This window comes from Thamnophis sirtalis, unplaced genomic scaffold (assembly GCF_051295495.1).
Source record: "Thamnophis sirtalis isolate CommonGarterSnake01/CBP01778 unplaced genomic scaffold, rThaSir2_p1.2 scaffold_1, whole genome shotgun sequence".
NCBI classification, from domain to species: domain Eukaryota; kingdom Metazoa; phylum Chordata; class Lepidosauria; order Squamata; family Natricidae; genus Thamnophis; species Thamnophis sirtalis.
In genome coordinates, this window is record NW_028261381.1 from 178,724,598 (window position 1) to 178,796,686 (window position 72,089).

The window sequence follows — 72,089 nt, forward strand, 5'->3', positions numbered from 1 at the left end:
TTGACAGCTTTAAGACTTGTGGACTTCAACTCCCAGAATTCCTCCTCTCGCTCTTCATCTTGATGATGTGCGGATGGGCGGGGAGGGAGGGAGCTGGAACCGGTTCTAAACGGCATGGTAGATTTGTGGAACCTCTTCTATAAAAGAGGTTAGAACTGGCAGGAACCCACCCCTGCTACCTACCTACCTAACTACTCTCTCTCTCCCCCTACCTACCTACTGGATTCTCTCTCTTTCTCTCCCTCTCTATCCCTCTATCTATCTACCTACTTTTTTTAAAAAAATTGCCTCATCAAAACCTGGGTGCGTCTTATACTCTGAAAAATACGGTAAATGGTTGTCCACTAGGACTACAAGATCCCTCTCATAGTCCCACTATTGAGCAAGGCACCACATATACCTGTGCATTAAAGTCGTCTTTTCCTTCCTCTTTGTCCCTTGCAATCTCCCCCAATATATCTTATGTCCTATATTCAGGGTCCCCAACCTGTGGCCCTGTGGCCCACTACTGGGGCAGGCCATGGGCTATTTGCAACCGGCTCACTGTCACTTGCAGCCCCAGTCATGTGAGTAGCGGCCACCGGTGCTTACAACCCCACTTGTGCGAGTGGCAGGTGCTGGCGTGCACAGTTCACACAAGTATTTTTTTGTATTTGTATTTTGTTTATTATTTATAGGCCGCCCTTTTCCCTGAGGGGACTCAGGGCGGCTTACAATTTATGGGGAGGGGAATACAAGACAAGACATGAGACAGTACATAAGTAAAAATAGAACACAACATTCATTCATCATTCGGGTGGGGACGGATTAGAATCTTTATCCCCAGGCCTGACGGGATAGCCAGGTCTTGAGGGCTGTGCGGAAGGTCTGGACGGTGGTGAGGGTACGAATCTCCACGGGGAGATCGTTCCAAAGGGTCGGAGCTACTACTGAAAAGGCTCTCCTCCGCGTAGTTGCCAGTCGACACTGACTGGCGGATGGAACTCGGAGGAGGCCTAATCTGTGAAACTAAGCATGCACGTGTGCGTGTTGTGCCCTGTCCCTTGCACAAAATCATTCCGCCTCTTCCCACCGTCCCTGTCCCCCCCACACACTGGGCTGCCAACCCAGAAATGTTGGGGAATGCTGCCCTGTTTGATTGGGAAGTAGATAATTCCCCTTCTAACTAAGAAAAGGCTTTTGTAGGAGTTAGTGGGGGAGGGGGGAGGGGGGAGGGGAGGAAGGAGAAATTTAAAATTGCAGACAATTTAAACATGGAGGTGAACTGGGTTACTGCCTTTTACTTGCTAAACGGGTGAATGCAATTTTCTCTTTTTTTAAAAAAGATTTTATTGATTTTCTATTGTTTACATTTTGTTAGTGTTTAAAGACAGCATGTATTCTGGGTTATTTAATTTGCTTAACAGTACAGATGACGTTCTTAACCTCCACCTCTTTTTTCCAACCACTGGTGGAATAAAGTCCATGTTTGATAATGTTCGGTGTCTTCTTTCTGTTTAATCTTCAAACTAAATCCGTCCATTTCTGCACAATCTAATATCTTCCTAAGTATCTCTTTGTCTCCAGGTGTTTCTACATTTTCCAGTAATGTGAAAATATAATCCTCGTTGCTGTTAAGATGTGCAATATTACACCTATACTTTGCTTATGGGCTTTTTCTGATGTTATAGCTAATTAAAACAGTTCAGCCAGAAGCCTCCCCCCCCCCAGCCCCCTGCGATGATCGCACACTGGCTTCTGGATGCCAGCATTGGCAGCGAGCCGATTTGGGAGCCGCTAAGGGTCCCGGTCGGCCAAGGGTAAGGGCAGGAACCGAAAAATCATAGACCTTCTCTTTCCCGTTTCGCCCTCTGCACGCTCTCAGAGGCGGCGCTGTCTAAGCCCCGTTTACAGATTCCTTAAATTCCAATAGGCGCTCCTGCCCTTCGAGGCCCCTGGGCACTTTGCCTACGCTCAGAGTCTAGCTTGTCTGGGTGGTCTCGCCCCCGCTGAGCTTCCCCCGTCCGTTGTCTCCCATTCTCCTCCGCTCCGCAGGATCGGATGCGGCGGAAGAGCCGCTCCAGGAGCAGTGCGAAGGGTGGAGAAAGTCTGGCGTCGGGGACGGAGAAGGCAGGCGGGCGGGCTGGCTGCAGCTGGGGGAGGCCAGAGAGCATCGGTTCGGGCGCCGAATTCTGCTGCCCCCTTTTTCCTGTTGGGGAAGTTGGGGGGTTCCACTTGGGACAAGAGGTCAGCGGGGGTCAAGGGGGAGAGAAAGAGACAAAAGCCCCTGAGCGTTCTCGCTTCGGGGGTTAGATAGGAGACCTCCCCCCACCCCTCGCGTATCCTTAACTTGCTCGGGCGCAGAGGCGATGCCAACCGGGGAAATGAGATTAGGGGGCAGAGGTGGGTCTCCTCCTCCCGTCTCCAACTCCCATTGCCCCCTTTCTCAGAGAAACAGCTGGGAGTGATGGGGAAGGGGACTGGAGTTAGCCTCGGAGTTCTTCCTGGAGTGAAGGGGCATCAATGCTGTTTCTTATTGGAGGGAAGAGACTCCCCGTCCTGCCTTCGCCCAACCCACCCTTTTGTATCTTGGAGCGAAGGGAAGGACGCGACAAGAAAGTATGAGGAAGTGACTTTATTCAGCTCATAGTAAACTGCGATTCAACGTGGCGTGGTTCGCGCCAAACATTTATACCCCCGGGTTTGAACGAGGAGCCAATGGGGCGTCGAGTAGCTCGACCAATCAGGGTGAAGATTGAACCGGCTCCGCCCGGGAACCAATCAGGAAAGGAGTCCTTTATACACGCGTTCGTATTTCCCGCGCTAGTATTCAACACCCCTCCCCCCCCAGTCAAAGAGTTCCTTTAGGAAGGGCAAACATAGTCTTGTAGGTAGGCGGGACGGTGGCGTTCTCGTCCCGATCTTCGTGGCTCCCCGGCGGCCGTCGACGGGGGGGAAGCCGCCGGCGGAGGCGTGTCTGTGGTGGGGCGGTGAACCTGCGGTGCGGTCCCGTGAGAGAGCGCTGGCCCCGGGCCCCGTGCCCGAAGTCCATCTGTCCGGGGCGGTGTTTCCGTGGCGGCCGGAGTGTCCGGTAGCGGCTCCGTGCAGTCCGGTAGGGGTGTAGGTTCAGAGTCTCGATAAGGGGTTCGAGGAAGGGAATAGCCGGGTGAGGTGCGCCTGTTTGGAAAGTTCGCATCGGCTTGTCTCCCGTTCCCCGGTTGGAAACGGTCCGTAGGGAAAAGAGTCAACGAAGGTGGCTCCGGCTGAGAGCGGGTGTCTGAGGGACTTGGGCCGTCTGTTTCCGCGGGAAGACGACGCCTTAATTGGTCCACGTGGCGCCTCCATTGTATTCCGTCGGCCAGGCCGACCCTGAAGGAACAGGGGCCAGTCAGGGCTGTGATGGTTGCGGGAACCCACCGTGGATCCCCAGAAAAAGAGCGGGCCCATACAGGATCCCCTAACTTAAACGCGTGGGAAGGGAGGGCCCCCAGGTTGCTCGGCAGATCCCCTGCGTAAAGTGGATGGAGTCTGTCTAGGGGTGTTCGCAATCTCCTACCCATCAAGAGCTCCGCGGGACTTTTATTAGTCGTTGGGCAGGGTATGGAGTGCTGGCTCAAGAGGTAAGCCGCCACTCTTTCTTGCCAGTCGCCCTGGCCCATGCGGCCCAAGGCTTCTTTCGCTGAGCGAACTGCGCGCTCCGCCCGGCCATTACTAGCTGGGTGATAGGGGGCTGTGGCCGCGTGTCTGATTCCTTGCTCGGCCAGGAATTCTTGGAACGTGGTGGAGGTAAACTGGGGCCCGTTATCGGAAACTATCACATCCGGTAACCCATGGGTAGCGAACATCTTACGCAGGGCCCTCACTGTACTCTCCGCTGTGGTGGAGGTCATGATTACCAGCTCCACCCACTTAGAGTAAGCATCTACCACTATCATAAAGTTTCGGCCGTGAAAGGGACCGGCGAAATCAATATGTAAACGGGACCATGGGCCTCTAGGGATTTCCCACTCGCGAGGAGCGGCTGTGGGGGGATTCGGCCTAGAATTTTGGCATATTCTACATCGGCCTACATAATCTGCGATTTCGGAATCTAGCAAGGGCCACCACACATAGCTACGGGCTAACGCTTTCATTCGCGCTATGCCTGGGTGGTTTTTATGGAGTGCAGGCAGGATTCGTGCCCGCAGGGCTGTGGGGATCACTACCCTATCCCCCCAGACAAGACACCCCCCGTGAAGGGCGAGTTCGGCTTGTCGCACTTTAAATGGACGGAATTCTTCCGCTACCTTTTCCGTGGGCCACCCCCTCAAAACCCATGAAGCAACCTGAGATAGGACGGGGTCAGCCTTTGTGCAGGCTGCAACGTCCGCGGCCGAGACGGGGAGGTCGGATTCGGCGATGGACAGAACAGAGAGCGCGGGCACGTGGGCCGTGTCCGTCTCTGGCAGAGGGCAACGGCTTAGAGCGTCTGCGTGCCCTAGCTGTTTGCCCGGACGGTATAACAGCGTATATGAATACGCTGTTAGGAACTCCGTCCACCGAGTCATGCGGGGGGACAAAATGGGGGGAGTTGGCTTGTCGCCCGCCAGTAGCCCCAGGAGGGGCTTGTGATCCGTGACCAGGGTGAAATTCCTACCGTAGAGGTAGTCATGGAACCGCTTAATGCCGGAGACTGCAGCCAGGGCCTCTTTATCGATTTGGCTGTAGTTCCGCTCCGTGGAGGAGAGTGTCCGGGAATAGAAAGCTATGGGGGCTTCTGAGCCGTTCGGGAGGATGTGGCTCAGAACCGCCCCTACGCCATAGGGGGAGGCGTCGCAAGTCAGAATTAGAGGCATCCTATCGCTGTACTGGATTAGGACTGCCGATGAAGTTAAAATATCCTTTATAGCCGCGAACGCGTGTGCTTCACGGCTACCCCATTTCCAGGCCGCTGACCGGTCCAGTAGTCGGTGTAGCGGCTCAGCTAGTGACGCCTTGTGGGGGATAAAAGGGGCGTAGAAGTTTAAAAGCCCCAGGAAGGCCTGTAATTCCGCCCTAGAGGTGGGTGCGGGTGCGTTTTTGATGGCGGTGACTTTGGAAGGAGTGGGGTGGATGCCTTGTGCATCAATGAGGAACCCCAAGAATTCGACTTTAGGAACAGCAATTTCGCATTTGCTGCGCTTTAATTTCAGTCCTGCCTCCCTAAAACGTGTGAGGACCTCCCGCAGTGTTTTCAGGAGTTCCGAGTGACTGGGGGCTGCGACCAGGACGTCGTCGAAGTAGGGAACGACGCCTGGGAGCCCATGGAGCAGCCGCTCCATGAGGCTCTGGAAAATCCCAGGGGCGACCGAGACGCCGAATTGTAGGCGGCGGCAACGGAAGGCCCCGCGGTGGGTGACGATGGTCTGGGCTGTAGCCGCATCGTCGTCTACGGGAAGCTGCTGGTAGGCCTGTGCCATGTCTAGCTTGGCGAAAATGCGGCCCTGTCCTAAAGAGTGGAGTAGGTGCTGCACTACGGGAACCGGATACGGGTTTGCCTGCAGGGCCAAATTGATGGTCGACTTGTAGTCGGCACATATCCTCACCGATCCGTCGGGTTTGACCGGGAGGACTATGGGGGTTTCCCAACGGGCGTGATCTACGGGCTCGAGTACCCCCTGCTCGATAAGTTTATCCAGTTCAGCGTCTACCTTTGCTCTCAATGCGAAAGGGACCCTGCGTGCCTTCAGCCTAACGGGAGCGACCTGGGGATCAAGGCAGAGGGAAATGGGGGTGCCCTTGTAACAACCCAATCTCCCATCGAACACATCCGCGAACTCGTCTAGGACGCTATCTGCGGAGAGGGGAACTACCCTGTGCACCCCTTCTATGGTGAGGCCCAAGGCGGGAAACCATTCCAACCCCAGGAGAGCGGGCAGGTCGTTCCTGACGATTAGGACTGGGAGCTTCCCCTTAAAATTCCCGTATTCCACCCGGATGTGGAATATCCCAGCTGTGGGAATCCCATTTCCCTGGTAGCCTAGGAGGGAGACCCCGACGGGGCGCAATCTGCTCTGGGGAACCCCGGGACAAAGGCGGGAAAACAAAGCCCAAGATAGGAGAGAACGGGAAGACCCGGAGTCCACCTCCATTTGACAAAGCTGACCTTCGAGTCGGACGGCGGTGCTTATCTTGCGGCTACCAGCGGGAACGTGGGATGCCTGGTAGACCACGCAGTCGGCGCTGGAGGGCTGGTAGGTTGAATGGCAGTCCTCAGCTCGCCTCGCGGAACGTGGCTGTTGGCGGCGTTGCGGTTGCGATGCCTGGCGCTGGTCGCTGGGCTGCATGAACGATGGGGCTGGCAGGAGAGCCCGGCAGACCCTGGCGAGGTGCCCTTCTCCTCGGCAGCGGCGGCAGACGGCAGAACGGAACGGGCAGGCTGCGCGGCTGTGGCGGCCGCCGCATCCGCGGCAAGGTGCGTTTACGGCTGGCTGAGCGGGCGTCGGTGGTTGCTGGGGTGGCCTCCGCTTCGGCTGCGTCCTCATTTGTCCGACGATTTCTTCCTCCTCCTCCTCCTCGTCTTCGGCAGGGGAGAGGTCGTCGACGAGGTGCGTCTGGGTGGACGGCCCCGCGGCGGCTTGCGCGGGGGGGTTCAGCTGGAGGCGTTCCATGTCGGCCGTGGATTGTTCGGACAGTTCGGCTGCTCGTGCTGTCTCCACGGCTTGCAACAGGGTGATTTTGTGATTCCGGAGCATGCGGCTGCGCAATTGCACGTCGCGGACCCCGCACACAAACTGCTCCGCGAGGTTCTCCTCCAGGTCTGCAAAATCACACTGGGCGGCCACAGTGCGCAAGGCCTCCAGGAACTGGCTGATGGATTCATTGGGCTTTTGCACTCGGCGGCGGAAAGCGAAACGGCGTGCAAATAGAGAGGGTGAGGGAGCGTAGTGGTTCCTCAGCCTGGACATCAGCTCGTCCCACCCAAGTTTGTAGGCTGGCCTCGGGGCAGCCAGGGCTCTCGCAGAGGCGAACATGGAAGGCTCACAGCAGGACAGGAAGAAGCTGCATTTCTCCTCGTCGGTCTGAGCCTGGTTCTTCGAGGCGATCAGGTAACACTCGAACCGCTCCATGAACCCGTCCCATGATTCTCCGGTGGCTACGCCGAATGGCGCGAAAGGAGGAAGCGACGATGCCATCGTGGTGTGGAGGCGGAAAGAGAGAGAGGACAGGCGGAGAAAATTCCGCGTTCGCTGCCGGGGTTCTCAGTCTGAGATAGCGTTCGAGCTGGTTCAGACGCGGTGGCAGCTGGCTGTTCTTCTCCGTGGTCGCGGGAATCGGAATCCCATCCTCGTCGCCAGTTTTGTATCTTGGAGCGAAGGGAAGGACGCGACAAGAAAGTATGAGGAAGTGACTTTATTCAGCTCATAGTAAACTGCAATTCAACGTGGCGTGGTTCGCGCCAAACATTTATACCCCCGGGTTTGAACGAGGAGCCAATGGGGCGTCGAGTAGCTCGACCAATCAGGGTGAAGATTGAACCGGCTCCGCCCGGGAACCAATCAGGAAAGGAGTCCTTTATACACGCGTTCGTATTTCCCGCGCTAGTATTCAACACACCCGACTCTCACTCGGGCCAGAAACAGTCAAAAGGCAACCCGAGACAGCCACGGCAGCAAGGCGGGCGTCGGGACTGAGGAGGCGGGCGGGCTGTATTTGGGGACCCTAGAGAGCATCAGTCTGGGCGCCGGAAGGAGAGGTGGGAGTAAGCGCTCTGCGTCCTTCCTCAGAGGCATTGATGGGGGGGAGGGGAGATCCCTGCCCTGTGTTCGCCCAACCAGCCCGAGCAGAAGCGACCACAAGCTGGAGAGGGCTTCACTGTCCCTGGCTGAGCTTCCTTTCTCTTCCCGATTTGGGGTCTCTCTTCATCCACGCTGTTGTGGACTCAGCCTTCCATCCTTCCGAGCTGGGTAAAATGAGGACCCAGATTGTTGGGGCGACAGGCTGACGCTGTAAACCACTTAGAGAGGGCTGTAAAGCACTGTGAAGTGGTATATGTCTAAGTGCTATAGCTATTGAAGGGAGGGGAAGTCTCCGTTTCTCTCCTACAGGTGGTTAAGGCAGGGAGGACAAGGATGGGGATGAGTTGGGCCAGAAGTCAGAATAGAAGAATGGCACCATCAACGTCCGGCCCGACTGCCACTTATCCTGCGTCACTAAGAGAGGCCCCTGCAGACCAACAGCAGTAATTCACCACTTCAGCAAAAAAGCAGTGGCAGCTCATCCAATGCTACCATCTCAGAACTCAAGAGTGGAATCGGTTGCTAACAGGCAGGGAGTGTCGTGCTCCAGCATATAACTTTTTATATATACGGCCGTTCCCCTTCATGGATTACTGCCTTGTCATGGCAATGGGGCTTGTGTAGCTCAATGAAGCTACGAGCTGTGCCATGCTGGGCCACCCAAGACGGACAGGTCGTAGCAGAGAGCTCTGACAGGTTCCTTGCATGGAAGAAGAGAAAAGGATAACCATAGGTCGGCTTGACTGTTTTAGTGAGTCTTTCTGTCACATCTTTACCTTCACACCCAGGAGACAATAAACTTCTCTTAAGCAGCTGCCTGGTCTGCAAATTGTTGACTCTGGTCCTTTGAGTAGTGAGTCACCAACCACCAACACAGACCTTTGTTGTTGATTTTGAATGGCATCCAATTTTGGAATGCGCTGAGACAGGTAAGATCTCAGAAGACCTCATTTTGTGCATGCAAAAATCCTCTTTAACACATTGCGAAGTACACAATGTACAGAACAGGCTGGCCCCAGGGCTAGCAAAGGAAAACCACAAGGGTACATCTCCTCCCTGTATTTATTCAACTTCTATGCCGCGTATATCTTGAGGGAATTAATATATACTGTAAGAAGGTGAGCCTGGATTTAGGATCAAGCATCAACCACCTGTATTACGCTGATGTCATCATGCCCACAGCCGAATATGCACAGGATCTGCAGGCTGTAGTAAAACGAAAAGTCAAACCACGCAGAGAAAGACTGGGATTAAGAAATGAGGTGAGATCGAACTTACAGCCTAAACGTTGGAGATGTGGCTCTCTCGATGCTATATATTTTCATATATGGTGGACCTGCCAAAAGGTTAAGGCATTTTGGATAAAAATATGGTGGATTATGCAAAATATCTTTAAAAGAAGGATAAAGTTTACTCCTCAGCTATTTTTACTAGGTATATGTACTGACTTTACAGTGGTAGAGACTAACTTGATTCTGCATCTAATAACGGCAGCAAGACTGTTGGTGGCACAATACTGAAGAAGGAAGACTTGCCTACAACTCAAGAATGGACATTGAAAGTTACAAACTTAGCCGACATGGCTAAAATATCGGCATATCTTAAAGATCATTCAAATGAGAGATATAAACGAGACTGGGAAAAATGGATTGACTATATACAAAATAAATACAGGACCAAGAAATTCCAGTTAGCCTATGCTTAAGATCAGAAATGATTTAAATTGTTTAAAGTTGGTTCAGCAAGAAGAAGCTAAGGTCAATGTAAAATGTTATTAATTGTTTTTATTTTTTATTTTTCTCAACAAATTTTAGACTGTGTTTGTTAGAAATCCATACCGTGTACGGTTTTCTGGGAAGTCTGGGGGGGGGGGAAGGTGGAGGGGGGTTGGGGGAGAGGGCGGAGGGAGGGAGGGGTATATGTTAGGCTAGACAAGAATTTGGTGGTAAACTAGAATTATTTTGACATACAAAAAATTGTACTTCGATGTCTTACTGATTGAGAAATGATGAAATGTTTGCCTTAAAAGAAATAAAAACTTTAAATAGAAGAAATGAGGTGAGAAAAGTCGCAAAGCCTTTTAAGATCCACCATCAACACCCAAGGTCAGCCCAGCCTCAACTTGGGAGTATGATGGAGGCCTAGTGGATGATAGGTTAAATATGAGCCAGCCCTGAGCATCAGCAGCCGAAAAAGCTAACGCAATCCTGGGTTGTATAAACAGAGGCATAGCATCAAAATCACATGAAGTCTTAGTACCCCTTTATAAGCTTTAGCAGCCTGGATAGAAATTGATGATTTCTATGGATTTTTTTTAAATTTAAATTGGATTTTTTAAAAATTTAGTTTTCAAATTTATTTCAATGAAATGCTTTTGGAGTAAAAATATATCTAAGAATAATTTTCCATTGAAAATACATTAATATTTTAAATTATTCAGCATGGAGTGGAGCTTAGTTATGTAACTTGAGGCTGTATATTCTGTAATATTGGGACTATCAGTGAGTCAACAGCGGATCAGAGGAGGAAAGAGATAACAGTTCTTCTTTAAAAATTAGGATTTAAATTGAGTTGTTTTAAATAAAGCCTCCTTACTAGTGATTGGAATTATGCTAGTGATTGTAAATGATGTAAATTGACTTGATTTAAATCAAATCCACCCTGAACCTTAGTAAGGCCACACCTGGAATCCTGCACCCAGTTTTGGGCATCACATTACCAAGAAGATGTTGAGACTTTGGAAACAGTGCAAAGAAGAGCAACTAAGATGATCAAAGGCCTGGAGACTAAAACATAGAAAAACGGTTGCAGGATTTAGGTTTGGGGAGTGTAGAGAAAGGAAGGATTATGGTGGGGGGGGGGATGATAGCAATATTTGAGAGGTTGCCACAAAGTAGAAGGGGACAACTTATTTTCCCAGCTCCAGAAGGCAGGACAAGAAACAATGGATGGATGTAATGTATACAATGTGTAATGTTATGATAAGTAATAATTGGATATGAATATTGAATGTTACCGGTGAAAGGAAGGCTAGAAATCCTTTTGGACTATATATAAAGGTTATTAATAGCAATAGCAATAGTTAGGCTTATATACCGCTTCATAGGGCTTTCAGCCCTCTCTAAGCGGTTTACAGAGTCAGCATATTGCCCCCAACAACAATCTGGGTCCTCATTTTACCCACCTCGGAAGAATGGAAGGCTGAATCAACCTTGAGCCTGGTGGGATTTGAACAGCCAAACTGCTGAACTGCAGTCAGCTGAAGTTGCCTGCAGTGCTGCATTTAACCACTGCGCCACCTCGGCTCTACTAACAATAAAAAAGGAACACAATTAGACACAGCTAAGTTTTAATTATTAGGGGGGAAATGTTATGATATAGGATATAGTTAAATAAAGAAAGGATAATGATAATAAATTATATACATGTATGGGTATAATGTAAGGGAATTGGATGTAAATGATAAACAGGGATTTGGAAAGGAGGATTAGAAAATTTTGGTATTAAATATTATGGATGTTTAGCTAGAATAGGATAGGAGGATTTAATGTTCATGGGGGATTTTATAAATAAGTAAATGAAATGCCAGTATGTGGTTATGTATTAAATCTTGGTATATTTTATGATGAAGGACGTTTAAATAATCATAGTCAAATAAAAGTGGAGGTATGATGATGGTAATATAATAAATATCCGAGTTAAGATATTAGAGTTAATATGAACTATATTTGATGACGGTGGAAGGGATGCACAAAAGCTTTTTGTAACCAAATGATACACTTTCTACAGTATGTAAAGAAGGAGGATTTGTATGTTTGTTTTGAAAATAAAAATATTTTTTTAAAAAAAGAAACAATGGATGGAAACTAATCAAGGAAAGGAGCAAACTGGAATTAAGGAGAAACTTCCTAACATCAAGGACAATTAACCAGCGGAACAGCTTGCCACCAGAAGTTGTGGAGGCTTTTAAGAAGAGACTACCAGACAGTCATTTGTCTGGAAAGGTGTAGGGTTTCCTGCCTGAGCAGGGGGTTGGACTAGAGGACCTCCAAGGTCCCTTCCAACTCTATTCTGATTGAAGTTGTGGACCTGGCACCCCAAAGAAAAAATATGCAAGGTTGCTGAGAGCCTCACTGGGGGCTCGAGAGGTGCCGTTTTTGCTTGCTGCATTCTCTACACCTCCACTGCCGTGGTGGGGCAGTGCTTAGAAGGCAGTACTGCAGGGCTAACTCACTGCTCACTGCCAGGAGTTCGATCCTGACCGACTGAAGATTGACTCAGCCTTCCATCCTTCTGAGGTCTGAGAACTGTACTAATAAAAGAGAATATTTGTATCTCAGGGTTGAAAGGAGAAGTACGTGGTGCTCTCTGAACTTGTTTCCTTGCAGACATTTCATTACCCAACTAGATAAGATCATCAGTGCCAGAAGGGAGTAAGATTTGCAGAGTGGAGGGGAAGGAGTAGGAAGAGGAGAAGTGTCTTTAGTGCTCTCTGAGCTTGCAGACGTTTCATTACCCAGCTAGGTAACATAGCAATAGCAATAGCAGTTAGACTTATATACCACTTCATAGGGCTTTCAGCCCTCTCTAAGCGGTTTACAGAGTCAGCATATTGCCCCCAACAACAATCCGGGTCCTCATTTTACCCACCTCGAAAGGATGGAAGGCTGAGTTAACCCTGAGCCGGTGAGATTTGAACAGCCGAACTGCAGAACTGCAGTCAGCTGAAGTAGCCTGCAGTGCTGCATTTAACCACTGCGCCACCTCGGCTCTTCCGAGGTCATCAGTGCTAGAGAGAACATTTCAGGCAGCCATCTCTAAGTGGTTTACAAAATCCGCATCTTATCCCCAACAATCACAGTACTCCTTTTACCTACCTTGGAAGGCTGAGTCTACCTTGAGCCAGTGAGAAACATTCCACACCCAGCTCCTTCTTCTCCTTTAAACAACTTTCACACCCAAGTTTCTTTTTTGAACCTCTGCCAAACAAGCTCTTAATAGAGATAGAAAGCACAGAGTGTTCCCTGTTTACAGAACCTACTTAATTCCTTAACCTAATTAGAGTTATTATCTGTGCCCTGAGGGTCGCCTAAATCAGAGAACAAATGGGTGCAGAACCTTCTTGAAGATTGCTGAAAGGATTGTCTGGTAGACAGGAAGGGTTGAATCCCTTCCCGGCTGTTGACAGAGGGCTGGTCAATTTTAATACAGTTGGCCATGTTTTACCCCTCTTTCAATCCAATGGTCCTCTCTGTCCAGAACTATTCCACACACATTTGCACTCTGGTTCAGGTGACCCTGAAGGTACAGATAACACCCCCCCCTCACCCAAAAAAGTAGCCTCAATGACTCTCAGAAAAAGTGCTAATGACCAGATACACATAGATCCTAATAAAGAAGAATATTTGTAGCTCAGGGTTGACAGGTGGGTCCTTGGTGCTCTCTGAGTTTGCTTGTTTCTTACTAGCACTGATGATGTTACCTAGTATGGGTAATGAAGGGTCTACAAGACGACAAGCAAGCTCAGAGATCACCAAGGACCCCAATTCTCCTCCTCTTCCTCTTCCTCCTCCTTCTCTCCACCATTCCCTCCCCCTCCTCTTCCACTGCAAACCCCACTCCCTCCTAACACTTTAAAAAAATATTGAATAAACATTACAAGCATTGGACATAGAGCGATCTTTCGGGCTTTGTCATTTCCATACATATTTTAACATAAGAACAAGTATAGTTTCTACTTCTCGTATATAGCTACATTAATCTTATTAACACATCCCTTATCCTCCTTTATATAGGTATTTATGGATGATCCAGCTCCAATATTACAATCCTCCCAAATGTTCTGTTCTGACTCCTCTTCCTCATTTCCAACCATTGATCCATTTTGTTCCAGATTTCATAATATTCTGTCTTGTCTCTATTTTTGATTTCTAGTGTCAGTCTGTCCATTTCTGCACAAATCTAAAATTTTCTTTATTATCTCTTCTTCGGTGGGGACATCTCTGCTTTTCCAATTTTGCACATATACTAATCTTGCTGCAGTTATCATATGCAGCATTAAATACGTTCACTTCTTTACTATATTTTTCTTTTATTATTCCTAATAGGAGTAGTTCTGGTTTTAAATCTATCTTTTGATCTAACATCTCTTCCAACTATGTCTTTATCTGATGCCAGAAATCCTTGGCTTTTGTATATAATCACCACCTATGATGAAAAGGTGAATAAGTTCTCCCCCTCTACTTTGTAGAAGCCCCTCAAATATAGGAATATTTCTATCATCCCCCCTAGTCCTTCTTTTCTCTAGACTAGCCAAACTGTATGTTATGTTGGCTCAGGGTTGAAGTGAGAGGTTCTTGGTGATCTCTGACATTGTGTAAGGTCCTGCCTCACCGTCTTTCTCAGAAAAGCAGAACTCTTGAAATGAAAAGCATTTCAAAAGGAACTTTTATTGGAGGACAGTGATAGCAGAGAGAGTGTAGGCAGGATCTGAATTTCCCACACCAAAGTGTTAGGTTAAGCCGCTTTCCCCGAGACCCCTCCCAATGTCCAGTTCAACTTCCAGCCAATCCCAAGGGGCGAAGATGTGGTGAGAACTTCAGGCGGAGAAGGTGATAAGAGGCAGTTCCCGGGTGCCATGATCTCATTTCTCCAGAGGCCCATTCTTCCCCCCCCCACTCCCAATTCCCCAAAACTACACTGAAGCCAGGAAAGGAACAAAGGAAAACCCCAAGCAAAAGAATTTCCCCAAGCCTCCCCCTCCCACCAGAATGGTAGCCTCCCAAGAGAGATCTATGGGACCCAAACAATTTGCTTGTTCTCTGGCAGACATTTCATGACCAAACTAGGTGACCTCATCAGTGCTAGGAGGAGGCAGTTCGTTCTCATTTTATATTCTAGGGCAGAGTTCCCCAATGTTTCTGGCTTTGCAGACAGGTGTGGGAGAAGAAGAGGGGGTGGTTCATGCAAATGGCTGGCAAGCACCCACATGCACGCAGCTCCATTGCAGAGAGTTCTGGCTCCTGCATGAGGCAATCTGTGCTATGATTGGTTGCTGTGGGTATAAAGGGGGAGTTTCCCCTTTTTCCCGCCTTTATCTTCTGTGAGGGCTGCGTGTTGTTTGATTTACCTCACAATGTTGCCTGACAACAGAATAGAGATAGGAATAATAGGAATAGAAATAAGAAATAGAAATGGAAAATAGAATAGAAGTAGAATTAGAATAACAGTCAAAAGGGACTTCATAGGTCATAGGGCATCTGGTCCAGACTCTACACCATTTCTGACAGATGGCAGTCCAATCTCTTCTCGAAAGCCTCCAGTGATGAAGCTTCCAAAAACAAACTTCCATTCCATGGGTTGATTGATCTCACTGTCAGGAAATTTCTCCTTCTTTCTAGGTTGAATCTCTCTCCTTGGTCAGTTTCCATCCATCCTTCCTTGTCTGGCCTTCAGGTGAACTTGGAAAATAGCCCCCACCTCTCTGTTTCAGTCCCATCTGCTGTAGATACTAATCCCAAACATATTTATTTATGCAAAACTACAAGTTCGTATTCGTGTCTATGGCTTCATTTGGACACCTGCTGCGCAATTCCTTGACAATGGTGCTGTTTTGTTTTTGCTTTTGTTCTGCCTTCTGGTCCGCTTCATCCACGCCTTCCTCCTCGCTGCTCTCCGAATCGCTCCGCACATCGTTTCCCAACTACAACAGAGAAATAGAGAACTGGCTTTTTTGGCTGCTGCTGCTGCACACTGATATTTAACTGGTTGTTCACCAAGACTCCAAGATCCGTCCCATGGTTACTACCGCTATTAAGCCTGATTTCACCCAGTCTGTATGTGCCCTCTTGGTTTTTCTTGCCTACGTGTAATACTTTACTTTTCTCTACATTGAATGTCATTTTGTTAGATGGGGCCGATGTTCAAGCGCCCTGCAGAGCTTGTAATCTACAATTCAAACTGGGGGAAATGAGAGACAAGAGTGAGTATCAGCAGGACCAAGGAATCTTGCATCAGACTCAACACGGAATGAAAATGAAATTGGAGCAGGGTTCAACTAGAGTAATTGGCGGCCTTCTCCTTGTCTCCCCAATATGTGCCTATGGTTCCCACCTTCTTGAGTACTGAGTGCCCAGTTTCTGCCCAGTTTCTGCCCTTACCTTGCCATGGATCAGGAACCTATAAATCATGAGGAGGATCAGGCAGGACCAGAAAACATAGAGAAGATACAGGAGCATCAGGAGGGCGTTGAAGAAGTAGTAGCCAAAATAAGGCTGGTGGAGCTCCGCCAAATAGTAATACATGTTGTAGAGAATCCTTGAGGAGGAGAGAGAGGGGATGGAAAAAGAAAGAGGAAAATGGTTATCTCCTCCGTATTTTTCATCCAGTTCTGGTCATCACAATATAAAAAAGACGTGAGGGGAAACGTCAAAAAAGAGAGAGATGCCACTGCAATTGTGCTGTCAAATTCCTGCCCTTTCTCCATGCATTCTCAAAACGTACTTGTAAGGGAAAAAGATGCCACGAGTAAAGAGGAACACCAGGGCGAAAAGGACAAAGAGTGTGTCGCAGGTTTTCTGCCATTTCAGGTAGTTAAACGTCTTTGCACTCTGAGGAAAAAGAGAAAAAGAAGCAGAAATTGTTGTTGATGTTTATGGAGATTCTCAGTCATTCAGGTCCCGGTTGTCTCAAAGGTGCTTTTTCAAGAGGCAACTGGACTTCCTAGGTTTTCTATGAGGATGTTTCGCTTCTCATCCAAGAAGCTTCTTTATCTCTGACTGGACGGTGGGGAATGGAAAGATTTATACTCCTTGCAGACAGCTTGTCATTTGCATCCTTTTAGTGAGTTGTTGAGGCCACTTGGAGGTTGTGCCATTTGGCTGCAGGCAAGGAGGCTCCACACCAGTGGTGAGTGGGATACAGCCAGTTTGGGCCAGTTCAGGCGAACTGGTTGTTAATATGCTGACTAGCCCCTCCCCTTCCTTTCCTGCCCCTTCCAGAGGTCTCCATGCACCCTGTTTTGGCTCCCAGGAGGCTGCAGAGGCCTATTAGGCCCAAAATGGCATGTGGGGGTGACAGCGCTTCCCCATGCAGCCTGTTTTTGCTCCCGGAGGGTGGTGGTGCAGGAGGCCAAGTGCTACCTGTCACACCCCCTGGCCACGCCCACCATGGCAACGCCTACCCAGCCATTAGGGAAGAGAACCAGTTGTTACATTATTTGAATCCCACCACTGCTCTATACTCATTCACATCATTCAGGTGATACTGAGGGCAGAGAGAAACCTTCAGGTGGGCTTAACGATTCACTAAAAGGATGGAAATGATCAGCTGCCAGCAAGCAGTGTAAATCCTTCCATTCCCCTCCATCCAGTCACAGCTGAAGAAGCTTCTTGGATGAGAGGCGAAACATCTTCAACGAAAAAACAGAAACTCCAGTTGCTTCTTGAAAAAGCATCTATGGGGAAGAAATTGTTGAGTGGCTGAGGCTCCTGTTGTGAGAACACTCGATTTCGTAGTATGATGGCAAATTTCTGTGGGTTTAAGCTGCTGCAGCTCCTGTATTCTGTCTCCCAGTGAGATCCTGGGAATTGTAGTTTGCAGAATATGAAAATGCTGAAGAGAAATCTGGATGCAGAGCAGCTTGCAAGTCTGGGAAGATCTTAGTCTTCCGCAAGTGAGGGTTAGCTCATTGCCAAACATTCTGTGTTGAATACGGAACAATCATGCTTTCAAACTCCAAACTGGATATCTAAAATTTGAAACAATTTCAGCCCCATTTTTTCCATGCTGTTTCTTTCTCTGAGTTACTATTTTCTTTTTGTATTTTCTCGACCTTCAAAGAAGCCTTCCAGATTGGGACTTACAGCATCAATTATTTATCTGATCCCAGCACATCTGGTAAACCGCAGGCAAGAGAAGACTGGTATAAATTCTTTCCAAGATTGATTTCCTCTTTCCAAAAACATAAATGAGGGTTTTGTTTTGGGGTGGTTTTTTTTTCCAAAAAGAGAGGAAGGAGAAGAATATTCTTTGTAAAAATTTTTAGGGTAGAGGAAGAGTGTTCTTGAGCGTTAACTTACATACAGCAGAACATCGGAAGCATCGTGTAGGAACATGACAAATGAACCGATACGGATGAAATTGACGCCATAGGAGAAGCTAGTGAGGAGGACGGCAACCACATGGTGGATAATCATCATATTAATGTCCTGCAGGAAAAGGAGACCACTGAGCTATTGATTTTGTAGCTCCTCCGGGGGAGGGGTCATATGTCCAGTTATGGGGAAGGGGTTTTGAGCGGAAATAGACAACTGTGCTTTGTTGAGTCATTGTTTCAGAGATATTTCCTTACCTTTGGGAAACTTGTGAAGAGTATTGAAAATACTCCGTCTTCTGTCCTGCTTTCTTTCTTCCTGTCTTTCTTTCTTTTCTTCCCTCCTCCCTCCTTCCTTCCTTCTTTCCTTTTCCTTTCTCTTCCTTTCCCCCTTCCCCTTCCCAGCAAACAGGTATCTGGCTGCTGCTGGGTGGAGGAAGGTAGCAAGGGATTCTGAGACTGGCTGGGAAACTGTCACAGAAAATTGAAATTGAAGAGCATATAATCTCATTTATCAGCACAGCAGTGCAGCAGCAGCCAGGAGCCCTGAAGAAAGCACAACTTCATCAATGACAGATTTTGGGTGCATTTCATATGTTAGCCCACATGAGGTACATTGCTTCAAAAACTGTTGCCCTATGACCGTGATGGTGAACCAATCGCACACATGCTGGAAGTTGCATGCAGAGCCATCATTCTCAAGCTGTTGCACGTTGTTGCTCTTCTGGGTTCTGGCGCACCAGCCAGGTAGTTTTCACGTGTGTGGAACATTGGAAACAGAAATAGCAGCTGGCTGGTACGCATGCATGAGGTGGAAAGATGATATTGCAGTTTCTGGCGTGCGCATCAGGGGTGGGTTCCTGCCAGTTCTAACCTCTTCTATAGAAGAGGTTCCACAAATCTACCATGCCGTTTAGAACTGGTTCCAGCTCCCTCCCCCTGCCCATTCACACATCATCGAGATGAAGAGCGAGAGGAGGAATTCTGGGAGTTGAAGTCCACAAGTCTTAAAGCTGTCAAGTTTGAACACCGCTGGGGTTTTTTCTAAAGGGTTAGGGGTGCAAAGGTCTTGTAACTTGACAGCATTAAGACTCGCACACTTCAATGCCAGACTTCCTGATACAACATGACTGGAGGAGGAATTCTGGGAGTTGAAGTCCACAAGTCTTAAAGCTGTCAAGTTTGAACACCCATGGTTTTTTTTTCCTAAAGGGTTAGCGGTGCAAAGTTCATGGAACTGGACAGCTTTAAGACTTGTGTGCTTAAAATGCCAGAGTTTCTGAGCCAACATTTTGGCTGCTAAGCAACATTTTACAAATTGGCCACTCGCACCCTGTCCCTTGGCTGGCAAGCCACTCCCACAAAGCAGGCCACACCTACAGAAGAGGTTCTAAAACATTTTGAAACCCACCACTGGCGTGCATGCACAATGGCCACCTGGTCTTCTGGTTTCTGGCATATCATGTGTGCAGGAAGACCAGCTGGTCAGTGCACATTCGTGCACTGGAAACTGCAAGATTATCTTCTTGGTGTGCTCATGCGTGCATGCACACCAGGCAGCTGCCCTATCGTTTTGTGGCATGCATGCATGGACACATTTGCACACTGTGCCATTTTGGTCCACTGAAAAGATTAGCCAACACTGCCCTATGAGCCCTTAAAGGTCATGCCCACAATTTTTGTAGTATATAATTTTGCACCTTAAGATGCACCAAACTAGCTCCCTTGCTTTGTTTTGTTTCACTTCTCTTTATCTGATGGATTGTGGAGTTTTCAAATGAACTACCTGATCTGTGTTGGCCAGACAGGCTGCCACATAAATTGACTGAAAAGCATAAATGCTGGTCGTGCACCAAAAGGAAGACACACATTTCCTTCTGGAATCTGAATGGGGTTTCCTAACCAGCAGGACCACATCTCTTCTGCCAGGGCTCACTCACCTTCTGTTTGACGTCAAAAGACACTGTAATGACCAGGGACCAATAGTAGGAGTTCTGCATGAGGTAGTAGCCCAAAAGGCTCGCCTGGGTAGGCTGCAATGCATAAATGGACAAATGGTGTCATGTAGTCCCAATTGTCAGCTTCCAAAGACAATATCCCAGTGTTGTGTTCATGCTGGATGGAGAATTCTAGGAGTTGAAGTCCACATGTCTTAAAGTTGTCAAGTTTGGGAAATGCTATCCTAGAGAGTCCTCATGTGCTTGGGGCTTCTCTTAATATTCCATGCCTGAGAAGGAGCTATCCAGGCCCATTTCTCTTTGTCCTGCCCTCAGGTTCTGTAGAGAATAAATCTACCCCGTGATGGTCCTTCTAGTCCTCATAGACAGTTAACAAATGTCCCATCAGTCTTCTCTTCATTAGCCTAAACATACATCCAGTAGTTCCATTAGTCATTCATCATGCAATTTATCCTCTGGACTCACCATATCATCTTTGTTGCTCTGCTCTCACTTTTTTTAGGGCCTCAGCATCTTTTTGGCATCATGGTAACCAGAATCAGACATGGTATTCCAAATGTTAGCAACCCTCCCCACCTTTGGGAAAAGCATCCTTGAGCATCCCTTCCATCTCTTCATCTAGGTTGTTTCTGAAGTAGTTGAAGAGCACTGGGACCAAGACAATATTTTGAGGTACTCCCACTGCATGTTTCTATCTAGACCAGAGGTTCTCAACCTGTGGGTCGGGACCTCTTTGGGGGTTGAATGACCCTTTCACAGGGGTCACCTAAGACCATCGGAAAACACATCTTTTCAAAAAAATATGGAAAACGTAAAATAATTGTATGGTTGGGGGTCACCACAACATGGGGAACTGTATTAAAGGGTTGCTGCATTAGGATGTAGACATTGTTCCATTGAGGACCACTTGCTGAGTGTGATTGATCAACCAACTGCAAATCCATTGGATGGTGATGCTGTCTATCCCACATTGTTCTACCTTACCAAGAAGGAGGTTCTGGGCTACTTTATCAAATGCCTTGCTGGAGTCTAAGTATACTATATCCACAGCATTTCCTTTGTCCACTATTTATTATTATTATTTATTAGTTTTGTATGCCACCCACTCTTGGAAGACTCAGGGCAGCTTACAATAAAAAGGGAAGAGGGATATAAAAAAAATAAAACAACAGTTTAAAATACAACAACATTCACAACTTAGAATGGGGCTGGACAATTCAACAGCCCCAGGCCTGCCGGAACAGCCAGGTCTTCGTCGCTTTACGGAAGGCTGGGAGGGTAGTAAGGGTCCGGATCTCAATGGGGAGATCATTCCAGAGGGCCAGAGCAGCTACAGAGAAGGCCCTCCTCCGGGGGAGTCGCCAGCCGACATTGGCCGGCCGATGGAATCCGGAGGAGGCCTAATCTATGTGATCTAATCGGTCTGTGGGAGGTAAATGGCAGGAGGCAGTCTTTCAGGTAGCCAGGTTCGATGCCATGTAGGGCTTTAAAAGTAACGACTAGCACTTTGAAGCGTGTTCGGAGACCAATGGGAAGCCAGTGCAGCTCGCAGAGGATAGGTGTAACGTGGGTGTACCTAGGTGCACCCACAATTGCTCGCACGGTTGCATTCTGGACTAACTGAAGTCTTCAAACACGCTTCAAGGGCAGCCCCATGTAGAGCGTGTTACAGTAATCCAGTCTTGAGGTGACGAGGGTGTGAGTGACTATCCAAAGGGCCTCCCGGTCCAGATAGGGTCGCAATTGGTGCACCAGGCGAACCTGGGCAAAGGCCCCCCTGGTCACAGCCAACAAATGCTGTTCTAAAGTCAGCTGTGGATCCAGGAGGACTCCCAAATTGTGATCCCTCTGTGAGGGGCATATAATTTCACCCCCCAGGCTAAGAGATGGAATGGCTGGACCATCCTTGGGAAGGAGCATCAATAGCCACTCAGTCTTGGATTGAATGCAAGCTTGTTCGTTCCCATCCAGACCCTGACAGTCTCCAGGCACTGGCACATCACTTCTACCACTTTACTGAGTTGGCACGGGGCAGACAGATACAATTGTGTATCGTCCGCATATTGATGGTATTTAATCCCGTGCCGGTGTATGATCTCACCCAGCGGCTTCATGTAGATGTTAAATAGGAGGGGGGACAGGACCGAACCCTGTGGCACCCCATAATTGAGGGGCTAGGGGTCGACCTCTGCCCTCTGACCAACACCAACTGCGACCTGTCCAAGATGTAGGAGGAGAACCACCGAAGAACGGTGCCTCCCACCTCCCGCAACTGTCACAGAAGGATACCACGGTCGATGGTATCGAAGGCCGCTGAGAGGTCAAGGAGCACTAGGATAGAGGAAATCATTGATCAGCGTGACCAAAGCAGTTTCCGTGCTATAACCAGGCCTGAAACCAGACTGAAAGGAATCTAGATAATTGGTTTCATCCAAGGACCGCCAGAGTTGAAAGGCCACCACTTTCTCAACAACCTTCCCTACAAAGGGGAGGTTGGAGACTGGACGATAGTTACTCAAAATGGCTGGGTCCAGAGAAGATTTCTTCAGGAGGGGTCTCACCACCACATCCTTTAGAAGGAGTGGGAAGGATCCCTCCCGGAGAGAGGTGTTAACTATCGTCTGGATCCAGCCACATGTCACCTCCCTGATGGTCGAAACCAGCCAGGAGGGGCACGGGTCCAGTATACAGATGGAGGCACTCATCGCTCCCATGGCCTTGTCCACTTCCTCAGGAGCAACAAGTTGAAACTCGTTCTATAAAATCCGCTCAAGATGTTCCCCCGGTACCTCGGCTGGTACCGTGCAATTGGAGTCCAGATCTGTCCGAATCTGAGCGACTTTATCCGCTAGAAACTGAACAAATTCCTCAGCTCTACCCTGTAAAGGGTCGCCCGCATCCCTGCCTTCCAAGAGGGAGCGGGTTATTCTAAACAAGGTGGCTGGGCGCGATTTAGCGGATGCAATAAGAGTGGCAAAGTGCGAACATTTCGCCACCCGTATTGCCACGAGATAGGTCCTGATATAGGCTCTCATCAGTGCTCGGTCTGATTCAGAGTTACTGGCCCTCCAGCGGCGCTCTAGGCATCTCTTTTGGTGCTTCATCTCCCGGAGTTCCTCAGTGAACCAAGGGGCCCTCCTGGATCCGCTATCTCGGAGAGGCCGCAAAGGCGCAATCCGGTTTAGAGCCCCTGCCACCGCTATATTCCAAGCAGCGACTAAGGACTCCACCGGACTCCTGTGGATGAGGGCGTCAGTTATTTCTCCAAGCGCCGTCTGAAATCCCATAGGGTCCAGCCTGGGGTGGAACCACCAAATTGGTTCCTCCTCCCTACAGTGGGGGATTGGTTTCCGAAAGTCAAGCCTCAGTAGGAAGTGATCAGACCATGACAAGGGCAAGATCTTAATACCCCTCAAATCTAGATCACATCTCCACTGCTCCAAGTCGAATGAATGAGTCGAACCTCAGATTACTTGGGTCAAGTCCATGGCTGTCATGGAAGCCATGAACTCCTGTGCCCAGTCAGAGTGTTCACCGAGCGAAGGCAAGTTGAAATCCCCCAGCACCATAAGTCTGGGGAACTCTACCACCAGCTCAGCTACTGACTCGAGGAGCGAGGGGAGGGCTGTTGCAATGCTGTTGGGAGGAAGCTACGTTAACAACAAACCCACTTGACCCTCAAGGTCCAACTTCACCAACAAGGACTCACACCTGACAAGCTCCGGAGCAAGGATCCTAGGAGGAACTAATGACTCTAGGATGATGATAGCCACTCCCCCACCCCTTTCTCTGGGGTCGCGGCTGATGAAGCACCTGAAATCCTTGTGGGCACATTTCAGTGAGGGGGACTCCTCCCTCCAGGCCCAGCCAGGTTTCAGTAATACATGCCAGGTCTGCCCCCTCGTCTAATATTAGGTCCTGGATGAGGGGAGCCTTGTGAACCACAGACCTGGCATTTAGCAACAACAGCCTGCGACCAGGGCCCTGACCCTCTCGCCATCTGGTCCTGGAGTGGAACCAACTGATTTAGTCCACTGATTTAGTCATTTGATCAAAGAAGGTAATATGGTTTGTTTGGCATAATCTGTCTTTAACAAACACATGCTGTCTTCTCATAACCAATTTACTCATTTCCATATGTTCACAAATCTGCTGCTTGAATATCTTTTCCAGGGTTTTCCCAGGTTCTGATATCAAATTCAGGGGTGAAATCAACTCATCTTTGCGACTGGTTTGCAAATGTGAGCAAAATCCAAAATAGCTATAACTCTAGTTCCCTCCTCCATCCTTTGGATAATAAATTTGTCAAGAAAGTCGGAAAAGTCCAATGATTTTGCCCAGGACATGTTGGTGATTTTCTTACACTTGGCCTCATATGATATTTTTCCACTGAAATATTCATTCACATGTCAACCAATGCCTTACCTGCTGTGGGTACCCCTCCAAACATTCGCGGACATCCCAGAACCAGGGTTTCTGCAAGAAGGCACCGTTCATTAGGAATGACATCATACCAGCCCACCAACACTTCTTTAGATCTTTAGATCTGACATGAAGGGGACGATGGAAGGGAAAGGAGACCACAAAGCAACTGTAGTCATTAAGATATTGGAAAGGGCTAAAAAAGGGACCCTTTTTGCTAATCAGAAATGTATCTGTCAGGCCTGCAATTATATTCCTTTTAGAATTTTGGCCTGCCACACTTTCTCTTATTTCATTATGCTGTTTCTTTTGTATAGTTGATGGGAGGGGGGAATAGACAGGAGTGAGATTGTGGAATGTATTGTTTTCATTCTTTATTAGAAGCCAAGGTCATACTCTGTCTCCGCACCAGTACACCTGACTGGAAGAAGCTGGGTGTGGATGCCAGCATGGAAGAAGAAGAAGATTGGACCATGTGATGGATTATGGGTGTGGGGACAAAATCATGAACTTTTAACCGGGTGGAATTCTGATGTCATTTCCAGTATTAGGATTAACACAGATGTGCCTAAAATGTCTGCTTTATTAAATTGGAACTTTAAGGATCGTTTTGCCTTTGATTCTGATTTAATTCTACATGATACTTGGAACGCTGACATTATCATTAAATGTTAGGAGGTGGGAGGCAGAGAAGTCCAATACCTGCATTACATATGACCAGTTTGTTTCTTTTTTGACAATGATCAACAGAAGTAGGGAAAGTTGTCACTCACATCGTAAAGGATGGCCAATGCCATAAAGAAGAAAATGATGGAATACACGGCTCTGAAGCTGGAAAACAACCAGAAAAAAAAGCATCAGGGTAGAATTGGACAACAGGATGGGGGCTCCAGAGCTTCTAGTGCTAGAAGGGAATATAAAGTCGAGCTGACAGAGGATTGAGACTGCTCCAACAGCCCTCACTTCTGAAGCAATTAGGCTATAAAGTAATATAAAATGCAGTGAGATAGTAGGAGAAAGGAGAGAGAGAAGTAAGGAAAAGAGAAAAAAGCATTGACTTTCAACTCTCTCTGTTGCAGTAGAAGAAGGAGTTAACATCAAATCACAGCTTTTTGCTTTCCCATAATAAGCGAACAAGCCATTTCTATAAAGATCTTTCAATCTATCATATCAGACATTAACATGATTGAGCAGGTTCAGAAATATTAGATTTTAGACTGTGTTTGTTAAAAATCTATACCGTGTACGTGTTCTGGGAAGTCGGGGGGGGGTCGGAGGTGGGGGTCAGGGGGGTTGGGTGGGGGTCGGGAGGGACATATATTAGGCTAGACACGATGTGTCTGATCTCAATCCAATGTGACTTCACATGTATACTGTTTTTCTTTAATTTTTCTTTAAAAATAGGATAAGCCAAGTACATTAACATATACTGGAAATACACCAAGGGGAGTAGGAGTAGGAAAGAAGAAGGATGGAAGATAGAAAGTTGGAGGGTGGTGGAAGAAAGAGGTGTATGGAGAATCAAACCGAGCACTTTTGACAGCATGCACCAAGGAATATATCAGGGCATTAAGGACAACTAAAAGAACACATATTGCCACCTTGGTTGCGTCCGCCGAGTCCCGCCCAGCCGCCCTGTTTAGGATAACCCGCTCCCTCCTAAACAGGAGGGAGGCAGGGGACCCCTTACAGGGTAAGGCTGAGGAGTATGTCCAGTTCTTGGCGGACAAAGTGGCTCGGTTTCGGTCGGACTTGGACTCCACCCCTGCAGATCCAGCCGAGACACAGGGGGATAACTTGGCAGACCATCTCTGGGTTGAGTTTCAGGATGTTGCCTCTGGGGATGTGGACAAGGCTATGCGAGCTGTGAGTGCCTCCACCTGTATACTGGACCCGTGTCCCTCCTGGCTGGTTGCCAACAGCAGTGAGGTGACACGAGGCTGGATCCATGCGGTCGTTACCGCCTCCCTTCGGGAGGGGCACTTCCCCGCTGCACTTAAAGCGGCGGTGGTGAGACCCCTCCTGAAGAAACCATCCTTGGATCCAGCCGTTCTTAATAACTACTGTCCAGTCTCCAACCTTCCCTTCGTTGGGAAGGTTGTTGAGAAGGTGGTGGCCTTCCAGCTTCAGCGTACCTTGGAGGAAGCTAGTTACCTTGACCCCTTCCAGTCCGGCTTCAGGCCTGGTTACAGCACAGAAACCGCTTTGGTCGCATTGACCGATGATCTCTGGAGAGCCAGAGATGGAGGCCATGCGTCCATCCTGGTTCTCCTTGACCTCTCAGCGGCTTTCGATACCATCGACCATGGTATCCTTCTGCGACGACTGCGGGAGGTGGGAGTGGGAGGCACTGTTTTGCAGTGGTTCTCCTCCTACCTCTCGGACAGGTTGCAGTCAGTGTTGGTAGGGCGGCAGAGATCGTCCCCGAGGCCCCTTACCTTTGGGGTGCCGCAGGGCTTGGTCTTATCCCCCCTACTATTTAACATATACATGAAACCACTGGGCGAGATCATTCGGAGGCACGGGATAAAATACCATCAATACGCGGACGACACACAGTTGTATCTGTCCGCCCCGTGCCAACTCAATAAAGCGGTGGACGTGATGAACCGGGGCCTTGAGGCCGTTAAGAACTGGATGAGAGCTAACAAACTGGTACTCAACCCAGACAAGACCAAGTGGCTGTTGTGCTTCCCTCCCAACAATTTGGCCAGCATTCCATCACTCAGGCTGGGGGGTCAAAATTTACACCCCTCAGATAGGGTCCGCAACTTGGGAATCCTCCTGGACCCACAGCTGACTTTTGACCATCATTTGTCAGCTGTGACCAGGGGGGCATTTGCCCAGGTTCGCCTGGTACGCCAGTTGCGGCCCTACCTGACTCGGGAGGCCCTCACAACAGTCACTCGAGCCCTTGTGATATCTAGGCTGGAATACTGCAATGTGCTCTACATGGGGCTGCCCTTGAAGAGCATCCGGCGACTTCAGCTAGTCCAGAATGCGGCCGCGCGAGTGATCGTGGGTGCACCACGGTTCGCCCACATAACACCAATCCTCCGTGAGCTGCGCTGGCTACCTGTTGATCTCCGGGTGCACTTCAAGGTGCTACTTACCATTCATAAAGCCCTCCATGGTAGTGGATCTGACTATTTGAGAGACCGCCTTCTGCCAATTACCTCCCTTCATCCCATCAGATCACATAGAGTAGGCCTCCTCTGAATTCCATCCGCCAGTCAGTGGCGACTGGCGACTACGCGGAGGAGAGCCTTCTCAGTTGCAGCTCCGACGCTTTGGAATGATCTCCCCGTGGAGATTCGTACCCTCACCACCGTCCAGACCTTCCGCACATCCCTCAAGATCTGGCTATCCCGTCAGGCCTGGGGATAAGACCCTAATCTCGCCCCACCCAAATGCTGAATGAATGTTGTGTTTTATTGTTTTATTTTATTATACTCCACATTTTCTTTTTGTGTTTTGTCTTGCACTCCCTTCCTACAAATTGTAAGCCGCCCTGAGTCCCCTTAGGGAAAAGGGCGGCCTATAAATGTCAAATAAAATGAAAAAAAATATGGAAGAGGTATATTGGGCTTTTATTTTCTGGGGCATTGTTGACAAGAGGAATTGATGCAATTATTGTTTAATACTGTATGGTGTATACATGTGAGTGTATGGAAATGAAAAATGAAAAAATAAACATATATCTATATCTATATCTATATCTATATCTATATCTATATCTATATCTATATCTATATCTATATCTATATCTATATCTATATCTATATCTATATCTATATCTATATCTATATCTATATCTATATCTATATCTATATCTATATCTATATCTATATCTATATCTATATCTATATCTATAGATAGGTAGATAGGTAGATAGGTAGATAGGTAGATAGGTAGATAGGTAGGTAGGTAGGTAGGTAGGTAGGTAGGTAGGTAGGTAGGTAGGTAGATAGGTAGATAGGTAGATAGGTAGATAGGTAGATAGGTAGATAGGTAGATAGGTAGATAGGTAGATAGGTAGATAGGTAGATAGGTAGATAGGTAGATAGGTAGATAGGTAGATCTAGATCTAGATCTAGATCTAGATATTAGATTTTTACAACCTCTGGTAAGCCCCAATTATGGGAGGAAGCTAACTGCTTCCATCATCTGTCAATCGGCTCGTCACAAGAGTCCATCAAGACAGAAACCCAATATTTTTACTGTTGCCTTTGTTATATTTGTGTTTTTTTATTTGTGCTGATAAATAAATAAAGGGAGACTAGTATAGATCTATTTCAAGCTATTTAGCTCTCATCAGCTAGCCATACCCTTACTGGGATTTGAACCTGGGCTATATGGCATACTAGGCACACTAGCTGGCCTAATGGCTAAGATCTCTGCCTAGTGTGCCTAGTATGCCATATAGCCCAGGTTCAAATCCCAGTAAGGGTATGGCTAGCTGATGAGAGCTAAATAGCTTGAAATAGATCTATACTAGTCTCCCTTTATTTATTTATCAACACAAATAAAAACACAAATATAACAAAAAGGCAACAGTAAAAATATTGGGTTTCTGTCGTGATGGACTCTTGTGACGAGCCGATTGACAGATGTTGGAAGCAGTTAGCTTCCTCCCATAATTGGGGCTTACCAGGGGTTGTGACACTAATTTTATATATATATATATATATATAGTAAGATCTTTCAATCTATCATATCAGACATTAACATGATTGAGCAGGTTCAGAAATATTTCACAAGAAAAGTCCCCCACTCCTCTATCACAATAGAATTCCTTATACCACCAGGCTTGAAATGTTGGGCTTGGACAATCTGGATGTTGTCTGCTACAACATTTTGCCTGTCAACAACTTCTTCTGCTTCAACCACAATAATACACGGGCAAACAATTGATACAAACTGAAGGTCAACCTCTTCAAACGTGATTGCAGAAAAGACAACTTCGGCAAGAGTGGTCAATGCCTGGAATGATCTACCTGACTCTGTTGTTACAGCCTTGACTCCTCACAGCTTCAATCTCTACCTTGGACCTCACCCCATTCCTAAGAGGTCCATAAAGGGGGCGTGCATAAGCGCACCAATCTGCCTACCATTCTTGTCTTACTGTCCTCATTTATTTGTGTTTACTTCCTTTGTGTTTATGTTCATATCTACACTTGTTATCTTGTACATATTTGACAAATAAATAAACAAACAAATAAATAAATCTAATCTGTAAAACCCAGAGTCAATGCATTGCTACCAGTATTGTAAGATGCAGAAGGGGAATGCTTTCCTTTGCATCCCACAAATGCCCTCCTTCTTTTAAAATATAATTTTAACAAACGTATCAAAATATAAAATGAAAATGAAAATAGTGGGAAAATGGTGAAGGAAAAGGAAAAAAGAAAGGTTTGTCTTGCCTTTTTTTTGGAGAGGGGGGGATAGTCCTGGTGTTCAAGTCTCTCAAGATCCTTCTGGATTTTGAGCCTATTTTCTAAAGTGTTGACTATTCCCACTAGCTTATTGTCATCTGCAAATTTGATGTGTTCCCCATTTATTCCAAGGAGCCCAGGTGGCACAGTGGTTAGAGTGCAGCACTGCAGGCTACTTCAGCTTACTGCTAGCTGCAGTTCGGCAGTTCAAATCTCATCAGGCTCAAGGTTGACCCAGCCTTCCGTCCATCCGAGGTGGGTAAAATGAGGACCCAGATTGTTGGGAGAAATAAGCTGACTCTGTGAACTGCTTAGAGAGGGCTGTAAAAAGCACTATGAAGCGGTATATAAGTCCAAGGGCTGTTGCTATTCCCTCATCTAAATCATTGATGACAATGTCAAAGAGTACTGGACCCAAGAAAGTGGGTTACCCAACTGCTTACTTCCCTCTGATGTAGTTCCATTGAGGACTAAATGTTGATTGTAGTGTATCTGTCAGTTATGAATCCAAATGATGATGATAATCTCTATTCCACATTTTCCTCTCTTATCAAGTAGTAGGTTGTGGTCTACTTTGTCAAATGCTTTACTGAGATATCCTAGCATACTATGCCCACAGCATTTTGCTGGTCCACTAATTTTATCATTTTATCAAAGAATGCAATAATATGTTTTGGAATGTAGTTATAACTTTGCTTGCATCTAGGTGTTGATGATTTGTTGCTCGATAATCTTTTCCAGGATCTTTTCATTTTCATTTTTCATTTTCCCTTTATTTGTATGCCGCCCTTTTCCCTGGGGGGACTCAGGGCGGCTCACAGTTCAAAAAAAAAAGGGGGGGGGAAGGACAAACAATTTCCAACATACAGACAATACAACATATTAAAAAAAAAACACAACAGCCACACAATTCGAGTGGGGTTAGAGTCTTAACCCCAGGCCAGCCAGGACAGCCAGATCTTTAGGGCGGCGCGGAAGGACTGGAGGGTGGTGAGGGTCCGAATCTCCACGGGGAGTTCGTTCCAGAGGGTCAGAGCAGCCACCGAGAAGGCTCTCCTCTGGGTAGTTGCCAGTCTACACTGGCTAGATGATGGAATTCGGAGGAGGCCTAATCTATGCGATCGTATCGGTCTAGTGGAGGTAATTGGCAGTAGGCGGTCTCTCAAGTACCCAGGTCCAATACCATGAAGGGCTTTGTAGGCGATAAGTAGCACCTTGAATCGCACCCAGAGATCAACAGGCAGCCAGTGCAGCTTGCGGAGGATAGGTGTTACGTGGGTGAACCGAGGTGCACCCACGATCGCTCGCGCGGCCGCATTCTGGACCAGCTGAAGTCGCCGAATGCTCTTCAAGGGCAGCCCCATGTAGAGCACATTGCAGTATTCCAGCCTAGAGGTCACAAGGGCACGAGTGACTGTTGTGAGGGCCTCCCGGTTCAGGTAGGGACGCAACTGGTGCACCAGGCAAACCTGGGCAAATGCCCCCCTGGTCACAGCTGACAAATGATGTTCGAAAGTCAGCTGTGGGTCCAGGAGGACTCCCAAGTTGCGAACCCTATCTGAGGGGCGTACAATTTGACCCCCCAGCCTGAGAGATGGAACACTTGGCCAATTTGCGGGAGGGAAACACAGCAGCCACTCGGTCTTTTCTGGCTTGAGCACAAGCTTGTTGACCCCCATCCAGTCTTTAACAGCCTCAAGACCCTGGCTCATCACATCCATCTCTTCGTTGAGTTGGCACGGGGCGGACAGATACAACTGTGTATCATCCGCATACTGGTGGTATTTTATCCCGTGCCGTCGAATGATCTCACCCAGCGGTTTCATGTAGATGTTAAAAAGAAGGGGGGACAGGATCGAACCCTGCGGCACCCCATACGTTAGGGGCCTAGGGTCGATCTCTGCCCCCCGACTAACACCGACTGCGACCTGTCCGAGAGGTAAGAGGAGAACCACTGTAAAACAGCGCCTCCCACCCCCACCTCCCACAGTCGTCGCAGAAGGATACCATGGTCGATGGTATCGAAAGCCGCCGAGAGGTCAAGGAGCACCAGGATGGAGGCATGGCCTCCATCCCTGGCTCTCCAGAGATCATCGGTCAACGCAACCAAAGCGGTTTCTGTGCTGCAGCCAGGTCTGAAGCCTGACTGGAATGGATCGAGATAACTGGCTTCCTCCAAGGACCGCTGGAGCTGAAAGGCCAGGTATTGATGGCATTCACAGGTATTGATGGCAAGCTGATTGGTCTGTAATTTCCTGGATCCATTCCTGGATCCCATTTAAAGATGGGAACTCTTTTCCAGTCCTGTAGTAGTTCCCCAATACTCCAGGATCTTTAAAGATATAGTTCAGTGATTCTGAGATCAGATCTGCTAGATCCTTCAGAATTCTGGGATGTAAACCATCTGGTTCTGGTGATTTGAACTCATCTAGGGTAGAGAGGTATTTCTTACCTATTTGGACAGTCTGTTTTTATGCTTCTACTTTTGGTAGGTTGAGGTATTCTTTTTTCTTTTGCATGTAGGCTGATGTAAATAATGAATTAAGTAGTTCCACGCTGTACCTACTGCCATTCACTTCCTTGCCATCTTCTCCCATTGCCCCATCCCAACTGATGACTCAGCCGGTCTCTTCTTCCCTATGCTCCAAACTTTTCTGACAGAATCCAACTACTCAGGGTTTGATTTTGAATTTGAATTGATTTCAAAGACTTTCCTTTTCCCAGTGAACTTTCTTCAAGCTTAGAAACCTACTTTAAGTATAGAAGCTTTGGGAGAAGCATCCTTGATCAATTGATAAAGACTCTTCAAACAGGCATATTCCTACTAGACATCCAACACAAACACCCTTCTTAAATCATTTGGAATCTTCTTGTAAAATCAGCAGGGACAAAGATCCTGTTGGGCACTAAGAGATGCTCTGGTCCACATGGAGTGCACAGGGATTGCCCTTCTCCAAGAGTTTCCACTCACCTGGCTTCACAGAATTTTTTGGTCACATTGTGCCGGTCCTGATTCAGCCGGTATCGGAACCACCTCTCTACCTGCCTCGGTTGGCAGTCGCACTGCTTGGCTAAACCTCTGACTTCTTCCTGGAAGGTAGGACACAGAACCACGTGAGAAAAGCTGCACAGCCAAGTCCCAAAACCACATTGCTGGGGAATGCAACAGGCGACAGTTTTTAATTTTTCCTCAATTTCTCTGTGCTATGGATACACATCAGAGATACAGGAGGGGTGGGAGACAGAGTGCTAGGCCTCCACACTCCTGGCCTTACAGAAAAACGTGAAGACTTGCTTCTGCCAAATTGTATGGGGCTTGCAGTGTGGCATGTAAACCTGAGAGTGATTAACACCTGAAGGCCACTCAACTCAGCTTTTCATTTTTACCTTCCTCTATCATTGTTTGTATTAGGCTCCAATTATATTGACATATTTTATTTCTGAATGATGTTTATCCTTTGATCTGTAAACTGCCCATTGTCCCTGTGAGAGTGAAATGGGTGGTATTTGTGTGCAAATCTGTGTAGAAGGAACTCACCTTTTGGGGATTTTTCCTCTGCTTTGTATAAAAAGCTTCCAGGATGGGGTTTTGAGGAGGTTTCCACCTCACCTTTTCTTGCAAACCTAGTTTTTTGCCCAAAGGGATGGCAATTTTCCTGGAAAAAGCAACAGCTTCAGTCAGGCAAATGAAAACTGGCTAAAAGTAAGGGTCTACACTTGGGCAAGGAAAACCTCATTTCTAGGTACAGGCTAGGTGAAATGTGGCTTAATGCCGGTAAATGTGAGAGGGGTTTTGGAATCCTAGTGCACAATCACTTAAACATGAGCCAACAGTATGCGGCCAAAGCCAAAAAATCCACCTTACAAAGCCTTAGTAAGACCACAATTGGAATATTGCGTAAGGCCACAGGTGGACAGTGAATGGCCCCTCCCATAGGGAATAAAAGAGGAGCAAAAGGGGACTGGAGGTTGCAGGAGACAATTAGTCCATTCCTGAATTCTTGTCAAGTATTGCAGCATCTGAAAGATATCGGCCTGGCCACTCTCCAAGCCTGATAAAGCTTGGTAATTGGGAACTATCTTGAAAGACCGCGGGAGAGGAAAGACTTTCCTGGAGAGGAATTAACTGTACATTAAATAAAATGGGTTTATAGAGACAAGGACTCGGCTTCGTACTGCTGAGAAAGCCTAGGTCAGAACAGGAAGCTAATGCAAACAACAAAGCAATGTCAGGCATAATAATGCCATGTTCAACTTCCCTTCCTCTCATATTTGTCAACCTTACAAATTCAGTTCCTCCAAAATGGATTCTAAAAGGTACATTCCACTGTTTCAAGCATTTGTGTGGGGAGGGAAGGAAAGGTCTCTACAAATAGGTGCGGGGGGGGGTGTTGTCTTTTCCTTCCACTACTCCTTGGTTTTGACTGAAAGAAGTCAAGGCAATAGCTTGCCTTTCGAAGAAGAACCGGAGGGCGACCAGCAGGAGAGCAATGGGGAAGCAGAGCAGGAGGTGATGGGGATGGGGATAGCGGATGTCCTCTGTCTTCTGCATGTCCTCCCAGGTGAACCCTGAAGGTAGCCAGTATTCCTGTCTCCAAAGCCACTGTGTGAGCTGAGCCATCTCCCTGGGAAGAGAGAAGAAAGGCAGGGGGTGAGATGGGACACTGATGTTTTCAGAAGAAGGGTCTCCTCTCAGCCCTTCCTACTCCAGCAACACTACTCCATCTCCTTCCCTTCCTGCTATGTGTGTCGTTAGGTCAAGTCAGGAAACAGATAATTCAAGGATGATTGAAACACTTCTGTGATCATGTATCCCATCCCTGGCTTACAACTTTGCCATCCCCAAAAGTGGCAGAGAGAAGTAGGTTGAGCTATGGTAGATTTAATTCTTAATAATAGAAATGAAATGGGCAAGGAGTGGAAGTTGTCTCTTATTGCTCCTGGAGGACAGGGGACCCACCAGAGATTGGAAAAGAGCTGATAGGGTTCCATTTTTTTTTTTTTAAAAAAATGGATTCAAGAAATTACAGACCAATTATCTTGACATCACTAAGTGGGAAAATCCAGGAAAAAGTTAACAAGCAACAGATTTCTACAAGAGCACATAGAAATGAACAAGATGAATATTGGAAGCCACCATGGGTTTGTTGAAAGGACCATAATTTTTTGGAGCATAAGACACTCCAAAGTATAAGATGTACCTAGCTTTTGGGGAGGAGAAAAAAAAGGGGGGAGAATCTGCCTCTGCCTCCCAGCAATTTGCCTCCTTGCAGCAAACAGCAAACAGTACAGAAGATATAGACTGTTTGTGGTGTTACATTTCAGACTATACTTGTACAGATGCTGGTAAAATTGATGTGGAAGTATACATTATTCTCTGCTATTTAAAAGAAGATACAATAGCACTGGGCCACTTCAGATCAAGCATTTATTTTATAAAGCTTCTTCATTTTAAGTTGCCTAGAACAATAATAAAGCAGTCTTTAAAAAATAGGTCTAATAACATTTGAACATTCTGTAGGCATTTATAGTTATTGACTTACCACCTTGCAGCAAAGAGCAAACAGCCTGTTTCAGTTTAGCCTGATTAAAAGAAAAAAAAATCTGCCTCTGCCTCCCAGCAATTTGCCTCGGTTTCCCAATTGCCGCCTTTGCAAGCCCCATTTTCTGTGTTTGCTGCAAGCAGGTAAATTGCTGGGAGGCAGAGGCCAAAGTGTGGGTGGGTGGGCAGGTCTGCATTTGGTGTATAAGATGCACTCAAATTTTCACCCTCTTTTAGGGGGGGAAGGTGCATCTTATACTCCAAAAATAGGATAGGTCATCCAAACAAACCTGATTGCTTTCTTTGATTGACAAAATCAGTGGAGTAAGGAAATGCTAAGGATATGGTATACTTAGACTCCAGAAAGGCATTTGGTAAAGTAGAGTGTAGCCATCTGTTTGGTAAGATAGAACAATATGGCATAGTACCACCATCAGAGGGATTTGCAGTTGGATGACCAGTGACAGTGCAGTTCTCAATAGAACTACATCAACCTGTAGTTGACATATGCACTTGGGAACCTCAAGATTCTGTCTTAGATCCAGTGTTCTTCACCATCTTCATAAATGACCCAGATAAGGGAATTGAAGGCGCACCCACCAAATTCACCAATTACCCTAAGCTGGGGGGAATTGCTTTGGAATATAGACTCAGTATTCAGAAAGTTGTCTAAAATGTGCTTTTTCCCTGAAAGGCATCTAGATTTTCTCGGGTTATTTCTTTGAAAACATTTCACTTCTTATCCAGAAGCTTCTTCAGTTCTAATTGACTGGAGGGGAATAGAAGCATTTATATTATTTACAGTCATCTGGTTGTTAGCACTCTTAGAGACAGGGGGTAGCTCTCTGTGAGTTGTTCAGGCCACCTGAAGGGGTTTTTATCTCTATCCTCAGAGTCTTCCTCAGAGTCATCTTTTGTAAACAGTGGTGGGCTACATTCTAAAGAGGAGACAGGTGCTCTCGTATCCCTCATTCTTGGTTGAAGGAGGGCTGTTCACTCTTAACAGAGGTGGCCTCTTTGAGCCCTCTTTTAGACCACTCACTTGGACGGAACGGCTAAGACTTTGGAATATAAACTCAATAGTCAGAAGGCTCTTGACAGATTTGAACATTGGGCACTAATCCAGTCTAATGCGGTTCAATGGTGAGACAAGTTCAATCCTGCAACTGGGCAGGAAAAAAACACATGATGCAGATGATGCAGATATAGATAATAGGCAGTAACTGGCTCAGAGGTCTTGCCAGTTGGAAGGATCTAGGTATCTTAAGTGTGAGTCACCAGCGTGCTCCAATTCCCCCACCCCTGCAAAAAAGCCATTTAACAGAGGGATGTCATCAAGATCACAGAACATGGGAGAACATGATGGTAGCACTCTGTACTACACCAATGAAGCCATATTTGGAAAAGGACACTGGTGGATTTTCCTTTGCTGGATGCTTAAATTTGGACACAAATGGTGCTCTGGATCAGGGGTCCCCAACCTTTTGGACCTCAGGGACTTCTAAATTCATAATTTTAAATCCCGGGGACCACTAATATGATCTGCCTAATGACTGGCTGGGTGGGCATGGCTAGGTGGTCATGTGACTGGGTGGAGGTGGGCAACTTGATGTCACTCACATTGAGGGGCATTTCACTGGCCTCTCCCCTCCCAGCCACTCCTCCCTAACCCTAACCCACCCAGGCTCCTTAGGGCCCCAATAGGAAGCAATTATTGGAGCTAAGGAGCCATCATGAGAAAAAGTTGGCAGAATAGCTGGCTCAGTTCAAACTGGATCTGACCGAGGAGGCTCAGGAGAAGCACCTCACTGAGGACTATGAGCATGGGCTTTCCAAGCAGAGGGAAGACCTGTGGGAGTGCAAGGCCAGGTACCAGTATCTGGAGGTTCAGTGGGCTGAAATGGTCAGCCAGTTCCAGGCCATGATACAGTCCCAATGGAACAAGGCTCTTCGCCATCAGGAATGCTTCCCTCCAGCCTTCGCCCAAAGCCCCCCACCAGGAGGCTGAAGCAGACCCCAAGTCAGAATTTCTGCCCCCTCCAACCCACACAAAAAGACCCCGAAGGGGGAGACTCTCTGCAGAAACACAAGTGTTTACTGCATGCATCCAGCCCAGGGCCCATAGTTGGAGGACCCCTGATTTAGCGCAGTATAAAAAATGCAAATAATTTTTCTTCAGACCACTAAAATTTTCTCATGGACCACCAGTGGTCTACAGACCACCATTTGCTGACCACTGCTCTGGTTGGCCTAAAGATCTCTTTCTGCTTGAGGACTCTGTAGGAACTGAGATCCAACAATTATGGAGGCCAACAATTCTGGAACCAGGAGCAGGTTCAGCTTGAAGAATCATTTTCAAGAAGCCACTGGACTTTCTGGTTTTTTCTTTGAAGACGTTTCGCTTCTCATCCCAGAAGCTTCTTCAGCTCTGACTGGACTGGTGGTGGAATGGAAGGATTTATACACCTTGCAGACAGCTGGTCATTTGCATCCTTTTAGCAAGTCGTTGAGGCCACCTCAGTGGTGGGTTCCGGATCCCATTGCAACTGGTGTAGTGCAATGGGGCCTGGCATCCACCACATGAACATGCGTAGCACTTGTGCACACACGTTCAGTGAACACCAGTGGTGGGATTCAAATAATTTAAGAACCGGTTCTCTGCTCTAATGACCAACTGGGTAGGCATGGCTTGGTGGTCATGTGATTAGGTGGATGTGGCCAACTCAACGTCACTCACATAGATGGGCGCTTCACCGTAGCTGTTACAGTGTAATCAGGGTTAATTGGAGAGGCAGTTTCTGTAAGCAGGACAATAAAGATTAGAAACAACATCAGAATGTTTCCTTCCTGTCTTCCTTAAAGGATTAGCTCTGTAAAGTGGGGAAAAACAAAATAAGATTTCTTTTAACAACTTCTTCTCCGAACTGCTTAGAAAGTTAGCAACCAGTTCTCCAGAATAGGTGCAAACAGGCTGAATCCCACCACTGCTGCACACATATGTGTCCTTACCTCCTGCAATGTCTCTGCAATGTTCCAGCTGCTCGGCGGAGCGTTGCCCAGGCTCTGTATTTTACATGTGCATGTGTGGAAGCACTGAAGAGCTCAAATACAGGTAAGGATGGTGGGTGGGGCCTCCAAAGCACCGTACTGGAATGGTATCCAGTGCTCCCAGCAGGCACCAGTACTCCTGTACTGGGGTGTACCGCCTGCAACCCACCACTGGGCCACCTGGAGGTTTATCTCTGTCCTCAGGGTCACTGGAGTAGTCTAAATGGGTGTGGAGGCTTTTTGGAATTGGTGAAAGGACTGTTGTAGACTGGAGATAATAGATGATGTCATATCTAGACCAGAAGACTTCAAGATCCCTTCCAACTCTGTTATTCCATTCTATTCTACTGTATTTTTAGAGTATAAGACGCACCTTTTTCCCTCAAAAAAGAGGCTGAAAATCTGGGTGCGTCTTATACACTGAATACAGCATTTCATGCCTCCTCCAACCCCCCCCCCCTCTTCACCAAAATGGCCATGCAGAGCCTGTAGGAGGCTTTCAGAGTGCTCCTGGGGGCTGGGGAGGGCAGACATGAGCGAAAAATGGGCTGTTTTTTGCTTGTTTTTGCCCCCCACCCGCCAGGAGCACTCTACAAGCCTCCTAAAGGCTATTCATGCCTTTTGAAAGGAAAAATGGGCCCGTTTTCACGAAAAACAGGCTGTTTGGGTAGTCCTGCAGAGTGCAAAAACTTTTTTTTTAAATTTGTCTCTTCAAAACCTTGGTGCATCTTATACTCTGGTGTGTCTTATACTCTGAAAAAGACAGTATATCCCTCCCCCTCTGTTGAGAGAAGCTGTTCAATTTTGACATAGATGGCCTCTTTGACCCCTCTTCAAACCAGCGGTCTCCTCTGTCCACAATGTGGATTTTGCTGTCTTCAAGAGAGCGACTTTGCTTTTTGAATGCAGATGGATTGCTGAATCTCGTCCTGATGCGTTTATTTGCCTATGTTGTGCCATGTGTTTGCGAAGTGGTTGTTTCGTTTCCCCAATGTACAGATTTGCACATGGCCCACTGCAATCCACTGCACATTCTATGTATGACCAGCTGTCTGCAAGGAGTATAAATCCTTCCATTCCACCACCAGTCCAGTCAGAGCTGAAGAAGCTTCTTGGAGGTGGAGCGAAACCTCTTCAAAGGAAAACCAGAAAGTCCAGATGATACTTGAAAAAGCACCTTTGGGACAACCATGGCCTGGAGGACTGAGGATCTCCATTGATTTGAAGAATCATCTGCAGCAGCAAAGGGATCCTTCAGGGCTGAGGCTTCAAACCCAGGAAAGCCGGTCCTTGCAGTCTTTGTCAAGCAAGCGATGGGGAGACGTGTTCCACCCAATCTCCCAGGCTGACTCCAAGCAATGCAAAAGAGACCTCGCAATACAGCTTCTCCCGAGAACAGCGGCTGCTCACAAAACCTGTGACGTTCAAGAGAGTCCACCAGGGCTCAGACCCCAGTTGGTGTCCCTCAATGTGCTCATCCTCAACCTTTTTCACCTAAGACAGCAGCTCTGAAGCTTGTGTGTGTGTGTGTGTGTGTGTGTGTGTGTGTGCACGCGCGCGCGCGCACACACACACACACACACACACTGCCCATCTCACAGCCTTAGTAAAAATAAAAAGAGTTCGGTGTGAAAAGTGGTTTTTTTTTTTAAACTGGGTGTGGAGCATTTCCCAAGCATTAAATTAGCCACAACTTGATTACTTCACAACGATGAACCCGATCTTGCTCTATAATATCCAGCTTACAGGTAGTCCTCGACTTACAACAGTTCATTTTGTGACTGTTTGTAGTTACAATGGCACTGAAAAAAGCACTTACAGCCATTGCACACACACACACGCACATACACACGCACACAAACACACAAACAAACACAAACACACGTGGCCACGTGATCAAAATTCCGATCCTTGGCAACTGACTCATATTGATGATGGTTGCAAAATCCTGTGGTCATGTTGGGTCATAGATCAACTTTTTTGACCTTCTGGACAAGCCAGATTCACTTAGCCACCTTACTAATTTAACAAATGTAGTGATTCATTTAATGACGGTGGCAAGAAATATCGTAAAATAGGGCAAAACTCACTTGACAAATGTCTCACTTAACAACATGGACTCAATTGTGGTGGTAAATCGAGGATCGCCTGTATTTCTCTAACCTTCAGACAGACCTCATAGGGGGACATTCCCACCCAATGAAGCTTAGAAGAAAATCCCTACATGGCCTGGAGCCCATCTGGCAAAGGGTGTCCTATAAAAGCAGCTTCAGCTGAGTCCAACAGCTGCTCTTCTCCTCTTCCCCTTCCCCAGTCACTGGGGGCCCCACAGAGAGCAGACCTGGCAGTTGGCAGGCTGCCATCAACCCCAAACTCTCCTCCCCATGTGTAGGGCTACCTGGTCTGCAGAGTATTAGGAGTTGCAACTCCAGAGTTGTATCCAGAGAACTTCTGGTTGACTGACAGAAGATCTTTCACTCAAAATCACCAGAAAAGCAATGCCTTCCTTCTTGGATGTCAGCAACATCAGGACACCGAAGGGACAGAGCGTGGGTTGCAACAGGGGGGCAAAGCTTGCTTGTCACCTGCCCTGTTTCCCCCCCTACATATCCAGGAAGACCCCCATCCCCATGTCAATGGGGATCCTCAGTCCTCCTGGTCCCGGTTGTCCCAAAGGGGCTTTTTTCCCAGAGGCAACTGGACTTCCTGGTTTTTCTCCGAAGACGTTTCGCTTCTCATCCAAGAAGCTTCAGTTGCCTCTGGAGAAAGCGCCTTTCCAACCACCTCCCCATGTGAGACATTCAATTTGGCTGCCCCATTGAACCAAATGGATTATTACTAATATTAGTAGTACTAGCAGCAGCAGCAGCAGGAGGAGGAGGAGGAGGAGGAGGAGGAGGAGGAGGAGGAGGAGGAAATTTTGAGAAACGGTCCGAAAGTTGTTTTTTTCCTACAATCTTTGGTCTGGCGGCGGACGCTCTGAAAGGGAATTTCTGAACGGGAGAGAGAACCCGGCTTTTCCGCTCTTTCTCTGTATTCACACGGGAACCCAGGGCATGAAGGAAACCCATCCGGAGCCACCCCGCAACAGGCTCTATCGCGGGAGCCCCACTCGGGAAAGAGAAAGGAAACTCAGCCAGGACAGCGGCGTCCCCTCCATCTCGCATCCGCTTCTGCTCGGACTGGTTGGGCGAACGCAGGACGGGGGGTCTCTTCTCCCTCCCCCGCCCACCTCTCCCATAAACAGCGTCGATGCCCCCCTCCCAGCGCTTACTCCAACCCCCTTTTGGGTGCCCGGACTGATGCTCTCCAGGGTTCCTAAAGCCCCCCCCCCCCGCCCGGTCTTCTCCGTCTCAACGCCAGACCTGCCGCCGTTGTCGTCGCTGCCGCTGGGGACTCAGGCTGCTCTTCGGCCAGCTTCGATCTGGCAGAGAGAAGACGGGCGTGCTTGGATGAGCGGAGTTCAGCGTGGACGCCTCCCTGGAATGTGGGCAAAAGATAAAGAAGCTTCGCCTGGCGCAAGGTCTGGAACTGGTAGAGGATCTTCCCATCTCTCACGCCGCCCTGGAGTAATTCTGGCGATTGTAAAGACATGGGAGGAAGAGAATGAGAGAGAGAATGAAGGAATGAGACAGAGAGAATGAGAGAGAGAGAAAGGGCCAATATGAGAGAGAGGGAGGAAGGGAGAATGAGAGAGAATGAGAAAGAGAATGAGAGAGAATAAGGCAGAGAGAGAATGAAAAAGAGACAGGGGGACAATATGAGAAAGAGAGGGAGAGGGAATGAGAGAGAGAATGAAAGAATGAGATAGAGAGAATGAGAGAGAATGAGAGAGAGAGAAAGGGACAATATGAGAGAGGGAGGAAGGGAGAATGAGAGAGAATGAGAAAGAGAGAGAAAGAGAAAGAGAATGAGAGAGAGAATGAGTGAGAATGAGGCAGAGAGAGAGAGAATAAGAAAGAGAGATGGAGACAATATGAGAAAGAGAGGGAGAGGGAATGAGAGAGAGAATGAAAGAATGACACAGAGAGAATGAGAGAGAATGAGAAAGAGAGAGAAAGAGAAAGAGAATGAGAGAGAGAATGAGAGAGAGAATGAGAGAGAGAATGAGGCAGAGAGAGAGAATGAAAAAGAGAGATGGGGACAATATGAGAAAGAGAGGGAGAGGGAATGAGAGTGAGAAATTGAAAGAATGACACAGAGAGAATGAAAGAGAGAGAGAATGAGAAAGAGAACCTTGAGTTTGACACCCCTGCTCTAACCATTCTTCATAAGTTTTAGCCTCCAAATGCCCCCGCCCCCCGCAATCATCTTTGTCACTCTTCTCTGCACTCTTACAATCTTTTTTTTTTTTTTTTTACATTGGGGTGGCCAAAATTGAATGCAGTATTCCAAGTAGGGTCTTACTAAGGCATTATAAAGCGGTAGCATCACTTCTGGTGATCTTGATTCCATCCCTCTGTCAATGCAGCCTAGGATTGTATTGGCCTTTGGGGCAGCTGCAGCACAGTGCTGGCTCCTATTTATGTGATTGTTCACTAAGACTCCAAAGATCCCCTCACAGTTTCTGCTGTTGAGCCAAATTCATCTAGTCTGTGCCTGTCCAGTTTACACTTGCCTAAGTGTAAAACCTTGCTTTTTTTTCTACACTAAATTTCATTGTGTTAGAAAGGGCCCAGTGTGAAATAGGTTGGATGGACTACAATATTAACCTGTGTTCCAGATTTGCACAAGACACTCGCCCACAAACTCATTCATTGCACAAGCCTTGCACAATGCACTTAGCTGGAAGAACACCAGTTTTCAACACCAGCTAGTTTTGTTTCCTCAATTTTAGGGCTTCAATTCCCAGAATTCCCCAGTGACGCCTCTTTGTGTTGCCAAGGTTGTAAACAGCAATAGCTCTTAGGCTTATATACCACTTCACAGGGCTTTGCAGCCTTCTCTAAGTGGTTTACAGAGTCAGACTATCTGAGTCCTCATTTTACCGACCTCGGAAGGACGGAAGGCTGAGTCAACCTTCAGCCGGTCAGGGTCGAACTCCTGGCAGTGAGCAGTGAGTTAGCCCTGCAGTACTGCATTCTAACCACTGCACCACCACAGCTCTTAGAAATGCTGTTATAGAGAATGCCGCAAGCAAAATTGCGCCCCTTGAAGCCCCCGGCTATCTTGCATGTTTTTTTTCTTTGGGATGGCAAGTCCAGAACTTCAATCTGAATAGAGCTAGAAGGGATCTCGGAAGTCTTCTAGTCCAGCCTCCTGCTAAGGCAGGAAACTCTATATCAGGGGCAGTGCCGGATTTAGATGAAAAGAGGCCCTAGGCTATTCCACTTATGAGGTCCTTTCACCTCCCATTTTAAATTTGTAAACTACATGAGAGACAATAAGATACATCATTACTGTGATATATATCAATATATATCAATATATATAGCTGGCCTCCCGACGGAGGGTGGCTCTGCTCTGCGGCAAAGGCAGCGAGGCCAGACACCTCCCCTGCTGCGCTCAGCTGCCCGGCTCAGCCCCCTCGCCCTCACCTGCTTGGCCGCTGGTGGGCTCCACGTCAACTGGGCAGCTACTGGGAGTGGCCGCGCCTCTTGCCCGACTGCCGGTGCCGGGGATGTGGGTGGGTTTCCCAACTGCCGCGGCACTGGAACGATCTTAACCAATACATTTTTATGTTTGTTTATTAGTCATATGCATAGAATTTCTTCTTATTTTCGGTTCAGTGTTTTAGTGTTCACTGTTTTTAGAATAGTGTAATTTTAATTTTGCTAACATTTGAATGTAGGCCCCTCTTGATCTTGAGGCCCTAGGCTGAAGCCTAGTTAGCCTATAGGAAAATCCGGCCCTGATCAGGGGTGTCAAAGAGGATTTGTTCGAGGGCCAGATCACCTTTACACTTCTCCTCCACAGGCCAGCGCGTGGGCGCGTGTCGGGGAGTGGGGAGGAGGATAGGATGGACGCCTCCTGCCACACTATACTAGCCAAAATCGGGCATAGGAGCTGTGGTGCACCTCGTTTCCACCCTCCATGGGCTCCTGCAGCACTCTACCAGCCAAAACCGGGCCTCCCAAGGCCCCAGTGCAGCCTGTTTTGCTGGAGGATGTGGAGGCTGCAAATGGCCTGTTTTCAGGCCCATTCAGGCCCATTTTTACCTGTTTTGTTTTCGGCTCATCTTTTGCCTTTTTTCTGCCTGTTTTTCACCCATTTTGGAGCCCATTTCTTGGCCCATTTTTTGCTCATTTATAGCAATAGCAATAGCAGTTAGACTTATACACCGCTTCATAGGGCTTTCATCCCTCTATAAGCAGTTTACAGAGTCAGCATATCGCCCCCACAGTCTGGGTCCTCATTTCACCCACCTCGGAAGGATGGAAGGCTGAGTCAACCTTGAGCCGGTAAGATTAGAACCACTGAACTGCAGATAACAGTCAGCTGAAGTAGTACTGCAGTATTGCACCCTAACCACTGCGCCACCTCGGCTCTGCTTGGTTTTCAGGCGCAGAGGTACTGCAAACTGGTCCTTTGATATTTCCAGGCTGGCCCCGTGGGACTAGAGTTTGACACCTTTGCCTTAAACCTTTCCAGGCAAACGGTAGTCCAGTCTCTTCCTAAAAAGCTCCAGTGATGAAGCACCCACAACTTCTAAAGACAAACTGTTCCACTGGTTAATTCTTTCGTTAGGAAGTTTCTCCTTCATTCCAGGTCGCTTCTCTCTTTGATTAGTTTCCATCCATTACTTCCTATCCTGCCTTCTGGTGCTTTGGGAAATGAGTTGTCCTCCCCTTCTTTGCAGCAGCCCCTCAAATATTGGGAGACGTCTATCATGTCACCCCTGGTCCTTCTTTTCTCTAGACTGGCCATCCCTCATTCCTGCCACCGTTCTTCCTGTGTTTTGGTCTCCAGGCCCTGAATCATCTGAGTTGCTCTTCTCTGCACTTTTTCCAAAGTCCCCCCCTCCCCACTTGCTGGATTGCAGGTGCCATCAGGGTCATTGATCCTCCAGCAATCTCTAGAGGGCCCCCATGGCTTGTTCTTGTGCAAGGAGGACTTCTTCAATTTAAAGGGAGAGGGTTGGCATAACAGACTTTTACATGTGTAGATAACATTGTCCACCCTGCTCCATTCAGTGCCAGCTGTAGTTTCCAAAGGGAGCTGTCAGCTTTGAACTGAACCAGGCCGCAGCAATCTTTCTGTTCCTCAGTTGCCACACAGAGGGGGGAGGAGGGAAGGAGGTTGGAATGCATGACTAGGCACAACAAAGAGCTTTCTCCTGAGAGCCAAGGTCATCTACACTGGCAGCAGATTAGGTTGGGGAAGGAGTGCCTGAAGAGCCCGCTAATTAACCCAATTGGCCAATGTGACCTGTGGCATTGGGGGAATGGGGTTATTTCCTAGTTTCATTATACTGAAACCATGTATCAGCCTCTATATCGCTTGCTTGCTGTCGGCTGCCATAGTAACAGGGGGGAGGGAGTTTCGGCATTTGGGAGGGGAATCGTGCTGGAGGAGAAGTCTCAGGATGAAGAGGGATGTCACATTCCAGTAATCACGTTGAAGAAACCAATAGAGAGACAGTGTTGTTGTAAGGCTTTTATCTCTCTCTTAGCAATCAAGTGTTAACCGGCACTGAATGACAAGCAAATCCAAGTCACTTCTAACAAGATTAACACCAACACTATATATATATATATATATATATATATATATATATATATATATATATATATATATATATATATATATATATATATATATATATATATATATATATATATATATATATATATATATATATATATATATATATATATATATATATACACACACACACACATATATATATATATATTTGTGTGTGTGTGTGTGTTATATTTGTGCTGATAAATAAATAAAGGGAGACTAGTATAGATCTATTTCAAGCTATTTAGCTCTCATCAGCTAGCCATACCCTTACTGATTGATGAGAGCTAAATAGCTTGAAATAGATCTATACTAGTCTCCCTTTATTTATTTATCAGCACAAATATAACACAATTATAACAAAGGCAACAGTAAAAATATTGGGTTTCTGTCGTGATGGACTCTTGTGACGAGCCGATTGACAGATGATGGAAGCAGTTAGCGCTTCCTCCCATAATTGGGGCTTACCAGGGGTTGTGACACTAAATATATACCTTCTTCCCTGGCTTCAGCTGATAAGGAGGAGACCTGTGGCTTAATGGCTAAGACGTTTGCCTAAGAAGCAATACAGCACAGGTTCGAATCCCAGCAAGGGTATGGCTAGCTGATGAGAGCTAAATAGCTTGAAATAGGTCTATACTAGTCTCCCTTTATTTATTTATCAGCACAAATATAACACAATTATAACAAAGGCAACAGTAAAAATATTGGGTTTCTGTCGTGATGGACTCTTGTGACGAGCCAATTGACAGATAATGGAAGCTGTTAGCTTCCTCCCATAATTGGGGCATACCAGGGGTTGTGACACTATATATATAGTGTCCGGTATGGTGCTCCGGAGGGCCCGCCCGCCATCCCACTCTCCTTCTGTGTACACGCACGGAATGTACGGTGCCTGCGGGTGGTAAGTATGCAGGTGTGCGCTGAGTGTGTGTGTGCATGCTGCATGCATTCATGTGGTGGACGCCCGGCCCCTTGTGGGCTGGAGTTTGACATTCAGCTTGGGGTTGGGGGGAGGGTTTTGGGTAAACTTTAGATATGTACAATTTTGCACCTTTAGCCTCAGATCTTGCTTTACTTCCGTCACTTTCAGTTCATATCGAGTGAAAGTACTTTTTCTCTAAAATCATGGAGTTGGGGGTTTCCTTTCTTGGATTTTGAAGGATGCACGACTGACACCATGGGAAAGATTTAGATTTGGTTTTCCATTGAATCTATGAAGAGGTTCTCATTAAAGAAGACCTTTGAGAAGGAGCCAAGTCTCTGAGTTCTCATTTGCTCATCCTTAGTCGGAGCCTTGACAGTAGAGCACGTTGCATTAATTCAAATGAGATGACCATGAGTGATGGAGCACGGGGACTCATCATCCAGGAAAAAAAGTCCGTTTGGCACACTACAGGAAGATATGCAAAGTACTGCCTAGTCACAATTGTCACCTGCTCCTCAAGGAAGAGTTGTGACACAAGGAGGTCCTCAGATTATACACCATCTCAGTCTGAGGCACCACAACTCTTTAAAATACCAAGAAGATAAACACTCAGATAGAGGAGCTCCCCACCCAACCACAACCACTCTGTCCCATGAAAGTTCAGTTGAAGGCTGTGGTTTCCCATCCACATTCCCACAGCATCCATGGTGCCTGTTAGTTCATCTGGGACACAGGGTATCACCTGCATATAGATATATCACATTTAATGGTAGCATGTTAAAAAGGAACAGAGTACCACATTCTGTGGCATCCCATAAAGCAGGGGCTTCATGGTAGACTTCTCACTCCCTTTTGACATCAATTGGGACTGGTCATGGAGGAAGATGAACCAGCACAAAATTCTATTCCACTCTCTTAAATCCTGAAACCAACCCAAAAGTATATATGGTCAATCATATCAAGCAACAGAAAAGACCACAAGAACAAGAATGGATTCATGACGTTCATCCTGCTTCCACCAGAGAACATACAAAAGCATCACTAATGGTGTTTCTGTCCCATTTCAGGCCTGAAACCTGATCAGATGGAGTCTAGATAATCCACTTAATCCAGGATCCTCTCAAGGTGCAGCCCTACCACTTTCTCAATCCCCTTCTCTTAAAAGAGGAGGTGGGAGACTGGATGAAATAATTAGCATGGTGGGGTCTTGCAAAGGTTTCTTGAGCCATAACAGCATTTCTTTAAAGGATTCTGGGAAGACCCTCTTCCTCAAAGATGAATTAAACATCATTGGGATCCAACTCACATGTCACCTTCCAGGTGGCCTTGACCAGCCAAGGGGGGCATGGATCTAGTTCACAGGGGGTCACATCTACATCCCAAGGACTCTGTTGACTTCCTTGGATTCAACAGGATCAAATTATTCCTAGATAACTGGGCAAGTCCTTTCCCCAGCCATCTCCATAGGATCTACCCCATGCTTGGCCACCAACAGGGAACAGATCCAAGCAATTTTATCAACCAGATGCACAGATAACTCCTCTGTGAGGCCTGAAAGAAAACCTACATGTGACCCTTACCCAGAAGGTTCCGGATAATCTTTAAAAAGTCCATAGGGTGTCAGTGCTATAAGAAGTGCAATAAGAATGGAGAAACGTTGACATTTTTCAGCTTGTACTGCCGTGAAGTAGGTCTTAATAGAAGCTCTAGCTCAGATAGGTCAAATACAAGGCACATCCCACACCATTGCACACAGAGGAGGGGGTGAGCAGAAAGGGACCAACATTGTCTGGCAGCAGGCAGAGGCAGAGCTATGGGGGGGAGGAACATGATCAGGCCTACTGAATGCACTGGGTGGCTGTCCACTCATTCAGCCACTGTCCCACCATTTGTTTTTGCTTGCCCATGGTAATCCCAGCTGGGACAGGCCAGGTGGCTGCGTGGCCACCTTGGAGACCAAATCTCATGCCTTCCTCCATGCATCTGCTTCCACCTGCTGCTGTTGCTGCCACCACGGGGCTCAGCCTGTGCTACCCAAACCTCTTCCTCCAGCTCCATCAGACATGGAATGAATCTCCTGCACACCAAACCACCCGCAGTGGCCCCAGTTTATGGGAAGGGATGAGAGCCCCATCCCCAAGAGGCAGCTGGGATTCCCCTCCCTCCTTAGCCTTTCCTGAGCTCATCCCCAGAGCTGACCTACGTGCCCTACACCAGTGTACATTTGGACTTCGCAGGCAGGCCATCCCCGCCTCACCCCCTGCCTCACCTTCAAGCAATGGCACCAGCAGTAGCAGACCCCTTCGCCGGGCCCCACTGTCCATCAATCCCCCCCCCTCACAATCCAGGAAGCCCAGACTGAGCAAAAAGAGTGAGCACAGCAGCAGCAGCCTGGAGCAGGAGTCAAGAGGGCCTAGCATCCCCTCAGGGAAGTGGGGCTGGGTTGTGGAGTCCTGCTGCCCTTGGAGCTCAAGGGTCAGGTGCCTGATTCCCAGGGCCAGGTGGCTCATGCTGCCATCCGTGGACCCCCTGTGTGGCCTGAAAGGGTCAGTGAGGGTCCTCTGGTGGATAAGTTTGGTTCCATCCCAAGATATGAGGGACATCAAGCAGGCCACAACCACCCAGACACCCTAAGGGAAACAACAATAATGATCTGACCCTCAATGAAATGGAGTTTAACACCCCTGCTCTAGCTGATGTTGAGTCAGATTCTTCCCTTTTGTTCCTTCAGCAGAGCTCTAGATGTCTCTTGATCCTTTTCAGCTCCCTCAACTGAATCATGGGGCATGTTGGGAACTTTGGACCAAGAGAGGTTGCATGTGAGTGATCCCCTCCAAGGGCTCAGAAGCTTTCCTATTCCAGATAGTGGCCAAGGCCTCAGAAGGACCATGCAGGAGAGCCTCAGGTATAACCTCAGTTCCATTTGAAACCCCAAAGTGAACTGGTCAAATAGGTCCGGCCTCCCTGCAGAGCGGGGCAGCATAAAATAATCTCAAAGCCATCAGGCCATGATCTGGTCAGGACAAAGGGGACAAGGATAGCCCCTCCTCAGATCATGTTGGAAGTGGTCTGTTTTGAGTTGAGCCAAGAATGATGGTGGCCATCTTGAAATTCTTCTAAGGCCAGCCCTGGGGATGGCAAATGGACCTCTCTCAAGACCAGAAGTCTGGGGAACCCCACAGTCAACTGTGAAATGCCCTCCAGAGGCTCAGACACGGAGGTTGCTGTTCAGTAGGAAGGTTGGTACAGTGGTAATGATCCCAAATTGTCCTGTCAATGAATCTTCAAAAAAAGAATTTCAAACCTGGCAATTTGGAGAGGAACACTGCAAAAGACCAAAAGAGACACCCGGATGACAATTGCTACCCTTAGACTAGAGCAACAAAAATTTGCAACTCTTGCTAAAAAATGCAATTAATAACCTGAGATTCTTCCTCAAATTTCATTTCTGCCTTGTTCCTCTATTCCCAAGTAGCACTCCTATTATCTGAGCAAACAAGGGCACAAGCCAAAATCCATCTTGTGTGAAGGGATCACTTTCATGTAGGTCAACTAGACAGCTTCCCCATGACTCCATCTGCTCTGTGAATTACAAGAAGAGACACAAACATGTTTTCAATCCTGCTGTATGAAGAGAGGCTGTTGCCAAGGGGATGGGACAATGGCTTTTCCTTGCAATTATCAGAGGAACAGTTATTCTTCATGGATCCCCTGTGGATTTCGAGACACAAAGATCTTCCAAGATGAAAGTTGCTTTTAAAAAAATCTCTGAGTTCACCAGCTGGGGGGACAGAACGTGTCACCTTTGGCTGTCTTGCAAAGAGCTCACTCCTGGGTTGGAAGAGAGTCACATGCCTTTGTTCTCTCCATGGTCACAGCCCAAACACAGGTAAGAGGAAGCATGGTTGATATAAAATTGTCGTGGTGCCCTCCAGATTTGCACAGATGGTGTCTGATCTGCTAAAGGTCCAGTGAGATTTCAGGAGCAACCTTCAAATCAGTTTCTGCATAAACCTTGATTTCTGTTCTAGGAGGGAAGGTGATAAGAATGACAGGCAGGAGCCATGCTGCTTCTGATGCTGATGCTCTTCTGGCTCCTGGCTCCAACTACAGAGAAGAGGCTGCAAACAATTTGTGTGTTCAGGGATTATATCCATTTATATAGAAGATACTATAGTCCTGGTGATCTCATTATTGGTGGGATTTTGCCCTTCGGAACCATTTTTGTGTCTCGTGTCCGAGACTTTAATACACTGAAAGTTCCTCTTCAGAGCATGTAAGTTTCAGCTGAAGGAGAAACCAGCAGATAAATCATTTCTTTACTTTAAATTCTGGGACCCTTTTCAGAAAAAACTTCATCTAGTGTATTGAACTGTCCTGGTGCAGTGCCCACATTTTGTTCTTTTCTCAATCAATAAGCAAACTCTTAAAATAGGCTGGAATTCTCAGTCTCTTTATCGATAAACAACAAGAATGAAGAATAAAGCTGTGCTGGTCTAGTGAGGAAATCAAATTATAATATTAATCTGAACAGTAACTTCTGGTAGAAAATTTTTTAAAAAAGCTCAATGCTCTTCAAGTGTTCAGGAGTTATAAACATTCCTCTCAGTTTTGGAAACAGCTTTGCTGATGAATAAAAGCCTTCAGTAAATCTGTGAGGTGATTCCCACTGTAGTCTTGTGCTCAGCAGTCTTTACCTCACTGAAGAAGCTGCTCCAAAGGAGACCTTAAATAATTAAAGTGAAAGAGGAACAGTTGGCAGGGATCATAGAGAGTATAAAACAATTCATGGTCTCTATGGAAAGGCTTCTCTCCTTTCTCACAAAGTCATTCAAGTTTAGCCAAGGGAAATCCTTTGGGGAAAAAACACCAACTGAATAAAATGTGGGAGTTTCTCCCCAAGAAAGTTCCCCTAAACAGTGAAGCAAATTCTGCAGCCGTGCACAAACTTTCCTGTAATGTTCTCCAATGTTCTTCTCGCAAACAGATTCATCACCAGTAACTACCAGCAGTTCCTTGCATTGATGTTTGCTGTCTCTGAGGTCAATAAGGATTTTCTTCTGCTCCCCAACATCACCCTTGGCTTCTACATCTATGGCCAGTACCAGAGGGAGATCGATATTTCCTTAAACAGCCTCTCCATGCTCTCCTCACGAGGCCAAGTGGTTCCAGGTTACAAATGTGACCTGAAGGACACTCTGCTGTCCGCCATTGGTGGTCTCAGTGCCAAATCCTCAAGGCAGATGGCCTCCATCTTCAGCATCTTTAAGGTCCCACAGGTTAGAGAGCTCTCTTGGATATAGAGTGGAATAGACAAATATCAAAAGATGAATGTAAAAGTAGATTTTTAAAACGGGGAATATAATGAGGCTTGTGACTCTTGATTTATTCTTCATTAAAGGGTAGCCATAATTTTAGTGTCATTTATTCTCTGTATCAGGTTGTTGGTTCTTGTCTTCTGACAAATCACAACCAATGAAAATGGCTAAGAAGGGAAGAAGATTTAAGTTTGACAGTCAAAGTGAGTCAGTCTGACTGTGAGGGCCATCAACCACACAATGGTCACTACTAAAGTCAGCTTACAACTTTTACTTTATCTTTGAAAAAAGACTCTCTTTTTCTCCAGCTGGGTGTTGGCTTTGAGTTCTCTCAGGGAGAAAGAAGAGTTTATCCTTCCTTCTTCCGGATTAATCCCAAGGAATCTCCTCAGTATGTGGGTTTAGTCCAACTGCTCCTGCATTTCCAGTGGAACTGGATTGGGCTTTTTGCCCCTGAAGATGACAGGGGAGAACGTTTCATCTCAACTCTGATGCCACTGCTCCAGGAGAAGGAGATCTGCCTGGCCTTCACTCTAATGCTGAAATTGGACGATCTACTCACTCAGGAAAACATTATTCTCAATTTCCTCACCTTGTCTAAAATAGAAGTGCTTATTCTCTTTGCAGACCCAAATTTTACTTGGTACATAATAGTGCTGGTAGACAGAAAAGCATCATTGAAGAAAGTTTGTATCTTTACTTCCCATTGGAAAATTGGCCTTGGAAAATTTGAAAGAATATTGAAAGTTATAAAGCCTTACCATGGGGTCCTACATTTTAGGGACCACTCTGGGGATGTCTCTGAATTCAGCCATTTCATCCTGTCTTTAGACCCCTTGAACCCCCAAGGAGATGTCTTTCTCCCTCAATGGTGGGAAAATGTCTTTGACTGCAAGATCCATAAATCAGGAAAGATCCCTCCAAAGGGGGAAAAACAATGTACAGGAAAGGAGAATCTGCAGAATCTGCCCAATTACACTATGGAAAAGAGAATGACAGGAGAAAGTTACAATATCTACAATGCTGTTTATGCTCTGGCACACGCTTTGCATGCAATGTATGGATCCAGAGTCCGACTGACCATGATGAGACTTGAAAAGAGGATCTCAGATGTCCAGTCATGGCAGGTAATTCCTGGGGCTTTGACTCAGTCCACAGAGGCTTAGATCGGAAGCTCCCCATATGAATTTCTTCAGTACTTGATTAAATGTATGCATTCTGCCATACCAATTTATCTGAGACCCTGCCCTAGTTTTTACTTTATCATTTGTTGTGCTACTCAGCTTGTTGTGTGAAAACAGCTTCTGATAAATAAGGAATGAAACCAAGGAAGGAGAGAAGCAACCTAGAACTAAGGAGAAATTTCATAATGAACAGTTCACCATTAGAATTGGTGGGTGCCCCATTGCTGGAGTCATTTAAGAAGAAACAGGGTAGCCACTTGTCTTAAATGGTTCCTTCCAATACTGTGATTCTGTTTCTATAACAACCACCACACAGAACAAGATTCAAAGTGGTCCTAATGGGTTCCTGGTCTGAGATTCATCAGAATTTCCTGCATCAAAGGTTGAAATGTTGGGTCTCTCTGAATAATGAAGTGACCAATCAGGTCAGATGCTTCCTTCCACATGGGCCAGTGGATCAAACCTGATTCCTGCATTCTGCTGCCTTTCACAATGAACCAGAGAAAACCAGTGGAATTTTCCTTGGTTCTGATAGAAATGATTTATTCACTTCAAACATTCATTTATCAGTTAACAAAACCATGCCAATTTGAAAGTTCATGTAGCAAAGTATCCCAAGAGGAAATTTCTAAGATTAAATTTAGATTGTGGAAGTAAAATTCTCATGTTTTGGTGAAATTGGAGATGGAAATCATGCCTGGTGATAAAGGGGAAGCTTTTAGTTTTAGTGTTAAATACACCTGATTCCTCAGATTGCCACCAAGACATGGAACTAGATTCTCAAATAAAAACCCATCTTCTCAAGATGGCCATCATGTGATGATGGAAGCCACGATGTCTCATTTGTAGCTCTAGCAAAAAATACCCCAATTTCTGAAGGTCTCCTTTCTTTCAGATTCTTCCCTATTTGAGGAATGTGCAGTTCAACAACAGTGCTGGAGATGAAGTCTCCTTCTCAGAAGATGGACTGGGATCTGGTCGTTTTGATCTTCTCAATTGGCTTTTCCTCCCAAATCAATCTTTTGTCCCCATGAAGGTTGGACAAATAAATCCTGAGGCTCCCCAAGGCCAGGATTTCACCATTAACTCTGATGGAATCATCTGGGCCACAAAGGTGAGTTGCAAGGAAATGTTGTAAGTTCAGGGAAAGATTCGTTCTCTTTCTAAGATGCAGAACATCTTCCTAACTTGAAAAATAATCAATTGAGTCATAAATCATGATCATCTTTTGGTGAAAAATCTGCTTTGTCTGTAACATTTTTGAGAATGGTGGAATTCAATGTTTTAACAGCCAGCTCTGTGGGTGTGGTTTGGGGCATGTCTATGTGGTCATGTGACTGGGTGGGTGTGGCTAGGTGGTCATGTGACTGGCTGGGCAAGGCATGTGAAATGAGTGGCATGGTTGTTAAGAATGCTGTGATGGTCATAAGTGTGAGAAATAGTTGTAAATCTGAGGACTAGTCATAAGTACAAGGATCGGTCATAATTCACTTTTTTCAACCCTCTGAATAGTCCCTATGTGTATGGAAATAAAACTCAGCTAGTCTTTGACTCACAACCACAACTCAGCCCAAAATTCCTGTTGCTTAAGTGAGACGTTTCTTCAAAGACAGTGTTGTCCCTGTTTTACAACCTATCTTGTCACCGTGGTGAAGTGAAGCACAGCAGTTGTGAAATGAGTGACATGGTTATTAAGAATGCTGTGATTGTTATAAATGTGAGGACCGGTCATAGGTGTGAGGACTGCTCATAAGTGTGAGGACCAGCTATAAATCACTTTATCTGGGAAGAAAAAAATATCTGAATTTCAGCTATTTTAAAATAATCCAGGGAGCTTTTCTTCACTGGACCAATTTCCACCTGTCAAGTGGACTCTGTCCGAAGGGGGGGGGGGGTCCTAGGGGTGGGAGAGGCCCAGCTGTCCTGACACCAGGTCAGCCTGTATACGCTCCATTTTCCTCCCCTTTCCTTATTTTAAGAGATGAACAAAGGGACCTTGTAGGTCATCTAGTCCAACCCCTGCCCCGTCCAAGCAGGAGACCCTACACCATTTCTGACCAATGGAAGTCCAGTCTCTTCTTGAAAGCCTCCATTGAAGAAGCTCCCACAACGTCTGAAGGCAACTTCTGTTCCATGGGTAGATTGCTCTCCCTGTCAGAGCAGGGTGGGAAGGGGGGAATCACACAGTCCCTGGACAGAGCAATTTACCCAAAATTAAGGGAGTGTCTGGTGAAGACTGGCAAGCGAAGAAAGCGGGTGAGGAGGAGCAGAGATCAGTCATATTCAGTTACTTTGAAGAGTGTCTGACACTATAGTTAGTTAATGTTTGAAAAATATTACAGAACAGGAACAAGTTTCACCAGACAAGACTGAGACTGAGCTGAAAGTGGATTTGAAAGTGACAGTCTTTAAAAAAAGATGTTATACTGTATATATAAACGAATGGTAGATATTTTCATAAATACAATTATTTAATTGAAAAATAAACACTTAAAATGGAAATACAATTAACAAACCAAGGGAATTTGTTATTTTGTGCCAATATTGGCACAAAAATCTTTCCTAGCCAAGACTACTTCACATTAGACCAGGTCAGGGGTTGGCAACCTTAAACACTCAAAGTGCCACAAAGGTCTTAACCGGAAGGCCCCCCCCCGTTCATTTCTGGAGCTGACTGGACGTCTGGTTCCTCCACCATAGAGTCTCCTCCTAGTGTGGCATCCTTTTTCCTCTGCCAACTGGACATCTGGTTCCCCCACCATAGAGTCTCCTCCTAGGGCAGCATCCTTTTCCTGTACCTGTCCTAACTGAATATCCTATCAATTGTAGAGCCAACTGGCGACAGGGAGCTGCAGCAGAGGGATGGGAGAGCCACGTGAATTAGAAATAGCCTTCTCTAGTGGGTGTGGTTAATGCCAGATTGGCAACTGGGACTTTTATGCTGGATTTAAAATTAGACCCCCAATATCAGAGGCTTTAGACAGCACCATCACTGCCTTTAGATCATATTTATGGATGCCAGAAAACAAACAACTGCTTTTAAAAAGGAGAACTTGCTGAAAAGCAAGGAGATGAGTACATGGTCATTCAAAGGCCATTAGATACAAAACAGCTGAGAAAGATAATATAAACCAGAACAAAAGCTTCAATGTAAACTGATGAAATCATTTATTGTACTTAGATAATTGTGCTAAGAATAAAGTAATAGTTCTTGACTAGTAACCATCCAAAGATAAAGTTTACAATTCAAGTCATGTATTTGTATATAGGCACAGACACACATACACATATAAAGTATATATAATTTATACACATATTATTACACACACACATACACACATATGTATGTATGTATGTATGTATGTGTATATATGTATATGTGTATGTATGTATGTATGTATATACACACACACACACACACACACACACACACACACACATAGAGCTAAGGCTTGAGAACGACTTCTGCTTGAAATGCAGAATGCAAGTACAGCAAGCAACAGTGATTTCCATGGACCATCATGACTCAGTTCTTTCTTTTAGAAATGCTGTGGCTCAGTCACAAGCCTTCCTCTGCAGGATGAAACCCCAGTTCCAATCTCCAGCATCTATGGATGTCTCAGGAATGCCAGTGGCCTGAATCCCTCAGGAGGTCTTCCATATTTCTGATAGACGGTGGCAATGTATCTCTTTAGAAGAAATTCTGAACATAGAAGTAGGAATGGGGAAAAGAATGGATGCAGCAGGTTCATTCCTTAAGTAATTTCAAATACTTATCTTTCAGACGATACCCATTGCCAGATGTGGCAGGAAGAGGTGCCAGGCAGGAGAGTGGAGAAGAGTTCCAGAGGGAAATCCTGTTTGCTGCTACCAGTGTGATGCTTGTCCAGAAGGGACCATTTCTAATCAGACAGGTAGAGCAGACATCAAATTTAAATATTCCAGGATCAAGAATCAGCCATTCATTAAATCAATATATTTTTGTTATTGTGTCATATTTTTTTAAAAATTGACATGTACTCATACGTTTCAAAAGAACTTTTCAGTTTAAAGATGTAAATTGCCCTGGGCAGAGAGGTCACCTTTCCTAACTCTCAGCAAGGATAGTTTGAGGGCACAATTTATGAGTCCCCAACTTCCATTTCTGCTTCTACTTTCACCTCCAATTGGGAAACCAACTTCTAGCCTTTTCCTGAGGAAGTGGGGTATGTGATCCAAGTTTTTATTTGATCATTTAAGGTGTGCTTCTTCCAGCAGTTCAACCTCTGAAGAAATAGACCTGCCAGAGAAAGAGGAGATCCACCTATTTATGTCTCTGTTGGAGGGAGCAAAAAATGTCTGAATGACCAGATTTGAGATACAAAGCAGAGAGGTTAAGGCAGAGATAATGTACTCAAAAAACAAAACAGGAACAGTCAACATCCAGCAATCTATCAATTCTCTGTGGGTCCCATTATAAAATAGGATAAAAAACAGGCAGCAACATCAAACTGAAAGCCACATTACTCATGGAACTGCACATAGAATGGCTAGCTGGAACTGAACGAATCCTCATCACTGGGTAATCAGGATCATCCTAAATGAATGAGGATTTTCTCTTTTTGATGTCCCATAAATAGCACAGGGGATTATTTCATAACTCCCTTTGCAGGTTGTTAGGTAGGGTGAAGGGATGAGGCAGACTGAGGGTTAGTAACAAACATCTCTTTATTCAGTGACTGCTATCTACAATCCAGCGAAGGTCTTGTCCAGCAGCAGTCGTTTTATAGGGCTCCGGCAGGGCCTTTGGCCAATCAGATTCAAATGCCCGCGCTGGTAGCAGCGGACCTTGGTGGAAACTATATACATTCACAGTATGCAACACTCCTCCCCACTTAGTTGAGTTCGTCCAGCTTATGATGTAGTCACACAGGTAGCTGGGTTTTTTGGTGGCTTGCCCAGACCTGCGCAGTTTTGTTGGCACCGGATCGTCAGTCAGGTTGGACGGACCTGTTGCTTTGCCTGGTGGAAGCTCCTGGAACTTTGCACAGGCCACGGCTGGAGTTCCTGGAGCCGGCTCGCTCAGAACCTGTTGCGACCCTGCAACCTCAACAGATAAGTCCCCCGGTACCTTCGGGTTTGAGATCTCTGTGTAAGGAGTGAATTTGTGCTCCATTTGGGCACGGCTTTGGCTAACTCGTGCAGGAGTTACTTCTGGCTTCCTGAGATTGGATTCGGAGAGGCGGCTACGGAGTTGGTCAATGTGCCACCTCCACATTGGTACTCCCAGTGGTAGCGCTTGGTGTGATATGCTGAATAAGGAGGAATTGATCCACCTGTGTTTCCCAATCTCTTGGCCCCATCCTGGATAGGGTTTCTTTAGCCGATTACACCATTCTCTCCGCCTGTCCATAACAGGCCAGATGGAATGCAGCGACCAGGGCATGCCTGATTCCCTGCACTACTAAGAAGGTCTCAAATTGGGGCCCATTGTCAGAGACCAAGACATCGGGTAGGCCATGAGTAGAGAAAAGTCTCCATAGTGCCTTGATGACCACTTCTGCCATGGTAGTGACCATGAGGACTATCTCTAACCATTTCAAGTATGCGTCCACAACTACCATGAATACTTGGCCATGAACTGGGCTGGCAAAGTCAATGTGCACCCTAGACCAAGGTGCTTGAGGTTGCTCCCACTTTTTATCGGTCGCCTCTGGTCTGGACTCCTGGCATGGTGTGCAGGTAGCCACCCATTCCTCAATCTCCTTATCTATTTTAGGCCACCACAAGTAACTCCTGGCCAAAGATTTCATCTGAACAATTCCCAGATGTCCTACATGCAAAGCCTCTAATACTGCAACTCGCAGTTTAGGTAGAACAATGACCCGGTCCTCCCACAGTAAATAACCATTAACTACAGACAGTTCATTCCTTTTTACAAAAAAACATTTTAAACTCTGGCCCAACTGGCCTCTTGGGCCACCCCCTCCACACCCAGTTCAAAACCTGTTTCAGAATCCAGTCTTTAGCTGAGTGGCAGGCAACTTCACTGGAGGAGATAGGCCCAGCCTCAAGGCAGTCTATGAGTAGGACTGGTGTCTCTGGTATGGGGTTTGCAAGCAGTTCTGGTAGAAGGCACCGGCTGAGGGAGTCAGCATGCCCCAATGTAGTGCCTGGCTGATGAATGAGGCGGTAGCTGTAGGCTGCAAGGAAAATAGTCTAACGGGTCATCCACGGTGACAGTGAAGCAGTTATATATCAGTCCCCATCCAGTAATCCCAGAAGTAGTTTATGGTCCGTGATCTCAAAATCATGGCCATAAAGGTACTCATGGAACGATTTGACAGCAGTCACCGCAGCCAGAGCCTCCTGGTTCAATTGGCTGTAGTTCCTCTCAGCAGCTGAAAGAGTCCTTGTGTAGTAGGCGATGGGTGCCTTGGTTCCATTGGGCATGCAGTGGCCAAGGACGGTCCCAACACCAAAAAGTGAAGCATCACAAGTCAGTACCAGTGGCAGAGTTTGGTTGTACTGGACCAAAAATGTATCCACTTACAGTAGTTTTTTCACCACAGCAAATGTGGCAGCCTCGGCTTTGCCCCAAGTCCATGTTGCCTTTTTGCTGAGGAACCGATGAAAAGGTTCAGCAACCATAGTCTTCTGTTTAAGAAAGACGCTGTAGAAGTTAAGGAGTCCAAGGAACTCCTGGACTTCGGTCTGGTTTCAAGGTGTGGGGGCATCCTGGATAGCTTAATTTTGTTTGTTTGTGGGGTGAGCCGTCGATGTGATATCCTAGGAATTCGATCCATAGCACATTGATTTGGCATTTCTCTTTTTTAAGGTGGAGACCTTTTTTACTAATTCTGGTCAAAATAGCCCTAAGTTGTTTAAAAAGTTGTTCCTTGTTTGCAGCTGATAGCAAAATATCATCAAAATAGGGGATGACCCCGGGTATCCCCTGAAAAAGTCGTTCCATGACCCTTCGGAACAGACCAGGGGCAATACTAACTCTGAATTGCAGCCAGGTGCATTTAAAGGCACCCCTATTCATCACAATGGTTGGAACCCGCAGCTTGTGCCTCTTTAAGTTGGGGACAATCTTCTTAAGTGTAACCCAGGACATAATTGTCAGTGATGACCCTGTGTCAATCTCCATGGAACATGGGGATCCCTCAAGGAGGACTGTGATTCTCAGCTTTTTGGCTCGCATTATGCAGGTCTGGCTGATGGTTGTCTGGAACGTTGCTCCAGTAGCTCCCTCTGGCTGCCTTGGTCATGGTTGCCATGTCCTTCATTACGGTGGTTTCGGGTATGCCGGTTGGTTTCTTGGCTGTCTGGTTGCTACGGGGAATCCGCTCCTGCAGATCCTGGCAATGTTCCCCTTTCGTTCGCAACACTGGCAGATGGTGTCCTGGAAATGGCAAGTTGATCTCTGGTGGTTTCCTCTGCAGCCTGTGCAGGGCAGGAATTGCAATTCAAATTTCTGTGCCGATTCTTTTCGGTCAGTGTGCATATGGTAGATGTCATCATCGCTGTCTGACACTTTTGGCTCCGTGGTCTCATGATGCATGCCTGGGATTTTGTGTGCTCTCTTTGGTCTGCTTTGTCTCTGCAGTATTTCCATTGACTTGGTTGAGGACTCGGTAGCCCTGGCTTCGTCTAGGGTGATCTGGAGAGTAAGGTTGGTTTTGGCGAGCAGCCTCCTCTGTAAGTTAATGTCCCAAACACCACATATAATGCAGTCTAGGAGGAGCTCATCCAGGTCTCTGAATTCGCAGTATGGGGCAGCCTTTCGAAGTGCGGCAACATATTGGTTGATTGTTTCGCCTTCCTTCTGATTCCACAGGTTGAATTCATGCCTCTGCACATATTTAGATGGTCTGGGAGCATAGTGTGTTCACAGCATCTGTTGTAGCACCAACCAAGTGACTGAATGGAATGCTGTTGGTCCTTCGCCATCTTGAAGACCTCTGGTTTGCAGTAGCTTAGGAACATTGCCTTCTTCCGGCCTTCGGACAGGCCCAAGAGGTCATTAGCTTCGAGGAAACAGTTGAACCTCATCATGTAGGAATTCCAGTGCTCAGCAGCTGGGTCATACAGAGCTGGTGAGGTTTGCATAGTCATCTTGTCTTGGGTGAAGCTGATTCAAATTTGCCGCTTTAAGATGGCTGCTTGCTGCCATGCTTCGCTCCGAGCTGGATTACTTGCTGGATTGTTTTTGCTCTTTCGGTGCCTAGTTGCCTTCTGATCCCATCCTCGTCACCAGTGTTAGATAGGGTGAACAGATGAGGCACACTCAGGGTCAGTAACAAAGAACTCTTTATTCAGTGACTGCTATTTACAATCCAGTGAAGGTCTTGTCCGGCAGCAGTCCTTTTATAGGGCTCTGGCAGGGCCTTTGGCCAATCAGATTCAAATGTGTTCCCGCTGGTAGCAGCGGACCTTGGTGAAAACTATATACATTCACAGTATGTAACACAGGTCAACAACAGAAAGGCATCACTCATGTGATTTATGCGGGAGGAATAATGTGTATGTTAGTTGCTGAAGTAATCCTTAGACAAAGACTTTTGATTCCAGATGCAGCTCACTGTGAACCCTGCACAGAAGACCAATTTCCCAACAAGGACAAGGACCAATGCATTGCCAAGAAGATTCACTTCCTTTCTTATCAAGATACCTTGGGATGCATTTTAGTTTTTCTTGCCCTTTTTCTCTCTGGGATCACTTCTGCAGTCCTGGTGATTTTCTATAAGCATCATGATACCCCAATTGTGAAGGCCAACAACCGAGATCTCACTTACATCCTCCTGGTCTCCCTCTTGCTCTGCTTCCTTTGCTCCTTCCTCTTCGTTGGTCAGCCAGGGAAGATCACCTGTCTCTTACAACAATCTGCCTTTGCCATTCTCTTTTCCCTTGCAGTTTCCTCTGTTTTGGCAAAGACTGTCATGGTGGTTCTGGCCTTCATGGCCACCAAGCCAGGGAACAAGGCAAGGAAACTCTTAGGAAAACCACTGACCAATTCCATTGTCATAGCCTGTCCTCTGGTCCAAGCCCTTCTTTGTGCCACATGGCTGGGAACCTCTCCCCCATTTCTTAACTTGGACTTCCACTCCTTGTTTGGAGAGACCATCTTGGAATGTAAGCAAGGCTTAGCTGTAATGTTTTATGGTGTCCTCTCTTACCTAGGACTTTTGGCCCTTGTCAGTTTCACAGTGGCCTTTCTGGCTAGGAAATTGCCCGACAGCTTTAATGAAGCCAAGTTCATTACTTTTAGCATGCTGGTCTTTTGCAGTGTTTGGATCTCCTTCCTCCCCACCTACCTGAGCACCAAAGGGAAGTCCATGGTAGCTGTGGAGATCTTCTCCATCCTGGCCTCCGCGGCTGCTCTCTTGGCTTGTATCTTTTCCCCCAAATGCTACATTATTCTGCTGAGGCCTGATCTGAATTGTAGAGAAAATATAGTAAGAAACAAAAATTTCTAACTAATGCAAAGTGTTTCCTCATTTATATTTGTCTTTGTGGCATATTTAGAATGTGATAAGATTTCTAATAAATGATGATGTGAAAGAGGAATTTATCCATAAAAGAATTTCTTATCAAGTTCTGCAACTGCTTACAATATTCCTATGGTCAGGTCTTTGTTTTTCATGTTTTCAAAGCGCCTTAATGGGGTCCAATGCCCTGTATGGATGGAAAACCTGTTATTAAAGATATGTTTATTATTTCCAATATTTCCAAGTTTATATGGTAAAGGGAAAAAACCCAAAATTAGATTCAAACTACTGCAAGATGCTAAGAAAAAATGGGGTTGAGATTGTATTTTGAGGCATGTTGTCTGGCTTGGTAAAATGAGTGGGTGAACCTCCAGGATAAGAGGCTGAATTAGAGGGTCACAGATTAAGGTTTGGATGGCACGGTTATTTATGACACTATAAATAAACATTGTATAATTCAATGGGCAAGGAATTTTTGACATCATGTGATGCTTGAACAATGGGAAAATATGTGGATGAATGGTTTAAAATTTCCACTAAACTATAAAAGAAAAAAAATTATAAGATGATGTATTGCTGGCATTTAACACCAGATAAGTTATACAGAATGTATGAAGGTATTTCAAATGAATGTTGGGAGTGTAAAAGAAAGAAGGAAATTTTTACCATTTTGGTGGACGTGTGATAAAGCATTTTGGAGTAAGATTCATATTATAATACAGAATATTCTTCAAATTAAAATAAAAATGAAACCAGAAACTTTTCTTTTGGGTTTAATGGAAAAAGACTTGGGGAAAATTTTTGATCTTATATATGTTGACAGCAGCAAGACTATTACAGGGACAAAAATGGAAGGAGACATAGATTCCCACTATGGATGAATGGTTACAGAAGCTGATGGAGATGGCAGAAGTGGCAAAATTGACAATTTTGGTTAAAGGAAAGAATATAAGTACTTTTGTTTCCACATGGAGACCACTTCTGAACTTTCTGTTTGAGGTGGAAAAAAAATAAAACTTTGATTTTGGGTTTAACCGATTTGATTGATATGTTTTTAAAGAAATGGCTAGTTTATAATATTAGGGAAAAACAAAAGGTTGTGGTTTGATGTTAATGCTTTATTTTTACTTCAACAGAGGGAGTCGGAAGTCAATGTTTCTTCTTTTCTTTTCCTCAATTTCTCCTCACTTTTGTCTCTTCTCTTCCCCCTCCTCTGTGTCTTCCTATTTACTTTTGTATTTTGTATTTTATCTTATAAACTAATAAAACATTTTAATAAAAATGTTAAACTGAGAAAAGATGCATGTTTATTGTTTCATGGGAAATTTTCTTATTTTGTTCCTTAGTTTATTTATTTTATTTTTAAGGTAGTGCTTTAAAGGATTGGGTTCAACATCAGTGTTTTTATACATATATGGCTCTTTTTTTAGATGTTTAAGATTTTATAGAACTTCTCTAAAGCTATTCAGTTGTTGTTGACATAGCAGAGTTTAAATCCCCCTCACATCCAGATCTGCAGTATGGCTTCATCAAGGTTGGGCAGAATTTCCCTGAGAGGAATGAGCAAAGACTGTCATCCTTGTATGCAGTAGGTTCATCATCTCTTGTGACGATTCACCTCCTGGACCTCCATGGTAAACTACGTTGTTCTATGAGATCTGTGTGCACAGAACAGAAATCATTCTATCCATGCCCAACATCACAATCATATTTCTTTAGTGAGAACAAGTTTCCACTAATGTCATTCAAGGTATGACAAGGTATGACAGTCATCAAAGTCAGGAGGCAGCTACAAATCACAGAGTCCTGTGACATGTAGTTATTTAATCCTGGGTTTAATCCTTGGTATGTTGATGATAACATCTCCATTTTCATCAGATATGTGTGTGAATTGGCCCATAGAATAGAAAACTTGAATTCTTTCATTTTCAATCAACTTTATCAAAATTTCAATGGCAACGTAACTGATATGCTTTTTCTTCATTAAGAGAATATTTCTCTGTTGAAGATAGTGACAATAGAAGAGTGCCAATATAATAGATAGCTTGTTAATGGTGAATGAATATGCTTACATGATCTATTCCTTATGCATTTATCATTTTCTCCTCCCTTCTCAAATATATGAATATGGCTGCATCCTTTGGTCTTCAAGAGTTCCTCCCACTATTCTCTGGAGAAAATTTATTTTTGGCAACCTCTTAACAAGCAATACTGCTATGAGACTTCATTGCTTTTTGGTCCTGTGTTGGAAGCCTGAGAATTAAGTAGTTGTGATAGCTATATACACATTACAGATAGTCCTTATTTGGCAACAATGATGAAATAGTAACTTTGCAACCCATCACGTTGGTGAGAACGGGACAAATGGCTGCAGTCGCCTTGCCCCAGCCAACTCACCCCAGCCTCCCCCTTTCAGCTAATGCACCATGGCCACATCTCCCAATCAGTCCATCCCTGGTATCCTCTCCCTATCATTCCACCCAACTGATTCTCCCCAGCACCCCTCCCCAGACACCATCCCCCATTGCCTCATCCCAAGAGATTCCCTGCAGTACAAATAGCTGCAGCAGATTTGCCATGTGGGACAATTAGCTGTACATGTCTCAATGGTTCCCACACCAAACCCATTCCCAGAAGGTCCTTCCCACTGCACTGATCTCCTCCTCTAAGATGGTGCTGACTAACCAAGATGGGTATAGATCAGTGGTAGGATTCAAATAATTTAACAACCGGTTCTCTACCCTAATGATTTTTTTTCAATGACCGGTTCACCAAACTGCTCAGAACGTTAACAACCGGTTCTCCCGAAGTGGTATGAACTGGCTGAATCCGACCACAGGTATAGATCTAGTTCACAGGTGGTCACATTTACATCCCCAGGACTTTTTTGACTTCCTTGGGATCAACAGGACCAAACTGTTCATAGGTAACTGGGCAAGTACTTTCCCCATCCACCTCCATAGGATCTACACTATTCCTGGGAACAGTTCCAAGCAATTTTATCAACCAGATGCAGAGAGATCCAATTTTATCGACCCAATGCATGGAGAATTCCTCTGTGAAGCCTGAAGGAAAGCCTATATGTGGCCCTTACCCAGAAGGTTCTGGATAATCTTTAAAAAACCCATAGGGTGTCACCCAGTGCTATAAGAAGGGTAATAGGAATGGAGAAATGTTGACATTTTATAGCTTGCACTGCTTTGAGGTAGGTCTTAAAAGAAACTCTGGATCAGATATGTCAAACATGAGGCCTATCCCACCCTGGTGCAATTACAGGACGTGGCGAGTGTGTGGGGGCCAATAGTGTCTGGCAGTAACCAGAGACCATTGGGAAATGCCTGTGCTGTGCAGATAGGCCCAAGCACTGGGACTGCTGGGATGGCCCTCCAAGGCAGGGGAAGAATGTGATTGGGTCTGCTGAGTGCACTGGGTGGCCACACACTCACATGCCCATTCTGTCCCACCACTTGTTTTTGCTTCCCCGTGGCCATCCTTGCAGGCTAAATCTAATGCTGCCCCACCATGCATCTCCTTCCACCTGCTGGTGGTGGTGCCTCCATGGGGCTCACCCCATGCCATCCACATCTCCTCCTTGAGTTCCACTGGAGTTGTGGGATGAGTGTCCCATCTGCTGTTCCACCTGCAATGGACCCTGGGAAGGGTGGGGAGTCCCCATCCACAAGTGGCAGCCAGGGCACCCCTTCCCACTCTGCCACATCCGAGTCCAGCCCCAGAGCTGACCAACATGCTCTGCACCCATGTATCTCTGGGCCACCCCACTTTCATTTTCATTTCTTTTCATTTTATTGACATTTATAGGCCGCCCTTTTCCCTAAGGGGACTCAGGGCGGCTTACATTTCATAGGAGGGGAGTGCAAGACAGGACACAAAAGAAATGTGAATAAAGGAAAATAACCAATAAAACACAACATTCATTCGGCATTCGGGCGGGGCGAGATTAGGATCTTATCCCCAGGCCTGACAGGATAGCCAGATCTTGAGGGCTGTGCGGAAGGTCTGGACGGTGGTGAGGGTGCGAATCTCCACGGGGAGATCATTCCAAAGCGTCGGAGCTGCAACCGAGAAGGCTCTCCTCCGCGTAGTCGCCAGTCGGCACTGACTGGCGGATGGAATTCGGAGGAGGCCTACTCTATGCGATCTGATGGGACAAAGGGAGGTAATCGGCAGAAGGCGGTCTCTCAAATAGTCAGATCCACTACCATGAAGGGCTTTATGAATGGTGAGTAGCACCTTGAAGCGCACCCGGAGATCAACAGGTAGTCAGCGCAGCTCACGGAGGATCGGTGTTATGTGGGCGAACCATAGAGTTTAAAGGGGGCTAAAATCTTGAGAAAGTCTCTTGATGATTGTTAGGAACAATGCAAGAAGTTGGGAACTAACTTTTCTTCCTTTACCAAGGGGTACAAATAAACCAGCTATTCCATCCAACCATTGGTTTGATTACTCACACTTGCCAGAGTAAAACTGAATTTCATGTGCCACCCCAACCCATTAGCACTCATCCTATTGGAACAGTTTCATTTAAGTGAATTCCTCTCTTCACTCACAGGAGACACAAACGTGTTTTTCCCTTTCTGGTACACAAACAAAATGGAATGCTAAGTGGGCGGGACTATTGCTTTTGCTTGCAATTATCAGAAGAAGGATAGTTGTTAAGATACTCTAGTGGATTTCAAGCCACAAACATCTTCCAAGATAAAACCTGCTTTAAAAATAAGCTCAGAATTCTCCAGGTGGGGGCAGGCAATGCCACTTCACCTTGTCTTGCAAAGAGCTAATTCCTGGGTTTGAAGAGACTCAGCTGCCCTTTCCCTTTGGCCACATCTGAAATACAGGTCAGAGGAAGCATATCTGATATATTTTCTCTGAATCCACCCAAGTGCCGTGCCCTGAGTTTATCCTGTTCAAGCTCCAGTGAAGCCTGCAGTTCAACTTCTGCACAATCTTGACTTCTGATCTAGGAGGGAAAGTGACAAGAATGATTTGGTGGCCTTTCCTGCTGCTGCTGCTCTTCTGGCTCCTCCCTCCAATCATTGCTAAGAGGATGCAAACCCTTTGTGTGCTGCCACAACCTTACAAGATTGAGGAACAGTATTACAGGCCTGGTGATCTCATTATTGGTGGGAATCTGCATTTGGGGAACTATTGGGACCCTTATTTGGACTTTAACAAAGACCCCTACCCATTTTCTCTTCCATATTTGTAAGTTTTATCTGGGGCACAAATATCCAGACCATTATTTGCTGTGTTTGCTCAGAAATATTTATTCTTGTGCTATTTGAACTTCCCAGTGTAGTCAGAATCTTTGTGCTTTTCTCTATAAAGATTCAAACTGCTTAAATAGGCTAGATTTTTGATCTTTCCAAAATTCTTCATCAGGAAGACAATAAACCACATAGAGGGTGACAATAGAACACACTATAAGAAACCCTTTGTGTTCTGCCACAACCTTACACAATTCAGGAACACTATTACAGGTGTGGTGATGTCACTATTGATGAAACCTTGCATTTGGGGAACTTAAGTAGACATTAACACAGACCCAAACCTGTTTTTTTCTCCCATATTTCTAAGTATTACATGGATGACAAATATCTTAAGAGAATAAGTTTAGTTTACGAGAGGAGAAATTGGATAGGATTGCAAACACTAAAGCAAAGTGAAGAAGTGGGTGATGATAGAGGGATATAAAATGGTCCATGATATGGATAGAAAGTCTTTTTTCCTTTCTTACGAAGTTATCCAAGGTTAATCAAGGAACATCTTTTAAAAAACCCATAAATAGAATAGAATAACAGAGTTGGAAGGGACCTTGAAGGTCTTCTAATCCAACCCCCAGCCTACACAGGAAACCATACACCACTTCAGACAAATGGTTATCCAACATCCCTTTAAAACCTTCCAGTGTTGGAGCATTCACAACTTCTGGAGGAAAGTTGTTCCACTGATTAATTGTTCTAACTGTCAGGAAATTTCTACTCAGTTCTAAGTTGGTTCCCTCCTTGATTAGTTTCCACCCATTGCTTCTTGTTCTGCACTCAGGTGCCTTGGAGGGTAGTGGGGCTGTCTCTTCTTTGTGGCAACCCCTGAGATATTGGAAGACTGCTATCACGTCTCCCCTAGTCCTTCTTTTCATTGAACTAGACATATCCATTAATATTTGAGACTTTCTGCTCCAAAGAAAACAGCACGAAGAAAGAAGACAAGGCAAAACCTACCATCAAACACAAGCTTTGGTGTAATGGTTTTCACAATGTTTCTCTCACTGTAGACCCACTCCCATCAACTACCAGCAGTTCATGGCCCTGGTGTTTGCAGTGAGAGAGATCAACAAGGATGAGGTTCTCCTCCCCAACATCTCTCTGGGCTTCAACATGTATGACAATGCCAATTGGAACAAGAGAGTTTCTTTGATCAGCCTCTTTCTGCTCTCCACACGAGACCAAATGGTTCCAGGTTATAAATGTGACCAGCGGGACACTCTCCTCTCTGTCATTGGAGGTGATGACCCCAAATATTCAATGCCAATGGCCTCCATCTTCAGCATCTTCAAGGTCCCACAGGTAAAGGGGATCTTTTAGATACAATAATGGAGTAGACAATCGATGGAAGTGAACAGAAAAGTCAAAGGACACCAAAAGAAGTGGAGATATCAATAGCACATGACTTAGAGAATTGATCATGTCATTAGAAACCTTTTTATATTTTATGTGTCAAGATATATTTGCATAATATATGAGATATATAATGTCATATTCCAAGAGGAATTCTTTCCTTATGTAATAGTAATAGCAGTACAGCTACTCCCTCGTTGCATTTTATTCTCTATACGAAATGTGAAGGTACAAGGGTTTTTCCCTTGTATTTTGAAATATCAAACCAGTGAAAATATATTAATTTGTGGCTCTTTCTAAGAAAGGAAGAAGCTTGTCTCTCAAAATGACTCAGCTTGACTGATAGGGTGAATAAACCAGACAATAGTGATCCCTGAAGTCACCATCAATCTTTACTTTTGTCTTTTAAAGAAGATTCTCACTTTTTTCAGCTCAGTCTTGGCTTTGAGTTCATGCAAGGAGACCAAAGACTTTATCCTTCCTCCTTCCGGATTAATCCCAAGGAATTGCCTCTATTTGTGGGTTTAGTCTGGCTGCTCCTGTATTTCCAGTGGAACTGGGTTGGGTTTATTGCCTGTGATAGCGACAACGGAGAACGATTCATCTCGACTCTGAGGCCATTGCTCTTGGAGAAGGAGATCTGCCTGGCCTTCTCTCAAATGGTGAAACACGATGCTTCTCCTTTGGAAATCCAGAAATTCACTTCACATTCCAAAGTGTTGGCTAATGTTGAAGTTATTCTTTCCTTGGCAGACCCTGACATTATTGCAAGATTTCTTTTGACTCTGAACTCACTTGATAAAAGTTTATGTCCAAAAGTTTGGATCGTAACTTCCTTTTGGAAACCTCATACAAGCCATCTTCAAGACCCTTGGAATGTTTTAAAGCATTTCCACGGGTCCCTGCATTTTAGGGAACACACTGTTGATGTCTCAGAATTCAGCAATTCCCTCCTCTCTTTGGATCCTTTGAACTCACAAGGAGATGCGATTCTCCCATTGTGGTGGCAACGGGTCTTTGGCTGTGAATTCTACAAACCAAGTCACTATTTCAGAAAACGGAAGAAATACTGTACAGGAAAAGAGAAGTTATGGAATTTGCCATCCTACATGTTCCAAACAAGCATGACAGGTGAAAGTTACAATATCTACAATGCTATTTCTGCTGTGGCACACGGACTACATGCACTGTATGCATCAGGAGTGAGACCAGCCATAATGAATCTTGGAAAAAGGATTTCAAATTTTAAGTCATGGCAGGTAATTCCTGTCATTTTTTATTCAGTCCATACACAACTTCTGGAAGCAATTTTTTCCACTGATTAATTGTTCTAATTGTCAGGAAATTTCTCCTTAGTTCTAAGTTGTGTCTGTCCTTGATTAGTTTCCACCGATTGCTTCTTGTCCTCCCCACAGGTGCTTTGGAGAATGGCTTGACTCCCTCTTCTTTGTGGCAGCTCCTGAGATATTGGAACACTGCTATCATGTCTCCCCTAGTCCTTCTTTTCATTAAACTAGACATACCCAGTTTTAGCAACAATTCTTTCTAGGTTTTAGCCTCCAATCCCCTAACCATTTTTTGTTGCTCTTCTCTTTCCAAAGTCTCAACATCTTTTTACATTGTGGCAACCAAAACTGGATGCAGTATTCCAAGTGTGGCCTTACCAAGGCATTATAAAGTAGTATTAACAGTTCACTTAATCTTAATTCTGTCAGACCTGGTTCCTGCATGCTGGTCCTTTTTCTATGAGATAGACAAAGTCAGTGGAATTCTGCACTGTTGTGAAAGGAATTGTTTAAGCATTCTATTACATTTAAAATAGGCATTTAAAAATGTATATAGAGAGAGGAAGAAAACCATACAATAAAAATTGGAGTGTGGAATTAAAATCTTTGTATGTAGATATCAACCTGGAGTTGAATAAATCATGGTATAAATGTCCAATGATAAAGGGGAACTTGTAGTAGTGGGGAAGTAGTCCAGTATTTAATGTTACTCCTGGTTGCTCATTTCTCCACCAAAGGAAAACCTCTATCTTGTCAGATGTACACCTATCTCCTAAGTTGATGGCCATCACAGAATAAACAGTTGAAAGAACTTTGGAGGTTTGCTCATCCAAGCCCTCTGTTCAGTCAGGAAACTCTGTATCATTTCAGACAAATGTTTCCCCAGTCTCTTAGTTAAGTATCTGTGTATATATTTAACTATATATCAGTTAAGCGACTAGGCAAAAGGTTCATCTGTTTCCTCTGTTTGGTTTGATGACTGGTAGTATAAACCTACGGTAATGTCATTCTTACTTTACATTGACCCAAATGCATCCAGGATGGTTTTCATCATTCTCTTGCTATATTTCTGCAGATACTTAGTTATTCCTTATATGTAGCACAATTCCACCTTCTCTTTTATTAGTTCTGTTTCTTAAATCCCTCTAGTTGTGCATTCCATGCATGGGTTTCATTCCACCAAGTTTCTGTAATGACAAAAGTATCATGTCTGCCTTCATGTTGTTGGATTTCTCGTTCAACTTGTTTATCCCTTGTATTTCGTGCATTTGCTGTTCAGGCTTTTGAATCTATGTTTGTTTTCTACATAAACTGTTTTGTGTCTGAGAAGCCGCAAAATGATAGA

The 72,089-nt window shown here is 45.9% G+C and overlaps 1 protein-coding gene across 1 annotated transcript; it reads right to left on the reverse strand.

The window, feature by feature from the left end:
* Positions 1–14,692: 14,692 nt before the first annotated feature.
* Positions 14,693–34,621, reverse strand: LOC148049930 (ceramide synthase 4-like). Its single transcript, XM_087703397.1, has 10 exons — positions 34,096–34,621; positions 33,183–33,300; positions 32,616–32,734; positions 24,983–25,040; positions 24,213–24,263; positions 19,770–19,862; positions 17,816–17,944; positions 16,239–16,345; positions 15,896–16,052; positions 14,693–15,438 (listed from the first exon to the last, which is right to left on the reverse strand). Exons 1-10 carry the CDS (start codon positions 34,263–34,265, stop codon positions 15,277–15,279), a joined length of 1,164 nt encoding a protein of 387 aa, XP_087559523.1. The 5' UTR covers positions 34,266–34,621; the 3' UTR covers positions 14,693–15,276.
* Between the last annotated feature and the right edge of the window lie 37,468 nt (positions 34,622–72,089).

What these genes read in the sequence shown, in the direction of transcription:
- LOC148049930 (XM_087703397.1), bottom strand. Translation starts at nt 34,265, where the DNA reads ATGGCTCAGCTCACACAGTGGCTTTGGAGACAGGAATACTGGCTACCT. An exon ending in AAAAAATTCTGTGAAGCCAG is followed by an intron (nt 25,041 to 32,615) that starts GTGAGTGGAAAC and finishes GTTGTTTTCCAG; the next exon opens with CTTCAGAGCCGTGTATTCCA. An exon ending in CATTGGCCATCCTTTACGAT is followed by an intron (nt 24,264 to 24,982) that starts GTGAGTGACAAC and finishes GCCTTCTTGCAG; the next exon opens with AAACCCTGGTTCTGGGATGT.